Source organism: Triticum aestivum, chromosome 2B (assembly GCF_018294505.1).
Source record: "Triticum aestivum cultivar Chinese Spring chromosome 2B, IWGSC CS RefSeq v2.1, whole genome shotgun sequence".
NCBI lineage: Eukaryota > Viridiplantae > Streptophyta > Magnoliopsida > Poales > Poaceae > Triticum > Triticum aestivum.
Genome location: NC_057798.1, coordinates 31,268,053 through 31,340,141, shown reverse-complemented (window position 1 = coordinate 31,340,141; position 72,089 = coordinate 31,268,053). Strand labels below are relative to the sequence as shown.

The 72,089-nt window shown below is 46.3% G+C and overlaps 2 protein-coding genes and 2 pseudogenes across 3 annotated transcripts; all 4 read right to left on the bottom strand.

The window, feature by feature from the left end:
- Positions 1 to 3,121: 3,121 nt before the first annotated feature.
- Positions 3,122 to 11,041, bottom strand: LOC123043290 (indole-2-monooxygenase). The gene is made up of 3 exons (XM_044465700.1): positions 10,376 to 11,041; positions 3,926 to 4,354; positions 3,122 to 3,817 (listed from the first exon to the last, which is right to left on the bottom strand). The coding sequence occupies exons 1-3, from the start codon at positions 10,928 to 10,930 to the stop codon at positions 3,191 to 3,193; spliced, it is 1,611 nt and encodes a 536-aa protein (XP_044321635.1). The 5' UTR covers positions 10,931 to 11,041; the 3' UTR covers positions 3,122 to 3,190.
- Positions 11,042 to 16,913: 5,872 nt separating this feature from the next.
- LOC123040164 (GDSL esterase/lipase At5g33370-like) lies at positions 16,914 to 18,785 on the bottom strand (annotated as a pseudogene).
- Positions 18,786 to 47,259: 28,474 nt separating this feature from the next.
- LOC123043289 (indole-2-monooxygenase-like) lies at positions 47,260 to 50,769 on the bottom strand (annotated as a pseudogene). The gene is made up of 3 exons (XR_006419125.1): positions 49,463 to 50,769; positions 48,491 to 48,917; positions 47,260 to 48,158 (listed from the first exon to the last, which is right to left on the bottom strand). The product of XR_006419125.1 is annotated as an indole-2-monooxygenase-like (transcript).
- A 16,865-nt stretch (positions 50,770 to 67,634) lies between these two features.
- LOC123040163 (indolin-2-one monooxygenase-like) lies at positions 67,635 to 70,316 on the bottom strand. The gene is made up of 3 exons (XM_044463093.1): positions 69,657 to 70,316; positions 68,684 to 69,112; positions 67,635 to 68,363 (listed from the first exon to the last, which is right to left on the bottom strand). The coding sequence occupies exons 1-3, from the start codon at positions 70,212 to 70,214 to the stop codon at positions 67,737 to 67,739; spliced, it is 1,614 nt and encodes a 537-aa protein (XP_044319028.1). The 5' UTR covers positions 70,215 to 70,316; the 3' UTR covers positions 67,635 to 67,736.
- Positions 70,317 to 72,089: the final 1,773 nt, after the last annotated feature.

The window sequence follows — 72,089 nt, the reverse complement described above, 5'->3', positions numbered from 1 at the left end:
CCCAGCGGCGCAGTAGCCGAGGGCACGACAGCCGCAGTTGACGGGGCGGCGGTGGTGTGGGCCACAAGCGCCTGCCCGGGCGAAATAGCAGCCGGCGGGAGCGCGAAGAGGGAGCCGACGCTCCGTGTCCCGATCGGCGCCTGAAGGGAGGCGGCATCCAGCGGCCTCGAGAGAAGTGCCGCGAGGGAGGCCGGCAGAAAACCGGTGGCGGTGGAGCCGGACGCAGCGGCGGACGTCATAGCAGTCGGGCGACGACGGCGGCGGGCGCGGCGGCGGTTTAGGGTTTTTAGGCGGAAGCGGACGTAACCTAGCGTGATACCATGTAAGACAATAGCCTTTGGGGGGAACCGGCACAACCCTCTAGAGATGGCCTATCACATATATATATATATATAATGAGGTGGTATATAACGTTACAATATACACATGTAAATACAGTCTAACAGTGCGGTTGTGCGAGTGCTACAAGGACTTGAGATCAGATGACCGGAGAACGAAGACGTGGACTTCACGGCCACTCGGCGTCGGCGCATCGCAAGTCCACCTGCGACTCCCGATCGCGGCCAGTCCTCGACAGCGCCTTAAGCGCCACTTGGAGCAAGCGGCGCCCACGCAGGCGCCTTCATGGGCCGGCCCACAATAAGATCGCTCCCTCGCTTTGTTTCCTTTTAGCTTCTGTTCGTTCGCTCGATCAACTCAGCTTGTTTTTTTTCTTTGTTGTTTTGTTGGTTCAGGAAAAAAAACGGCCTCCGGTTCTTGAATTCAGAAAGGTACAGAAATTTGTAAAAAATTCATTGATTCAGAAAAGTGAAAAATTTAAAAACAGTTCATCGAATAGGAAAAAATGTCATCGAATTTAAAAAGTTCATCGAATTTAAAAATATTTCATCGAATTTGAAAAAAATAGTTCATGAAGTTTGAAAAAAGTTCATCGGATTTGAAAAAAACAGTTCACCAAAATTCAAAAAAGTTCATTGAAATTCAAAAAAGTTCATCGAAATTCAAAAACGTTCATCGAATAAAAGTTCACCGAATTTGAAAAAAGTTCATCAAAGTTGAAAAAAGTTAATTGAATTTTATAAAAAGTTCATCAATTTTAAAAATTAGAAAGTTCACGAAAAAAGTCCATTGAATTTTAAAAAACGTCCATTGAAATTCAAAAAAGTTCATCGAAATTGAAAAAAGTTCATCAAATAAAAGTTCACCGAATTTGAAAAAGTTCATCAAAGTTGAAAAAAGTTAATTGAACTTTAAAAAAGTTCATCGAGTTTACGAATTAGAAAGTTCATGAAAAAAGTTCGTTGAATTTTAAAAACGTTCATCGAGGATTTTGAATAAAAACTTCACTGTTTTTTTAATCATGCATTTTGGAAAAAGAATAAGAAAAAGAAAATGGGGAAATAAAAAATAAAAGAAAATGAAAAGTAGATACAATAAAAGAAAAAAGGATCTCATGAATCAAAGCAAGGTAGTTGCGAAGTTGGCTAGCGCAGCTAAGCTAAAAGGTAGAGCATGCGATTTCGGGTGTCACCGGCGGCAGTTTTTTTGCAGTTCTGAAACAGAATAATATGGATAAATGGGCCGGCCCATCGCTTAGGGAGGGGTATGTGCCCGTTTGCGGAAACACCTAATTCGGGCGCTTAAGGCGCCGAATAGGGTTTGGCGTCGGCCGGGGCTAACCTGAATCAGGATCGGAAAGAGATGTCGTGTAATCGTGGGCTATATGTGACGTGCCTAGACTACCAGCCCTGACCCATGGGCTACCTACCTACGTACCAGGTTTTGGGGGCCCCGGGGCGGCTGTCCCCTGCCTACCTCACGACCGGCCCGAGAGCTCCTATAGGACGCGCTTTGCGTCAAAATGTCGTCACCACGCACAGGGGCGCAGCCTGACTGGGCCGGCCCATCGCGCTGTACCGATGGTGAGAAAAGAAAGCAAAAAGGGGAAGGAAGATGCGATGGAAACTCAGAACTCAAGCCTGCGACCTACAGGTTCGAAGCGCATGCTCCCAGCCACTCCACCTGACTAGCATTGCTTGTAGCAAACAAACGCGCACTTTTAATAACTTAGCACAACCGTACAACTAGAATTACACACTGTAGTGAACATCTTAAAACAAATTGTAGATTTTTTTCTGAAAGTGTATCAAGCGGCTCTCTTTGGGTGTCGTCGCTATTTATTTTGTGTAATTTTTCTATGTGAAAATTGCACTTGCGTCGAGGTCCGTCGTGTTTGATGGGTCGCAAGCTGGTTACATCTACTTCAGCGGGAGGTTTCTCATGTGTTGAGGGATTATCCTTTGGTCGTTGTTACCGCAGCTACTTCTCACGTAATTGGGAGTATTTTCTATCGGTGGAAATTGGAGGTTGTTGCATCGTAAAAGATCGAGACAAATCATCGGCACGTCCGAGGTCATGCCTTCATCAAGCTAGGACACAAAAGTATGAGCCGAAGAAATATAAAAAGAGCCCGGCGAGGATAAATATACAAAGAAACCGAGTAAATGTGCCAGACTAATTCCACCATGATTGACAATGTGAGGACTCCTTAGTCACTGAAGATGAATAGTGATTTATCCTTGCTCTCCATGATGCCATGAGTTGGACTATTGATTCAGGTGCAACCTTCCCCAACACATCACAATGAGAGCACCTCACATCATACACCAGTAGAATCACTGGTTCTTGAGGTTGAGAGATTTTGGGTTGTCAAAACAATGTCGTTAAGGGCACTATTGAAACAAACACACGTTGTAGGTTAGTGCTCGATCATGTGAGGCATATCCCTGATATACGGCCGAAGCTATTGTTAGTGGCCAAGCTTGATGATATCAGACATGTCAATTACTTTGGTGATGGAAAGTAGAGTGTCAGAAAATACTATTTGACTGTGACTCGAGGAACTAAGCAAGGTTGTCTCTATTTGATAAAAAAACTGTGCAATGTAGTGTTGAACATTTCCAAGAAGAACACTTCCGTAGACTTTTGGCACATATCAGACATCGAATATGAGCTTTTATGCAGTAATGTCAATTACCAGTCAGAAATATGGTACTCAATTTAATTCAGTGTTTTCTTTAATTACATATTACACTTGTGCTTAACAAGAGTTCCAAAAAAGCCACATTCATGATACTATTAAGGTAGGTAATCAATCTGTTGCGCACACACAATACAATGGACCAATGTATTAATCTTGTGGCACTACGGGAACAAGGAGGAGCTTCTCCTTCCGGTGCACTGTCGTCCCAAATACTTCAGTCATATCGATGCCACCTTCCATCAACTCTACAGGTAGCTTCCAGTTGAAATGGTACATTAGATTCGCTAGCATGATTTCAATGCTCGCAATCGCAAAGTTGATACCTGGGCAAATCCTTCGCCCGGCGCCAAATGGCAAGTAAAGGAAGTCATTTCCCTTATAGTCCATAGCCGCGGCGCTCCCGCATTCCATAAATCGCTCAGGCATGAACTCATCTGCGTGCTCCCAACGGCTAGGGTCCCTTGCAAGTGCCCAACTATTGACAATGACACGTATTCCTGATGGTATCATGTAGCCCTTTATGTTGCAGTCAGCCATGGAGAGGTGGGGAATGAGGAGCGGCCCAGGCATATGGAGCCGGAGTGTCTCTTTGATGACCGCCTTTAGGTAGGCCAAACTATTGATATCATCTTCAGTAACCATTTCTTTGCCCTTGGGTATAGTGCTCCTCACCTCAACTTGTAGCTTGTTCATGAGGTGGGGGTTTTGCATGAGCTTGACCATCGCATATTCTAACACTATGAATGTTGTATCAGTGCCAGCTTGGAACATGATCTACATATACATAAGATCCATATGTAAGAATCAAATCAACAACATATATATAAGCTATATATGTTAATTTGTAGTTGTTATTTTTGCTTGTGAGGTGATAATACATACCTCTAACTGAGCCTTAATATGATCTCCCGTGAGTTTGTACTCTTGTTGGATAGAAAGCAAAACATCAGTGAAGTCGTTGTCCTCACTATTATGTTCTGCCACTGACTTGCTTGCATGCTCATCGATGATATTATTGAGCAGGTTGTCCCACATCTTGTTCACCTGCTGGGCCTTTGCGCAAACCATCCTCTTGATAATGTCCAGCTTCACCAACATGGGGAAGCAGTCCTCTAGGTTGAATCCACCCAAGAGCAATGAGTTGGCCTCGACGAGTTCTCGAAAGAGTTTGTTATGACCTTGTTCCCTAAAAAGCTTGCCTGACACAGCATGACACACAATGTCATTGGTGAAGGCGTTGAGAAGGTCACTCATGTCGATGGCGGTACATTTGGAGGCCGCATCGCGGATCTTGGCCACAACCAATCTCACCTGTGCATTAACAATAATGAATTTTGGCACAACTAATGATGTGGATAGCGTGCATTCATGCATGGTGCAATATATCTAGCAATCAAGTAAGTTGTCTATATTTAAGTTGCCTATTTTTTAAGATTTTAGTCACCTTACTAGCCTTCAGATTAATTTTCGTTTAAGAACTATCATTTTTTTTCTAAACATGGTGTCCCTTGGCCATAAAAGGACTATGAACAATGAGTTTCCATAATGGTGAGCCTACTTCAATTCTTGGGCTCAAATGATTCATGCACAAAAAAAACAATAGGCACTATAACATGAAAAACCAACATAATTACCTACAAAAAAGCCACACAAAAGCTTATTGTAGTAGATTTAATACATGGAGTAGTATCACTTCGGTATAACATGAAACAAAAGTAATGATACTACAATATTTTGGAAGAAGAAAAATGCCAGAATTCAAGCTTTGATCACATATTACACAAGGCTTGCACTATAACATACCCCCTCTGATTCTAACTATAAGCATTTTTAAAGATTTCAGTACGGACTACATACAGATGTATATAGACATATTTTAGAGTGTATATTCACTCATTTTGCTCTATATGTAGTCTATATTGAAGTTCTTATATTTTGGAATGGAGGGAGTAATATGTAATAAAAAAGTACAAATTAGCAGAACTCTCATTAAAATAATTAAAGTAGAAACTGAATCTATATAACCGAGATGACTCAAGCATCGCATCACTTAGATTAAAACTCTTACTCTCTCTCCAATAAAAAATGCTTAAAAGCCCTCAAATACTTAATTAATCTATGTGACGGGTTGGAGCCCATCATCACAATATGCCAAAAAAAATCAAAACATTCTAATTGAACAAGAAACCAACTGAGATGAGGAACATGAGTTGTCTAAGACTTAGCCAAACCCATGGAGAAAATATACTCTATGCATAAAAGAATAATATCAATCTTGAAGGAAAAGATCGAATATTCCACGTCTTCTTACCCCGCTTAAAAGAAATCCTCGTGATTGGTCATGTAAACCAACAACCAATTAATAATTAGGAACATATTCCCATGAGTTCAGAAAATTTAAAAAAAACTAGTCAAAAAATAGATAAATACATAAATGAAACTCAAGAAGGAATGATTGAATAATAGATGGATATTTTTTTGTAGCAGGCCATAATTCAGCTATGCAAGAAAATAAACTAAGAGGTAGTGTTACTCCCAAAGTGTACAAAAAGATTTAGAAAGCAAGATGATAAATATATAGCAACACTAATACACAAATATTTGTAAAGAACCAAAAAATGGCTAAATAATGATTCTATACAAAAAAGTACAGTGGGAGTAAAGTTACAAAAAAAATATGCGTTCATGATGTGAAAAAGAACCAGAAATTTTGAGTTACAATTGCACTGTTCCATACTTTACAAGAGTACAAACATCAATGAGAATTAAATGAAATAATAAGGTTTGAGACGAACCATAAAAAGATAATCCCTCTCTTTCACACAGGAGCGAGCATGTGCATGTGCGCATGTGCGCAAACCTATTTCTAGACGCGCCGGCACGTAGCTGTAAAAAAATCTGCCGTCTTCATCTGCTTCAAGATTTGTGTATTTGCCAGCTATTATTCCTCGTTTTCAGCTATACAAAACCAACACAATCCTATATACAGCTAGTGGACCCCACGACGTACTCCCTCCATTCTTAAACATAAAACATTTTAGAGATTTAACTATGGATTACATACGGACCTATACAGACATATTTTAGAGTGTAGATTCACTCACTTTGCTTCGTATGTAGTTCATATTGAAATCTTTAAAATGTCTTATATTTAGAAACGGAGGAAGTATGCAGTAAATTTGCATGAAGGGATCATGTGCACAACACCTTTTTAAGCCGAATATTCACTTGATCCACGAGTGCTTCGCCTCTTGATCCAAAACCAACAGTTGGTGGCGCGTCGCCTCTTGATCCAAAACCAACAGTTGGCGGTGCGCTGAATCCGACTCTTCCGCCGGCAGTAGCTCTGCTGTGTGCGCAAGGACCCTCAGCGAACAGCAACGAGCGGATGTGTTACGATGCCTAGACACCCACGACGGCCAGCAGCGACTAGCGGCACGGTAGGGAGCCCTACGGGCGTCCCGCTGACGGATCTGGTTGCATCTTGGCTTCTCTCACCGTATTAGGTCACACTAGTAGAAAACGGAGCTTTAAAATCGGTTTGTAAGGGCCTTTAGTGCCGGTTATGGAACCGGCACTAAAGCCCCCCCCCCCCTCTTTAGTACCGATTCGGCACGAACCGGCGCTAAAGTGCCACCACGTGGCGTGAGCTCGCGCCCTAGTACGGGGGACCTTTAGTACCAGTTGGTGTTACCAACCGGTACTAAAGGTTTTTTTTTTTGAAAATTTTGGAATTTTTTTTTGATTTTTTTTCAATTTTGATTTTTCTGAATTATTTGATGATTTAGTCTCTAATCACCTCTCTTAACTGCTCAAGTGTGGATCACTCATTCCAAATCCACTCAAGTGTGGATCACTCATTCCAAATCATCTAACTTCCCGACCGGTCACCCATCCCTCTCACTACTCCAGCGCGAGCACGCTTAACTTTCAGGTTCTATTCTCTTTCGTTTCCGAGTCTGCACTTGTTGTTTTTCTGACAGTAGTAAGATGTCAATCCACTCAAGTGTGGATCACTCTTAACTGCTCAAGTGTGGATCACTCATTCCAAAAACCACTCAAGTGTGGATCACTCATTCCAAATCATCTAACTTTCCGACCGGTCACCCATCCCTCTCACTACTCCAGCGCGAGCACGCTTAACTTTCAGGTTCTATTCTCTTTCGTTTCCGAGTCTGCACTTGTTGTTTTCCTGACAGTAGTAAGATGTCAATCCACTCAAGTGTGGATCACTCTTAACTGCTCAAGTGTGGATCACTCATTCCAAATCCACTCAAGTGTGGATCACTCATTCCAAATCATCTAACTTCCCGACCGGTCACCCATCCCTCTCACTACTCCAGCGCGAGCACGCTTAACTTTCAGGTTCTATTCTCTTTCGTTTCCGAGTCTGCACTTGTTGTTTTCCTGACAGTAGTAAGATGTCAATCCTATTAACCCTCAGGAGTTTAGCTTGAGCATAAAGTCACACATTTCACCGTTTGAGTTTGAAACTATTATTCTAAAAAAACAGTAATTATTTAGTAACGCTAATATTTCTTGAATAAGTTTGACCATAGTTTGACCAAAATTCAAAAAATTGAAATAATTATTTAGTAACACTAATATTCTTGAATAATTATGTAGTAACATTAATACTTCTTGAATAAGTAGTTTGACCAGATTTAACCAATTTTTTTTAGAAAAACTGAAATTTGACCATATCTTTTTTTCCTTTTGGAATTTGAGGATTCTAAAAAATTCCAAACAGGCCGTAGGCGGTCTCCATCAGATGCGGATTTTCGTGCTGAATTGTTTGATATATTATACGTTTTTTTCCGACATCGTATGCAAAAGATATAGCCGTTTTACATTTTTCCTACACTTTTTGCAAAACATGTCCAAATTTAAGTTTTCAAATTTTCCTAACTAGTAGATATAGTAATATAACTACCTCTCGAAGGATTTTATTTTTTGAAGTTTTTATCATTTTCTTTTGATTTTTTCAAAACTGAAATGGTGATACACCAGGGGGGGTAGAGTTTGAAAATTGGCCCATTTAGTACCGGTTCGTGCCACGAACCGGTACTAAAGGCTTGTCCCCTTTATTACCGGTTCGTGGCACGAACCGGTACTATAGGTTAGACCTTTAGTACCGGTTGGTAACACAAACCGGTACTAAAGGGGCTCGTGGGGACCCGGCCTGACGCCAGCCTGCCACTACCCCTTTAGTACCGGTTCGTGGCACGAACCGGTACTAAAGGCTCAACACGAACCGGTACTATTGATCGCAGCCACGAACCGGCACTATTGATCACATTAGTGCCGGTTTTTTTACAAACCGGCACTAATGTGCTTCACATTTGACCCTTTTTCTACTAGTGTCATCATCGACCACATATTCTACGGTCGCCATCGACCACATCTCCTCGACCATTGCCGGCCTTTTGGCTCTCAACTTCCCACCAGCCACATCTGAAGTGCGGGTACCGCCATGGACACCGAAGGGCGCCGGAGAGCCCACCTTTTCCTACAATTTATCTCCTAGGTAACAGATTTTTTAGTTTATTTGGAGATTGCTATATGATTTGGAACTTAGTGGACGAACTAATTGAAATACTGTTATTTGATTGCAAAACTGAATTTGTGAGATATGCATGCCATGGAATCGTGATATGGAATTGTGCACGTCCTCTCTGAAAATAGTATTGTATGATTTAGATTTGTTGGTTATTATTTTATGGAAAATTAGTTCTGCGTTGTAACTGAAATAGTTAAAGTGTTCTTGAAATATGTGTGATATATGAACATAGCTGTAGTGAAATATATGAAATCACTTTTCTGTATTGTGTGAATCTAATATCTGAAATAGTGTTACAGAAAGTGAAATGGTGTTATAGAAAGTAAAGTCATGGTGGATTTATGGAAGTGGAATGCCTATTTTGTGTTTATTCAGATATCAATTGAGTAAAAGTTGATGGAATTCTTTTTTTGTATTTCTGTCAATGGAATTGGTCCATCCTTGTCAAACTGTTTTTTGAAAAAAATGTGGAACTGATTATTTCAAAAGTGTGAAACTGATTATTTAAAAATATGGAATTGAAATAGATGTAATTTTGTGAAAAAAAACAAGTGGAAATAATCAGTTTCATTATTTTGTGAAGTATGAAACTAGAATAATTGAAATCTAGTTTTTGGAATTAATATCGTTTTCATTTTCATTGATCTTTTGAGCTAATTGAAACTGATCTTTTGAAATAATTGAAATGGACCTTCTGAAAATCATTGGTATTTTGTAACTATTTAAATTAGCATTTTGAACAAATTGATATCGCTCTTTTGAAATAACTGAAATGGGTGTTTAGTTTAAATTGAAATGGCGTTTTGAAATAACTAAAACGGGCCTTTTGAAATAATAATTGCAGTCAATCGTTTGAAATAATTGAAATCGGTCTTACAAAATAATTCAAATCATTATTTTAAAAAGTTGAAATTGGTCTTTTGAAATAACATTTGTAGGCAATTTTGTACAAAAATGGAAACTGCATGTTTGAACTGAGTGAAAATAGTTTTGTAAAACGAGTGAAATTTAATATTTGAAACAACTAAAAACTTTTTTTTGGAATTTTACATATATATTGTAATTAAAGTAATACCTTTGAATTATAGTAAATTAACTGATGTAAATATATTATTAAGCAGCTAAATAATCTACCTCCTAACAAGAAAAAACCCTTGCTTTTTTTTTGAGGTGAAGAAACACGGGAACCCCTTGCAAGGGATGACTGTCGGCAGGATCAGAACGTTCTGGGCCTGTGATTGGGCTCGGTCCTAGATACTATATGGACGCTTCAAAAGCTGAATGTGATGGGACCGTAGTGGGGCCTGGCGCTGAAATACAAACGTTGCAAAAGCCATACAGAACCTAGCTGGCAGAATCCTATTTGTGTGAACCGCACCAATACATACCGATAACGCTCCGACTCAGATGGCAACTCTAGTTTTTTTTTCCTTTTTTTGAATTTCTTTTTCTTTTTTCAGATGACAACTTCAGTTATAAAAAACATTAGGGCCGGAATTGTTCGTATCACATGTGTGGCATCTATCCTTTATGAAGAGAGATGATAAGGATAGCGCTAGAGAAACCATTTTCGCAGAGCCCCCATGACACAGTCATCGGATAGATTGTAATTAAAATTTCTTCTCCATGCTTGTCGGAGGACCGGATCTCATGGACAGCAGAAAAACAACAATCTATCTAAGAAACAAAATAATCGACTGAACGCATAAAGAAAATTCAGGCAACTGAAAAGATAGCAAACATGCAGAAGAAATTGATGCATGGTTACCCACCTCGTGCTCGCGGACATGGCGGTAGGAGCGGACCTTCTTGATGGTGAGGAGGTGCGTGGTGGCGATCTTCTTGACCTGCCGCCAGTGCTCGCCGTAGGGGGAGAAGGCGGCGTCCGTGGGGCCGTAGAAGAGGATTTCGGTGACGGCGGAGTAGGGCCGGGACGCGAAGACGTGGTCGTGCGTGCGCAGCACGGCCTGCGCGGCGCTCGGCGACGAGACGACGAGCGTAGGGACGGCGCCGAGGCGGAGGAGCATGAGGCCGTCGCGGCCATGCTTGGCGGCGAGGTCTCGGAGGGAGACGTGCGGGAGGGAACCGACGAGGTGCAGGTGGCCGATGACGGGGAGCCTGCTCGGAGGAGACGGCAGCCTGCCCAGCAGCTCTTCTCTGGCTCTCGCGGTGGCCGCGGCCGTCGACGGCGTTGCGAGGCGGCGCACGAGCAGGAGGAGAAGAAGAGGGCAGACGAGCAGGACAAAGACCAGTCCTAGCGCTGCATGTGGAGACCTCGCTTGCAGCAGCAGCTCATGGAGGGCATGCAAATGCAACGGATGAACCATCACGACCGCGCAGCGCTCTTCCTACACGAGAGGGTGCTTCACTCCACTGTTCCTTCTACGCAGCAGCTCAGCTGAGTTTATAGCTACAAGGCTGGAGATTGCAGCCAGAGCAAGACATCCCTTTTAGTCCATACCTATTCAGAAAACTCCAAGTGGTGACACGAACGTACGTCGTACTCTTTCAAGGAAGAGATTAGATTTTTGGCCTTTCGGTAAACGTTCTCTAGCAGCCGAACGGCCGAGCCACGCGCCGATCGCCTAATACATACGCGCGTCTCGAGTGGGACGACGCACCCACGTACTACGTATTCCCTCCGTTTCAAAATAGATGACCCAACTTTGTACTAACTTTACTAACTTTAGTATAAAGTTTTTTTTGCGGGGAAACATTAGTATAAAGTTAGTGTAAAGTTGAGTCATTTATTTTGAATTGGAGGGAGTACATCCTTATCTCATCCGGGTCCACTCGTTCACGATGGCAATGGCCCCGTTCCCGTAAACCCGGGCATTCATCAGCAATGCTACACACACGGACATCTCTTTTACATGTTCCGAAGGATGAGAATTTTAATTACCCACGGGTACGGATACCCGCGGGTACCGTACCCGCATGGGTAGGATATTGGCATATTTTTATATCCTTGGATAGTCCTCATGTCATACCTGTTAAGTTATGGGTAGGGTACGGGTATAGCCTTGTACCCGCGGGTATATCTATACTCTGCTTGTTTGTGAACTAATGTTAAGTTATAGTCAATTAGTCATTAGTTTGTCATATAATTCGTCTTCTCCTATTGATCTAAGTGTATGTTGTGATTTCTAAATTTTGATATTGGTCATGTACTCATCTACATGTTATTGAGCTAAGATAATTGAATTTTCTTTAATCAAGTGTGCTATCAATGAGCGTAAAATTGTGAACAACTTGTGTACTATTTGTTCTACCCGCTGGGTACGCAATGGGTACGGGCACCCGTCGGGTATGGGTATTGGTAAAGTTTCATACCCACGGATCCGGGTATGGGTAGAATTTTGTACCCAACTGACTTTACGGGTTATACGTAAGGTATTGCTCTACCCTACCCATACCCAACCCATTGGGTTCCGAAGAGGCTGTGGTTGGCTTTTTAGATTGGTTGTAAATCAAGGTGAGGGGCCCACCCTAGCTGAAAATCGGGGGGACAAGTTGAATTAGTTGGAAACAGTCTGTAATGTCTGTGTGTGTGTGTAGCATTTTGCTTATTTGATGTTAAGTGTAGTACTTGATGAGTTATATATGAATGCCCGCTTACACAACGCAACATTCACTGGATCCTGCTAATCGTCACAGTCGATGGGGGAAAAGTTCAGGTACTGGACTCATTAAAAAAACGCTGAATAGTACATGGACCTAAAGTTGATGCTCAACAGATAATTTCAATCATTATGGCACTATGCCAGCCTATTTAGTTCATTTTCTTGAAAGACGACGGCGAAGCGGGCAAGGCTCATGCAAAAGGACCGCATACGGGCACTTGAAGAGGAAAAATGGCGGGATTTTTGCTTGAGAAGGTCATAGCTCCCGACGAAGAATACCATTTCACCGCCTAATTCCAGCATGTAATGGTCTGCAAGTTGTAGGAGAAATTGCATATACCAAATTGTACGAGAAATATATATATGATTGATCCTATGAGAAATTTATGATATATGCATAACATGTACGGTATGTAGAAGCGGGGTGTTGAACTTGGGTGTCTTCAGAGAGACGCGACCCACGTAGGGGGTGTCGAACCGAACGGGGTGAGAGGAGAGAAGACTGGAGCTGGTGGTGAAATCAAATGTCAACCAGCACACCAGATCAGACGGCTAGCTAGCCGGATGATTTTCTAAAAAATTATCGGGCTGATTTATAGCAGCCTCCCACAAACAAACATGTCCAGAGCTAAAACTGTTTGGCAAGACCACAAGAGGATTAGACATAGATCAAAATCTCGGGCGAAATCAACGCTATCACGGATCTGAAACCGCTCAGTAAATAGCAGGAGATCGCAGGGGTGTCGCAGGCGATTGCACCATTCCGTTGTTAACTGTCGAGTCAAAAATCTCGGGTGCAGTTCCCCTTCGCCCGCGATTTTAATCTATGGCCTTTATCGGTCGTAGGCGAAGCCCACATCGTTTCTCTTCCTATTCGGGCTGCGGCGGCGCCCCAGGTCACCAAGTTTTTACTCCCGCCTCATTGTCCCCCTCGGGATAAATGGCTCGCGCTCCGCCGCCGTGCCGCCGTTCCTGTCAAACTTCTTTGATCGCGTGTCCACTTGCTCAACATGACACGATGGCGTGCCACCGCGCTCTGACACAACGACGTGTCGCGTGTGAGTCCCACCCGAAGTCATCCGCATGGGACTATTGTCGCTGAAAATACACTCGGTAAACAGTTTGGTGGTCACGTGTCTCCTGCGACCGTACGACGGAGCCGTTACGATGGTGGCAGTATTTTAGCCTTCGCCGAGAATTCTGCATACTCCAATGATTTTTTTTCCGAATCAAAGGGGCCGCCCTCCCCGAGTAGTTATTAACAGGAAAACGTTTCGCTTCGGCACGCCGGCCGAAACTGGGCCAGTCCCCTCGCCGCGCAACGCGCACGCACGTGGACCCACCCAACCGCTTGACCACCGCTCACCACAGAAATCATATCCCCACTCCCCCGCGAGTATTTATCTAGTTCTTCCCCTGCCGCCATTCTCTCTATGTCTCTGAATCCCGTGATATACCAGCGCCGGTGATTGCGGTTGAGGGGTGCCAGAGCCGACGCGAGGGGAGAGCTGAGTCCATAAAACGCCACCGCGACTAGCTGCACCTGCAGACGCGGCAAGCTGCGCCCATGGAGCGAGGCCGTGGAGTGGTCGGCCTGCGGTGGAGGCTGTTTGCGTCCTCGGACCGATGGCGACGCGCGGAGGGGACACGCAGGGACCCGGTGAGAACGCGGTGCTGGAACCGACATCGGGATTTGCTTCAACCAGCGCGAGGATTTGCTTCAACCGGCGAGGATGGCGGTGGCGGCGAAAACGATGGCCGTGGTAAGTTGTTCTCTTTTTCTATTTTTGCTGGAACTACTTTCGAGTTTTACTGGAACCATGTTCTCGATTTGATGCAGCAGAGAGGATAGTGTCGAGCGATGATAGCGGCGGGTGCCATGATTTTTGTTGCACAGATTTTTTGCTGGAACCAGCATTTTGAGTTCCTGCAATCGGCAAGGATGGTGCTGGAGCGGATACAACAGCGACACCATGAATTCTTTTGCTGCATTGACCTTTTTTTCGAAGGAACCACATTTCATTTTTTTTGCTGGAACTATAGCAATTTTATGTTGGAACGATGTGTATTTTTTGCTGGAACCATACCAATGTGTTTTGCCGTAATCATAGCATTTTTGCTGCATGCACATTATTGTTTGCTGAAGGCAAGTTAATTATTTGCTGAAAACATGTGTTTTGCTTTTAAACTGGCGTATTCTTTGTATTTTGTGCTGCAAGACGAGCGGCGACGGCGAGCGACAAGCGTTGGGGAACTAGTGGAGCTTCAAGGACGGGGGAGCATAAATCGATGGTGCTCGTTGTGTTTTTTGTTTTCTTGTGCGTGCTCAGAAGAAGGAGAGGGAAGGGAAAGGAAGAGGACGTGAGATCTGACGGTTCGTGACTTTCAAATCGAATGGCTAGCAGCGGACCTGCCGAAAGATTTGGCCCGCGCGCCGGCGGCTAGCGTTGTTGTACATGCACAACCATGAGCTCCACGGAGCTATAGCTATCGAGGTAGCTGTACTCGTTGGCATCGCGCGTGTGGCTGTCTGCTGTTGGCACTGGCCCGGACCGCCGGTCACTTCTTTCTGGCGATCTGGCACGTGCACAGGCTGGCTGGGCGCCGATCGATGCTTTCCGCCGGCAACAGACATGCACGTCGAGGCTGGCTTGGGAAGCAGGCTCCTGGCCTATCCAGCGTGGGGGCATGCATATGTGGCCATGGCCCCGTAAATCTCTACTATCTGAAAATAATGTAAGGTTTCTTTTCTTGCCACAGGACAGCATCTTACCCAAGAATTCGTCCGCCTCCTTCCTCCAACCTAGCAAACGCATGAAAACAAACCCCACAAAACTGACGCCCGTTCCCCCTGGTCCAGTGCAGTGTCAATCAGGCTACAGAACTTGTAGTTGCATGTGTATGCAATTGGAGAAAGTGGGAGGAAACGTCCTGTCGACAATGAGGCGCCTATAGCATCAATCTTAAGATGAATGTCGGTTCAGTGTCTTAAAGGTGCTTGTAGGGGTATGGTGTGCGTTTATAGGGGTGAGTATATGTGCGAATATGTGAGTGCTTGCATCTGTACCGTGTTCAAAAATATATAATTTTGTATGGCGCAAGTGCAATTTTTTTGTACATACTAGTTAGTTTTCTAACTTGTGTTTGTTTTCTTTTTAATAAAACGTTGGATTCAGTGGGCTCGTAATATACGAGTTTAATACATAGTAGTTACAAGACAAGTAGAAAAGGCATGTGGCATTGGACTCGTAATATGTGCTGGGGCAAACTTCTTTTGTTTTTTTAGGCAAAAAAATACTTTTATTACTGGACCGTCACCATTACAGGGACGAAGTTCAGCTCCTCAGGGATTGCAAGCCAGACATGACAACCATTTCCTAGTGCTAAAGCATGCTTTGCAAGACGATCAGCCTCGACATTCGAGGTCCGAAACTCATGACTAAAAGTACATGAATTAAAAGAAGACGAACTAAGCGACATTTCATGTAAAACAGCACCATAAGTATGTGCACTCCCATGCTTGATTGCGTCCACCACCACCTTACAACCCGATGCCATTGTTATCCTTCGGAGGTACCGATCATCAGCCAAGGCTAGGGCCTCCCGGACTGCCAAAGCTTCCTGCGTCGTTGGATCGACAATGTAAGTGTACAATACTGCTGAAGAACCTTGGAATACACCATACTGGTCTCGATATAATTCTGCCACCACACCATGGTCTCCCGCTCTTGTCACTGCAGCATAAACATTGATTTTCATATGTCCATCAGACTGGGGCGGAGCCAGGATTTAGGCAAGGGGGGATGCAGAGTATTTCGTACCTCCCAATGTACCCAATTGTTCTATATTCTAGTATCATTCTCATTTAACTATACCTACGTACTCACTTTAGTAGCAATTGGTAATATTGGTCAGTAATTCCACATACACGCTAAGTAGACCAAGTCTTTGATGGCAGTGGCATGGGTTCCCTGCATATTGGTCAATTCGAATAGATCCTCAAACATGGGCAAAAGGTCACGTTTGATTATTATCCCCCAACACGTCTAGTAGAATTATGCAGGGAACCCATGCGGTCCCTATGCTTTATTCCTTTCGAATTGACAAATGCAGTAAAATCTCCTTATCTGAGGAAGGTGCTATCAAAATAGCATTTTCCTCCACAGAGTTGGGCTATATGATCAGTAATCTCCTCGTCCATCGTGATGAATTTGCAGACCGGATAATATATTCCTTAACCATATCCTGACCAACAAGAGTACCTTAATCTTGTTCGAGTTGATAAATCTTCTTTTTAGTACACTTTTCATTTTCAGTCAAGTGGAAAACCTAGTATTATTGTCTCCTTCCTGAAAAAATTAAACTTTTTCCCCACAAAAAAATAAAATAAAAATTAAACTTTAGCATGTTGAGAGCATTTTAACTCTTCCTCCGACAAAAGTTCACTATGCAGAGGGGTGATGATTCGTCCTTGATATGTAAAGCGTAAACAATATCCAACAAATGCTCTTTTTCTTTCTTTTATACATCACTCAGATTCTTCGCCCAACCCTGAAGAAACTGCCTGAGATGACGAATAATGAACTACCAATTCCCAGTATTAGGTGAACCTCTCGTTTCCTTAGACCATTTGAGCTACCAAATGTTGCAAACCTTCCCTTTTAAAGCAAGATGTTTCGAAAGATAAAGCAGCTCTGTTACACAAATGAGGAGCCTCACTGGAGTCCAAAACAAGAGAAGTATCGTCGAAAGTACTTATGTGGAGGGCTCTAACAGTCACCAGAGGGGACTTCTGCTCCCACTCAACGCTCATCTATATACGGACAAAATTTTCATAAGTGGGAACCTCGAGATTACTAGCCTAGTTTAAATGTCGACATTTTAACTAGGCTAATAATCTCTCTCATGTCCAAGTTTATTAGCCCAGTCAAAATTTTCACTAGTATTATGTGGAGTATATCAATCCATTAGGGCGATGTCTATGTGGAGGGCAGTGCTGAGGTTGAGCGGGTTGACGTAGTCGAGCGAGCCAGTCATGAACTGGCTGACGATGATCCGGTTGGCGCGCTCCGTGGGGTGGTAGGCGTCCCAGAACACGTATTGGTCCCTGTCGGTGCAGATGTTTGATAGCGCGGTGCACAATCCGATCCCGTTGTGCGGACCCTGCCCGCAGCACGCCTCCGTGGCCGTCTGGAACCCGTACGCAGCCGGGTCGGTGATGAAGTCGAAGTGGATGCGGTAGGTGTTGGCGGCGATGAACGTTCCGTCGCCGTAGCGCGCGTTGAGCTCCTCCAGGACCCAGGACAGCTGCGGGTTGAACAGCTCCGCGGCGCGCATCAGGTCGGCATTGCACCCTCCTCCGCGGCTCCTGGCGAGCTGTGCCGGGGCGCAACCCAGCGGGCCAGTTCCCGTCACCAGCACACGCCGCGCCCCCATATCGTACAGCCTCTGCATATATACATTCCAGCGCGTACGTGTTAGCTGGTGCTGGTCTCGACCATGTTAGTACTCCCTTCGTTTCATTTTACTCCACATAAACTGATAATTTACTATTCTTCCCGTTTCTTTTTACTCTGCATAAAAGCTTTAGTAACTACTCCCTCCATTTCATAATATATGCAGTGGCGGAGCTAGAGGGTGGACAGAAACGAAGGGAGTACTATCGGAAAGTAGACAAGTGTTGTTACCATGAGGATTTTCTTGTACTCGGAGATCAGATAGCGGACGTAGTCCGGGAGGGAGAACTGAAGGGAGCGGAGGGAGAAGGGGATGAGGTAGTAGTTGTTGACAAAGTCGTTGCCGCCGAGGGTGATGAGCACCAGCGCCCTGTTGACGATCTGCTTCGCCTCGGACGCGCCCACCACCGCACGCAGCTTTCCTTGGTACTCATGGAAGTAGTGCAGCTGCCTGCTCATCCTCACCATCTCCATCTGTATGTGTTGATCCGACGGTTAAGGAGTTGATTGAGAAATTATTGCTGAGAAAATGGCAAATCCCTATTCTAACGACAAGTCTATTTTGAACAAGCTTGTCAAATTGATTGAACTGGAGATGAATTTGTGTCGCACGTACAAATTGGATGCCCGTGTCGTTGAGGATGCCGACGCCCGCCTGATGCTCGTGGGCTCGGCGCCGAGATGCTCACCTGAGACACGACTACATTAATTGCGCCATGCACTAGCTAATCAATGGCAATGGTCGTCACATAGTGGTACGTACTGATGATGTCCGGGATGTTGAGGCCGTTGGAGAAGCGGCCGGTGGCCTGGTGCGTGGGGTAGTCGACCCCGTACGGCGGCGAGTCGGCACGCGCCGTGCTCATCAGGTAGTTGTTGTTGCCGTTGTCCACCAGGGAGTCGCCGAACACGAAGAAGGCGCGCGCACACTCCGATGGCGTCGCCAGCAGGACGACTACGCCCAGCGCCATTGTCGTTGCCAGCATAAGGCAGCTCGATGAACTAGTCTTGGCCATCGTCACCGTGAACTGATTGGTAGAGGCAAACCTTACATCGGTCCCTTGAGCGATCCTCACGTACGATATATAGTGGGCAATGCACGAGACCGGTTTGGATGACCTCGGGCTGAAGAGGCTTGTACGTCCATGTGTGGCGCCTGGAAGCCCGGCAGTACGTAGCTAGTTAATACTTCGCTCGTTCCTGCAGAAATTACTTGCACTACATTTAGACGAGAGATTTTATTATATAAGCATGAATATTTAGATTTAACATGTAAAATATCAAGCGTGAACTGAGTGTAGCTCAAATGGTTAGGTTCTGGTGTGGAACCTGTCAACCAAGGTTCAAGTTCTAAACTTTTCGGTTATATTCATTCAGTGAGACGAGAAGTTTCAGTTGATTATGAAGGAGTCCGTGGTGACTTCGTCAATCTCAAGAAGTTGTGCCGGCTCAGTGTCTTGGAGGTGCTCATAGGGGTAGGGTGTGTGTCTATGCGTTCGTAAGGGCGAGCGTATATTGCGTATATGTGAGCATCTGCGTTTGTACTGTCTTCAAAAAAATTAAATTCAAATTAATCAAATATATATAATCATTGTATATTTTTTCGAATCATAGGAGAGCTGCTTGTATTGTTAAAGGATATGATAATTATAAAAGTATGATTATAAAATAATTAATGAACATAAATGTCATAATATAATAGAATTATTACATTTAAGCATTTTGCATGAATGGTCGCATGTTGAAATGGACCTTTTCTCATCTATATTATACACATTGCAATGATATAGATGCATGTTAAGATAAATATGTCAGTCAAGATCATCTACTTATAGTTCTATATCATAACTCTAAATATAACTCTAAATGACATTACCATATCAGAGAGCTATTGGCTGCACATATATAAGTCATACACCTAGAAAAAACCTTGATACCGAGCACATTAATGAAATTATTACATTTTTTTGGAAAAACACCAGTGTGATGGACTTGTGTTAGACAGCTTCTGTATTGTATTTGTAACTCTTGTACACTCCCTAGAATATAGGATCTGTAACTACAGCCCAAGGCCTGCGTGCCGACTCTCTCGGGCACGCCCCTCTCTCTCTCTCTCGTGTATAAGTTGTACTCTGTGAGATAATCAATGCAAGGAACCAGAGATAATCTGTCCAACTTGGTATCAGACACCAGGTGCCCCATGGCCACCGAATCCTCCTCCTCCGCCGCCACTTCGCCGGGCTCCCTCTCCTCCTCCTCGGCGCCGAACGCGCCCACTGCTCCGGCCACCACGGCGGCCACCTCCCCGCCGTTCGTCTTCGGCACCAACCCCGCCCTCTTCAGCGGCTCTTCCGCCTCCTCAGGTTCCCAATTTGCCCCCATCTTCTCCTCCGGCACACCTCTCCCCCCAACCCCCCTGCTCCTGCTCGCACCGATCCCATCTTCCGCGACCACATCACAAATCACATCAAATTCCTCCTCAACCCCGCCGATCACAACTACCACAAGTGGAAGACCTTCTTCCTCATGGTTCTCGTCCGCTACGGCATCACCTATCTCATCGAGCATCCACCACCACCCAACGCCACCTCCCAATATCTCGAGCTCGACGCCCACATCGCCCTCTGGATTTATGCCACTCTCTCCGATGTCATGTGCGACCATGTCGTCGGCGCCACCACCACATATGCCCTCTGGCACAAGATTCAAGCCTTCTTTCTTGCCAATCGCAATGCGTGGTTCATGATCCTCAATCACCAGTATCGCAACCTCAAGCAGGGCGATCTCTCTGTGTCTGACTATACCCGTCGCATGAAGCTCCTCACCGATGCTCTCGCCGACATCAACCATGCGGTCACTGAGGTGGATCTCACCACCCAATTTCTCCATGGCCTGGACAAGCGCCTCGACACCATCCGCGTCGTCCTTGGCGATCAAGGGCTTCCCTTCGACACAGTCCTCTCCCGCGTCGTCCTGGCAGAGGAGTCCCAGGCGCAGCGCGCGTCTGAGGAGAGCGCCTCCGCCTTTGCTCTGCCTGGTGGCGGCCCCTCGGGCGGCAGCTCCGGCGGCGGCGGCCGTCTGAACACCGATCGCTCCACCGACCGTGCTCCGGGCGCTTCATCTTCGTCGACTCCCGCTACTGGCCGCGGGCGCGGTGACCGCTATGGCGACGGCGGTGACCGTGGCCGTGGGCGCGGCCGCGGCCGTGGGCGTGGCCGCCACGACAACGGGGACCGTGGCCAGCATCAGCCAGCTCTGCTCGCCCCGTACACAGGCTACTTTGCGCCATACGGGTTGGCGATCCCGTGTCCGCGCTCTGGCTGGGTGCCTCCTAACGTCGCCGGTGTGCTCGGACCCCGCCCGGGCTCTCATGCCCAGGCCTACCCGGCCTACGCGCCGCCGCCCACTCCACCGACCCTGTACTACCCGGCCGCGCCTCCGTCGTGGGATCACCTCGCGCTGCTCAACGCCGCCTACAGCAACAGCGGCTACCCCACTCCTCCCGCATCCGAGTGGTATCTCGACAGCGGGGCTTCCTCCCACATAACAGGCAACTCAGGTACTCTCACCTCGTCAAGTTCTTCTTTAAAGCAGCATCTTCCATCTAGCATTCTTGTTGGCAATGGACAACACCTTCCGATCACCGGCTCCGGCTCCACTACCCTCCCCCCTCACGATTTCCGCCTTACTGATATTCTCGTTTCTCCTCATGTCGTCACCAGTTTAATTTCCGTTCGGCGCTTTACAAAAGATAATGCATGCTCAATTGAATTCTTTCCCTGTGGTTTTCTTGTGAAGGATCTTCGCACTCAGAAGGTGCTCATGATCTCCCTTAGCAATGGCGACCTCTACCCCTTTGTTGGCACCACCACGGCTCGGGCGCATGCACTCTTCACCGCCTCTTCACAGGACTTGTGGCACCGTCGCCTCGGCCACCCTAGCGCGCACTCTCTTTCTACCATAGCCAAAGACTTTCTTAGTGATTGTAATAAGGTTTCTCATACTCCATGTAATGCATGCCAACTTGGCCGCCACCTCGCCTCCCCTTTCCCTCTTCTTTTAGCCAGACTTATTCACCATTTGATTTAATTCACTGCGATTTATGGACATCTCCTGTTATTAGCTTTTCGGGCTTCCAATATTACTTGGTAATTCTCGACGACTTTACACATTACTCATGGACTTTTCCTATGCGTAACAAATCCGACACCTCTTCCATCCTAAAACGCTTCTTCACGTTTGTCCACACTCAATACAACGTCGTCATCAAAGCCATGCAGTGTGATAATGGTGGTGAATTCATCAACACATCCCTACGCACCTTCTTCTCCTCCAATGGCATTTCTTATCGTTTCTCCTTCCCCCACACGTCTCCTCAGAACGGCAAGGCCGAACGCCTCCTCCGCACCACCAATGACATCGTGCGCACACTCTTGCTCCAAGCCAACCTCCCCCCTCCATTTTGGGTCGAAGCACTCCACACTGCCACTTACCTTCTCAACAGGCGACCATCTCGTGCCATTCACAACACCACGCCCCACTTTCTCCTCCACGACACCCACCCCACCTACGACCATCTTCGCGTTTTCGGGTGCTTGTGCTTCGCGAACACCTACGCTACCATGCCACACAAGCTCTCCCCTCGCTCTATTCGCTGTGTTTTTCTAGGCTACCCTCTATAGCACAAGGGCTACCGGTGTTTCGATCTAGAATCACGCCGCGTCATCGTCTCTCGCCACGTTACTTTTGACGAGACTCAATTTCCATACACACCATATACCCCACACCCTTCCGGCGGTACGTCCACACCGGATCCCCGCCATGCATGTGGCACGTCCACACCGGATCCCCCACCCCCGCCCCCACCGAATCCCTCGGATCCCGCACCCCCACCTGCGCCCTCGGAATCCCCGCCTACCCACTCTCCTAGGTATGGACGGACCCATCCATGATACCACTATATGAATGGGATCAATCATTCAAACATGCCTGGGCCTGACGAATGGTGACGACAAAGAAATGCAAATGGACATGGTTTCTTCCACCGAGTTATCGGAGCCGGATTCTCTAACTTAGAGAAGCAAAGTCAAGGTGCAACAGTATAATCCTAGTGTAAAATGTAGAAGAAATGTTAGAGACGTTTAGCAGATTATTTACTATTGATATTTACTATAGATATAAATAATCAATAAATAATTTGTTTAACCATCATTTTGTTTGAATGTAATGATTATAGACGTACACATTAAATTTGTAATATGCAAATTAATAAAATCATTTTAGACTTACTTATATGGATTGAAAGAAAGAAAGTTAGGATATACTCCCTTCGTTCCAAAATAGATGACCTCTATTTTGAAACGGAAGGAGTATATTATAGCTTCTCTAACTTTTCTTTTCAATGTTAGAGAATCCAGTTCCCGAGTTATCGTGCGCTGATGGCTGAAACAGCCGGCCTTAGGGACTATTATTTTGACCGCTACGGCGAGTGCACAGAGTCATTCGACATATAGGTGCTGTGCTATGCATGCATACATGCACAACGTCCAACGTAAGTGATGGCCAGGAGTAGCTGTACTCGATCGCATCGCGCGTGTGCCTGTCTGCTGTTGGCGCTGGCCGGGACCGCCGGTTACTATTTTCCGGCGATCTCGCATGTGTACAGCCTGGCTCGGCCCATCGATGCTTTTCGCTCGCATCAAACACGCACGTAGAAGCTGGGTTTGGAAGCAGTCCGGGGCGTGTTTGGTTGCTATTTGGGAATTTGCCTGCATTGTATGTGTGGCTCACTTGGGCCTGGTTGAAAAAACATGAAAAAAAAATCAACATCTACACATAGTTTAGTTGTTCGCATCAAGGTTGTCTACATTAGAGGATCGCTTTTGGTATCACATTTACTGGCATGCATTGGCTCGACTCATGCAACTACATGGCGTTTGGTTGTATACACGGGATAAGATTAAGAGTTAACGCTTGCACTTAATACACAGAGTTACACTAGGGGCGTGTTTGGTTGTCATCTGCCAATTTGCCTGCATTGCATATATGTGTCAGTTGGGCCTGGCTGAGGGAAAACAAAAAAAAAAAATCAACATCTGCATATCGTTTGGTAGCCCACATCTAGACTTTCTGCATTAGGGCATCAGATTGGCACGTTGTTTGGTGTGTTGCATTGTCTCCACTCACGCAACTACACGGTGTTTAGTTGTATACACGGGATATGATTAAAAGTTAACACCTACACATGACACCACAGAGTTAGAATAGGTGAGGGAGTCCTGGACTAGGGGGTGTCCGGATAGCCGAACTATCATCGTTGGCCGGACTCCTGGACTATGAAGATACAAGATTGAAGACTTTGTCCCGTGTCCGGATGGGACTTTCCTTGGCGTGGAAGGCAAGCTTGGCGATACGGATATGTAGATCTCCTACCGATGTAACCGACTCTGTGTAACCCTAACCCTATCCGGTGTCTATATAAACCGGAGGGTTTTAGTCCGTAGGACAAACAACAATCATACCATAGGCTAGCTTCTAGGGTTTAGCCTCCCTGATCTCGTGGTAGATCTACTCTTGTACTACCCATATCATCAATATTAATCATGCAGGAGTAGGGTTTTACCTCCATCGAGAGGGCCCGAACCTGGGTAAAAACATCGTGTCCCTCGTCTCCTGTTACTATCCGCCTAGACGCACAGTTCGGGACCCCCTACCCGAGATCCGCCGGTTTTGACACCGACATTGGTGCTTTCATTGAGAGTTCCTCTGTGTCGTCACCTATAGGCCCGATGGCTCCTTCGATCATCAACAACGACGTGGTCCAGGGTGAGACTTTTCTCTCCGGACAGATCTTCGTATTCGGCGGCTTTACACCGCGGGCCAATTCGCTTGGCCATCTGGAGCAGATCGAAAGCTACGCCCCTGGCCATCAGGTTAGATTTGGAAGTTTGAACTACACGGCTGACATCCGCGGAGACTTGATCTTCGACGGATTCGAGCCACAGCCAAGCGCGCCGCACTGTCTCGATGGGTATGATCTAGCTCTACCGCCGAACAGTGTCCTGGAGGCCGCACCAGCGTCCGCTCCGGCCCTTAGTTCGGAGCCGATTTCGCCGATCGAGGACGAGTGGCTGGACACCGCCTCGGGGGCTACGATATCTATGGCAATTGAGCCGAACACCATCCCTGTCCTTTGCAGAGCCCGTGACTCCGAGGTGCAGGACTCCTCTCCGGACTCCGAACCTCCTGCGCCCCTGCCAGTCGAATCCGACTGGGCGCCGGTTATGGAGTTCACCGCCGCAGACATCTTTCAGCACTCGCCCTTTGGCGATATCCTGAACTCATTAAATTCTCTCTCTTTGTCAGGGGAGCCCTGGCCGAACTACGGTCAGGAAGGTTGGGATTCGGACGACGAAGAAATTCAACGCCCACCCACCACCCACTTTGTAGCCACTGTCGATGATTTAACCGACATGCTCGACTTCGACTCCGAAGAAATCGACGGTATGGACGACGGTGCCGGAGACGGTCAAGAGCCAGCGCCCACGGGGCACTGGAAGGCCACCTCGTCATATGACATATACATGGTGGACATCCCAAAAGATGGGAATGGCGATGGAACAGCGGAGGATGACCCCTCCAAGAAACAACCCAAGCGCCGACGTCAGCGGCGCCGCTCTAAATCCCGCCACAGCAAAAACGGCGATTCCGGCACGGGAGATAATAATACTCCGGACAGTGCCGAAGACAACCCCCTCCAGCAAGATTCAGCACAGGAGGAGGGAGATGCCAGCCCTCATGATAGAGCGGCAGACAGAGAGGTAGAGGACGATAATTATATGCCTCCCTCCGAAGATGAGGCAAGCCTCGACGATGACGAATTTGTCGTGCCGGAGGATCCCGCCGAACAGGAGCGTTTCAAACGCAGGCTTATGACCACGGCAAGCAGCCTCGCAAAAAAGCAGCAGCAGCTTAGAGCTGACCAAGACTTGCTAGCTGACAGATGGACTGAAGTCCTTGCAGCCGAAGAGTACGAACTCGAACGCCCCTCCAAAAGCTACCCCAAACGCAGGCCGTTGCCTCCATCAGAGGAGGAAGCACCCGCATCACCAGCGCACGACATGGCAGACCGGCCACCCCGTGGCCGCGACAGAGAGGCCTCTCGGCCCTCCGCTCAAGCCACGCCCCGACGCCGCTCAAAAAGTACCAAGGCACGTGAGAACGCGCCGGACTTGCGAGATATACTGGAGGATAAGGCAAAGCAAACAAGATCGATCTACAGATCGCGTGGGCGCCCAACAACTCGGGATGATTACCGTCACGCCGGATACAGCAACCCCGGCCGGGCCGAACACAGTAGACAAAGCTCATATGAGCTACATCGTGATATAGCCCAATACAGAGGCGTCGCACACCCACTATGCTTCACAGATGAAGTAATGGATCATCAAATCCCTGAGGGTTTCAAACCCGTAAACATCGAATCATATGATGGTACCACAGATCCTGCGGTCTGGATTGAGGACTATGTCCTCCATATCCACATGGCTCGTGGTGATGATCTACACGCCATCAAATACCTCCCACTCAAGCTTAAAGGACCAGCTCGACATTGGCTCAACAGCTTGCCAGCAGAATCAATTGGTTGTTGGAAAGACCTGGAAGCCGCATTCCTCGATAACTTCCAGGGCGTGCGACCACCAGACGCCGATGACCTTAGCCATATAATTCAGCAGCCAGATGAATCGGCCAGACAATTCTGGACACGGTTCTTAACCAAGAAAAATCAAATCGTTGACTGTCCGGATGCAGAGGCCCTTGCAGCCTTCAAACATAATATCCGCGACGAGTGGCTTGCCCGGCACCTAGGACAGGAAAAGCCGAAATCCATGGCAGCCCTCACATCACTCATGACCCGCTTTTGCGCGGGAGAGGACAGCTGGCTAGCTCGAAGCAACAACTTGGCCAAACACCCTGGTAGTTCGGATACCAAGGACAGCAATGGCAGGTTGCGTCGCAACAAGAATAAACGCCGCATTAACGGTGACAATGCTGAAGATACGACAGTAAATGCCGGATTCAGAGGCTCTAAACCCGGTCAGCGGAAGAAGCCATTCAAAAGAAATACCCAGGGCCCGTCCAACTTGGACCGAATACTCGATCGTTTGTGCCAGATACATGGCACCCCCGAAAAACTAGCCAACCATACCAACAGGGATTGTTGGGTGTTCAAGCAGGCAGGCAAGTTAAATGCCGAACTCACTGACAAGGGGCTGCATAGCGATGACGAGGAGGAGCCCCGGCCGCCGAACAATAGAGGACAGAAGGGCTTTCCCCCACAAGTGCGGATGGTGAACATGATATACGCAACCCACATACCCAAAAGGGAGCGGAAGCGTGCACTAAGGGACGTATATGCGATGGAGCCAGTCGCCCCAAAGTTCAACCCATGGTCCTCCTGCCCGATCACTTTTGATCGAAGGGACCACCCCACTAGCATCCGACACGGCGGATTCGCCGCACTGGTTCTTGACCCAATCATTGACGGATTCCACCTCACTAGAGTCCTGATGGACGGCGGCAGCAGCCTGTACCTGCTTTACCAGAATACAGTGCGCAAAATGGGCATAGACCACTCAAGGATTAAACCCACAAAGACGACCTTTAAAGGCGTCATTCCAGGTGTAGAGGCCAACTGTACAGGCTCCGTTACACTTGAAGTGGTCTTCGGATCCCCGGATAACTTCCGAAGCGAAGAGTTAATCTTCGACATAGTCCCGTTCTGCAGTGGCTATCATGCACTGCTTGGACGAACCGCATTTGCAAAGTTCAATGCGGTGCCGCACTACGCATATCCCAAGCTCAAGATGCCAGGCCCTCGAGGAGTAATTACGGTCAATGGAAACACCGAACGCTCTCTCCGAACGGAGGAGCATATGGCGGCCCTAGCGGCGGAAGTGCAAAGCAGCCTCTTAAGGCAATTCTCGACTCCGGCCATTAAACGTCCGGACACTGTCAAGTGCGCCCGGAGCAACCTACAGCAAGACCGCCTGGCACAATCCGAGCAAGTGTAGCAATGCGGCCCCAACCCCAGCCCTCGCGAAATCGCGAAGCCAGTACTACGTGTACATAACTACGCTCTAGAGATACCATGGGCATAAGGGGAGGGGCACGACCATGGCACGCCCAGAGTGCGGCTCAACCGCACCAGGGGCTCCCGATTGTGTCATTCTTTTTTCTTCTTTTTTCTTACTTTCAGGACTCCGTCTTCCAGAAGCCCTGTCCGGCACTAGAATTGCCGAACTCACGATGCAACAGCCAGGGAAGCAGAAAGCTACGCCGAGTGTCCAGGTGGTCTCTACTACGAGCATTATACCTGTTTTACATACCACCCCACAGCTTACCCCTGGAGGGGGACATGTTAAATAGTCCCATCCCTTGCTTACCGCACTATTTGTATCGTTCTGCTTTCATTGCAGTATCTTTTTGAATAAACAATACATAGCTTCTGCTTATTATTGCATTCCCTTTTTCCATATATGTTCATCTGTGACATGTTACACCCGTACACTTTGGTACGGCCAATACACCAGGGGCTTGAGTACCCCACAGAATGGTGTGATAAGTCCGAACACTTTCACAAGTGCGGCACCCCGAACTTATAGCATTATATGCATCGGCTCCGAATCATGTCTTGGGTCAATAGTTGGGTTTGCCCGGCTCCCATGTTTTGGTACCTTACGTTTCGTTATATCGGCTAAGGTAGCACTGGGAGAACCACTGCGATTGTGCCCCGGTTGAGCTGGGTTGAGCACCTCAGTGGAGAAAGCTAAAACTGACCGTCATGATAAGGCGAGAGCTGGTCGCTGTTCGAGAGGTTTTTTCGGGTCCCTAAAGACTTATGCCGCTTAGAGCGAGGAGCCGGCTCTGTCCGGCCAAGGCGTGGATAGCGCCCCGAACTCGGTCTTCCGAATACTAGGGGCTTCGCCGAAATTTAAAATTATAGAATTCTATGGCTAAGTGAGAGTGTTCAAGCACTATAAGTCCGGTTGCCTAGTTCGTTGCGTTGAGCGCCTCCCTCGTAGGACCCAAGAATGGGAACAAGAGCGCTCAAGTTTATCCCGAACACCCCAGCACTCGTGGCATGGGGGCTGAAGCCAATGACTTGCCATCTCTCATATTTGATAAACGGCCGCACAGAAGGTAATATTTTAAATTCACAAGCGTTGCTTAGCGCATATGAACAAGTTTTCAGCGTACAAGATAACAAATGCGAGTCTGTTCAAAAATTACATCTTTGGAACATTCACCCGCTATCAGGCGGGCACCCTCCAGGACGCCCTCATAATACATTTCGGGCTTGCGATGCTCCTTGCCCACTGGTGGTCCGTCCTTCACAAGCTTCTCACCATCCAGCTTGCCCCAGTGCACCTTAGCACGGGCAAGGGCCCTACGGGCACCTTCGATGCAGACAGAGCGCTTGATTACTTCGATCCATGGACAGGCGTCACCAGCCGCCGCACTAGCCCGAAGTAGCTCCCAGGCATGGCCTCATTTGGCCACAGCCGAGCTATAAGGCCCTTCATGGCCTGTTCGGCGACCTTGTGGAGCTCGACCAATTGCTTTAGTTCGTCGCTCAAGGGCACCGGATGTTCGGCCGCAGCATACTGAGACCAAAACACCTTCTCCGTTGAGCTCCCCTCTTCGGCTTGGTAGAAAGCGGCGGCATCGGATACACTGCGGGGCAGATCTGCGAAGGCTCCTGGAGAGCTCCGGATTCGGGTAAGTAACAGATAATTGACTTTTACATTCTTGCTTTGCATAAAGAATTCCTTACCCGCCGCTATCTTCTTCATTGCCTCAATTTCCTGGAGGGCTTTTTGGGTTTCGGCCTTAGCGGCTTTGGCACTCTCAAGAGCCGAGGCAAGCTCGGACTCTCGGGTCTTCGAGTCATGCTCCAAACCCTCGTGTTTTTTCACGAGAGCCTGGAGCTCTTGCCGTACCTCCGCCAGCTGCGCCTCCCCCTTCTCTCGCTCGGTGCATTCCGCGGCCGCTTTGTTTTCGGCCGCGGTCACCGCTTCCTTTAGAGTCGCCACCTCGTTCGTGGCCCCTACAATACCCATGTTATTCCTGTCTTTTTTGCAACCAATTCCTTTCTATAACGTATTACTTTAATAAGGTATTATTTACCTTCCTTGTCCTCGAGCTGCTTCTTGGCTTGACCGAGCTCGTTCTCGGACCACTCCAGGCTCTCCTTAAATACATTGACCTCCGCAGTCAGTGCGGCAGAGGTCAGCAGGGCAGCCTGCATTCCCATATTGACATAATTATGTTAGACTCCTGCGTATATCTTTTTAGATCCTTAGTCCGGCTTTTCTTTCCGAACACCGAACTAAGCATCAGGGGCTACTGTCTATGCGGTAATCTTCTTGCATATATTGAAAACTTACCTCAAAGCCTGTTAGAAGGCTGTTGCAGGCTTCAGTCAGCCCGCTCTTGGCGGACTGAACTTTCTGGATCACCGCACTCATAACAGTGCGGTGCTCCTCCTCGATGGAGGCGCTGTTAAGCGCCTCCAGTAAGCTGTCCGGTGCCTCCGGTTGGACGAAGGACACCGGCGTCTTGCACTTCTTACGAAGGGGCCACTTGCCGGACTTCGGAACCGCTGAAGGTTCCGGTATGGAGTCCGGACAAGGGTCGGGCTTAGAGCCCCTGGGGGTCTTGCTCCCCTCGCGCCTGGAGTCCGGGAGGCTGCCTGGTGGCGCCTCCTGCGCCACCTCCTCTTGACCAGGCCCCCCTTGGGGCCCCACCTCGGCGTCGTCGGCGGCGCGAGGCGAGGAGGCGGCCGAAAGAGAAGTGCTCTCAACTTCGGACGAATTCAGGGACCCACTTGACGAAGCGGCAAGCTCGCCCTTGGGCGGGCTGCATGATTGTTCGGCATTAGAGAACACTATGCAGTAAATAAAAAAACCATGGGTATCCGGACACTTACGATCTCGCCAGGGGCTTGGCCCTCGAGGGCCGCTCCTCCTCGCCGTCGTTGGCGTTGGTGGAGACGTCCGGAGGAAGGGTTTTTCCCTTCTTGGACCCTCCGGCCTCCCCAGTCGGGGCGACCTTCCTTTTCTTCTATTCTCCCGCTGGGGGAGAGGCTTCTTTTTCCTCCTCCTCAGGAGAGGATTCGGCTTCAGAATCTGATAGCACCTGATGCCGGGAGCTCCTTCGAGTTCCCGTGGCCTCCTTCTTGGCCTTCTTCTCCGACACCACGTGAGGTACCGGAACCAGCAGCCCCATCAAGCGGGCGTCCGCTGGGTCTTCTGGCAAAGGAGCCGGACAGTTAATCTGTCCGGACGTCTCCAGCCAGTCCTGTCAAAGGTTAGGGAGATTTAGATCCCGCATAGAGTCAAACTATGAAAAAAGAGTCCCATAAAGGGCAAAATAATTTACCTCGCTGGCTTGACGCTGCGAGCGGAATCCGCGATCTTCGTTAGCGGATGCGGGAGCTTCGGCGCCCTTGGACAGCACCTTCTAGGCATCTTCGTACGTAGTGTCGAAGAGCCGGCTCAAGGTCCGGTGCTGTGCCGGATCGAACTCCCACAAATTGAAGGCCCGTTGCTGGCATGGGAGAATCCGGCGGATGAGCATAACCTGGACGACGTTGACAAGCTTGAGGTTCTTGTCCACCAGGTTCCGGACACAGGTTTGGAGTCCGGCCAGCTCTTCCGAATCACCCCACGTCAGGCCCGTCTCTTTCCATGATGTGAGCCGCGTGGGGGAGCCAGATCTGAATTCGGGGGCCGCCGCCCATTTGGAGTCGCGTGGCTCGGTGATGTAGAACCACCCCGATTGCCACCCCTTTATGGTCTCCACGAAGGAGCCCTCAAGCCATGTGACGTTGGGCATCCTGCCCGCCATGGCGCCTCCGCACTCCGCTTGTCGGCCGCCCACTATCTTCGGCTTGACGCTAAAGGTCTTCAACCATAAGCCGAAGTGGGGCTGGATGCAGAGGAAGGCCTCGCACACGACGATAAACGTCGAAATATAGAGGATGAAGTTTGGGGCCAGATCGTGGAAATTCAGGCCGTAGTAGAACATGAGCCCCCGGACAAATGGGTGAAGTGGAAAACCTAGTCCGCGGAGGAAGTGGGTGAGGAACACGACCCTCTCATGGGGCCTGGGGGTGGGGATGAGCTGCCCCTTGGTGGGGAGCCGACACGCGATGTCGCCGGACAAGTATCCGGCCTCCCGTAGCCTTGTGATGTGCCCCTCCGTGACGGAGGAGGCCATCCACTTGCCTCCCGCTCCGGACATGGCTGGAGAAGGTTGAGGTGAGAGTGTGCGGACTTGGGCGCTGGAGCTCGAGTGTGCGGAAATGGATGAGCAAAGGAGGAAGAAGGCGTAGGTGAAAAGGCGGATCCTTATCCCTTTATATGGACGGACGCAACTAAGCGCCCCCACCAGCCTGGTAAAACTCTCTTATCTTCCAAGCGCCGTAATCAATGGCGCGGTTGGGTTACCCACGTCCGTATTGATGAGAATCCCGGAATAAGGGGGACACGATCTCTGCCATGACAAGACGTGCCAAGGAAACTGCCTCGCTAAACGCGCTGAGGTGGTATGGTAAAAACAATTCAAATAAAGACTTGGCCGTGGTGTGATGGCACGCCACGGAATACGTCAGCAGATTGATTTTGTGTAAATATTATTATCTCTATGGTGTTATGTGGAAATTATTTTGTAGAGCCGGACACTGTCCTTGTGTTCAAAATCTTCTATGAAGTATTCGGAGGAGGAAACCGCCTTGCAATGCCGAAGATAATATGCGCGCCGGACTCATCGTCATTGAAGCTTGGTTCAGGGGCTACTGAGGGAGTCCTGGACTAGGGGGTGTCCGGATAGCCGAACTATCATCGTTGGCCGGACTCCTGGACTATGAAGATACAAGATTGAAGACTTCGTCCCATGTCCGGATGGGACTTTCCTTGGCGTGGAAGGCAAGCTCGGCGATACGGATATGTAGATCTCCTACCGATGTAACCGACTCTGTGTAACCCTAACCCTATCCGGTGTCTATATAAACCGGAGGGTTTTAGTCCGTAGGACGAACAACAATCATACCATAGGCTAGCTTCTAGGGTTTAGCCTCTCTGATCTCGCGGTAGATCTACTCTTGTACTACCCATATCATCAATATTAATCAAGCAGGAGTAGGGTTTTACCTCCGTCGAGAGGGCCCGAACCTGGGTAAAAACATCGTGTCCCTCGTCTTATGTTACCATCCGCCTAGACGCACAGTTCGGGACCCCCTACCCGAGATCCGCCGGTTTTGACACCGACAATAGGGTTTCTTTGAAGTGTGCTCGCAATTGTGGCGTCAGTGTAAGCCGGCGGAAAATAGGCCGAGAGTAACGACGCCGGCGGCAGCACCTGGCACAATATGGCGCCCATCCGACAAGGTTCGCAGCTACACATAGCAATGTCGACGTCATGGCGCTGAGGAAGAAAAATATGAAGGAGAAATGCAGTTTGCACGCCATGGTAGTGTTGGTGCAAGAGGGTGCAGAGAGAAGGCCTAAAACAACAACATTGACGATGGCATTAGTGTAGTAGGACGCTGTTGGAAATATGCCCTAGAGGCAATAATAAATTAGTTATTATTATATTTCCTCGTTCATGATAATAGTTTATTATCCATGCTATAATTGTATTGATAGGAAACTCAGATACATGTGTGGATACATAGACAACACCATGTCCCTAGTAACCCTCTAGTTGACTAGCTCGTTGATCAATAGATGGTTACAGTTTCCTGACCATTGACATTGGATGTCATTGATAACGGGATCACATCATTAGGAGAATGATGTGATGGACAAGACCCAATCCTAAGCCTAGCACAAGGATCGTAGTTCGTATGCTAAAGCTTTTCTAATGTCAATTATCTTTTCCTTAGACCATGAGATTGTGCAACTCCCGGATACCGTAGGAATACTTTGGGTGTACCAAACGTCACAACGTAACTGGGTGGCTATAAAGGTGCACTACAGGTATCTCCGAAAGTGTCTGTTGGGTTGGCACGAATCGAGACTGGGATTTGTCACTCCGTGTAAACGGAGAGGTATCTCTGGGCCCACTCGGTAGGACATCATCATAATGTGCACAATGTGATCAAGGAGTTGATCACGAGATGATGTGTTACGGAACGAGTAAAGAGACTTGCCGGTAACGAGATTGAACAAGGTATCGGGATACCGACGATCGAATCTCGGGCAAGTACAATACCGCTAGACAAAGGGAATTGTATACGGGATCGATTGAGTCCTTGACATCGTGGTTCATCCGATGAGATCATCGTGGAACATGTGGGAGCCAACATGGGTATCCAGATCCCGCTGTTGGTTATTGACCGGAGAACGTCTCGGTCATGTCTGCATGTCTCCCGAACCCGTAGGGTCTACACACTTAAGGTTCGATGACGCTAGGGTTATAAAGGAAGCTTGTATGTGGTTACCGAATGTTGTTCGGAGTCCCGGATGAGATCCCGGACGTCACGAGGAGTTCCGGAATGGTCCGGAGGTAAAGATTTATATATGGGAAGTCCTGTTTTGGTCACCGGAAAAGTTTCGGGCGATATCGGTAATGTACCGGGACCACCGGGAGGGTCCCGGGGGTCCACCAAGTGGGGCCACCTGCCCCAGAAGGCTGCGTGGGCCAAGTGTGGGAGGGGACCAGCCCCTAGGTGGGCTGGTGCGCCCCCCACAAGGGCCCAAGGCGCAAGGGAGAGTGGGAGGGGGCAAACCCTAGTCCAGATGGGCCTTAAGGCCCACCTAGTGGGCGCCTCCCCTCTCTCCCCTCTTGGCCGCCCCCCAAATCCCATCTAGGGCTGGCCGCCACCCCTAGGGGGTGGAAACCCTAGAGGGGGCGCAACCCCCCCTTCCCCTATATATATTGGAGGTTTGGAGCAGCCCAACACATGAGAACCTCTCCTCTCGTTGGTGCAGCCCTGCATCTCTTCTTCCTCCTCCTCTCTCCTGTGGTGCTTGGTGAAGCCCTGCAGGATAGCCACGCTCCTCCATCACCACCACGCCGTTGTGCTGCTGCTGGATGGAGTCTTCCTCAACCTCTCCCTCTCTCCTTGCTGGATCAAGGCGTGGGAGACGTCACCGGGCTGTACGTGTGTTGAACGCGGAGGTGCCGTCCGTTCGGCACTAGGATCTCCGGTGATTTGGATCACGACGAGTACGACTCCTTCAACCCCGTTCTCATGAACGCTTCCGCTTAACGATCTACAAGGGTATGTAGATGCACTCTCCTTCCCTCGTTGCTGGTTTCTCCATAGATAGATCTTGGTGACACGTAGGAAAATTTTGAATTTCTGCTACGTTCCCCAACAGTGGCATCATGAGCTAGGTCTATTGCGTAGATTCTTTGCACGAGTAGAACACAAAGTAGTTGTGGGCGTTGATGTTGTTCAATATGCTTACCGTTACTAGTCCAATCTTGTTTCGACGGTATTGTGGGATGAAGCGGCCCGGACCGACCTTACACGTACTCTTACGTGAGACAGGTTCCACCGACTGACATGCACTTGGTGCATAAGGTGGCTAGCGGGTGCCAGTCTCTCCCACTTTAGTCGGAACGGATTCGATGAAAAGGGTCCTTATGAAGGGTAAATAGCAATTGGCATATCACGTTGTGGTTTTGCGTAGGTAAGAAACGTTCTTGCTAGAAACCCATAGCAGCCACGTAAAACATGCAAACAACAATTAGAGGACGTCTAACTTGTTTTTGCAGGGTATGCTATGTGATGTGATATGGCCAAGAAGAATGTGATGAATGATATGTGATGTATGAGATTGATCATGTTCTTGTAATAGGATTCACGACTTGCATGTCGATGAGTATGACAACCGGCAGGAGCCATAGGAGTTGTCTTTATTTATTGTATGACCTGCGTGTCATTAAACAACGCCATGTAATTACTTTACTTTATTGCTAACCGGTAGCCATAGTAGTAGAAGTAATAGTTGGCGAGACAACTTCATGAAGACACGATGATGGAGATCATGATGATGGAGATCATGGTGTCATGCCGGTGACGATGATGATCATGGAGCCCCGAAGATGGAGATCAATGGAGCTATATGATATTGGCCATATCATGTCACTACTATATAATTGCATGTGATGTTTATTATGTTTATGCATCTTGTTTACTTAGAACGACGGTAGTAAATAAGATGATCCCTTACAACAATTTCAAGAAGTGTTCTCCCCTAACTGTGCACCGTTGCTAAAGTTCGTCGCTTCTAAGCACCACGTGATGATCGGGTGTGATGGATTCTTACGTTCACATACAACGGGTGTAAGACAGATTTACACACGCGAAACACTTAGGGTTAACTTGACGAGCCTAGCATGTACAGACATGGCCTCGGAACACAGAGACCGAAAGGTCGAGCATGAGTCGTATAGTAGATACGATCAACATGAAGATGTTCACCGATGATGACTAGTCCGTCTCACGTGATGATCGGACACGGCCTAGTTGACTCGGATCATGTAATCACTTAGATGACCAGAGGGATGTCTATCTGAGTGGGAGTTCATAAGATGAACTTAATTATCTTGAACATAGTCAAAAGACCTTTTGCAAATTATGTCGTAAGCTCGCGCTTTAGTTCCACTGTTTAGATATGTTCCTAGAGAAAATATAGTTGAAAGTTGAAAGTAGCGATTATGCGGACAGTAGAAAGCTTATGTCCTTAATGCACCGCTCAGTGTGCTGAACCCCAAACGTCGTTTGTGGATGTTGCGAACATCGGACATACACGTCTTGATAACTACGTGATAGTTCAGTTAAACGGTTTAGAGTTGAGGCACGAAAGACGTTTTCGAAATGTCGCGGAACATATGAGATGTTTCGAGGGCTGAAATTAGGATTTCAGGCTCGTGCCCACGTCAAGAGGTATGAGACCTCCGACGATTTTCTTAGCCTACAAACTAAGGGAGAAAAGCTCAATCGTTGAGCTTGTGCTCAGATTGTCTGAGTACAACAATCACTTGAATCGAGTGGGAGTTGATCTTCCAGATGAGATAGTGATGTTTCTCCAAAGTCATTGCCACCAAGCTGCTAGAGCTTCGTGATGAACTATAACATATCAGGGATAGAATGATGATCCTTGAGGTATTCACGATGTTTGACACCGCGAAAGTAGAAATCAAGAAGGAGCATCAATTGTTGATGGTTGGTGAAATCACTAGTTTCAAGAAGGGCAAGGGCAAGAAGGGACACTTCATGAAACGGCAAATCAGTTGCTGCTCCAGTGAAGAAACCCAAGGTTGAACCCAAACCCGAGACTAAGTGCTTCTGTGATAAGGGGAATAGTCACTAGAGCGGAATTACCCTAGATACTTGGTAGATGAGAAGGCTGGCAAGGTCGATAGAAGTATATTGGATATACATTATGTTAATGTGTACTTTACTAGTACTCCTAGTAGCACCAGGGTATTAGATACCGGTTCGGTTGCTAAGTGTTAGTAACTCGAAATAAAAGGCTACGGAATAAACGGAGACTAGCTAAAGGTGAGCTGACGATATGTGTTGGAAGTGTTTCCAAGTTTGATGTGATCAAACATCGCACGCTCCCTCTACCATCAAGATTAGTATTAAACCAGAATAATTATCATTTGGTGTTTGCGTTGAGCATAGACATGATTGGATTATGTCTATCGCAATACGGTTATTCATTTGAGGAGAATAATGGTTACTCTATTTATTTGAATAATACCTTCGATGGTCTTGCACCTAAAAGAATGGTTTATTGAATCTCGATCGTAGTGATACACATTTTCATGCCAAAAGATATAAGATAGTAATGATAGTACCACGTACTTGTGGCACTGCCATGTAAGTCATATTGGTATAAAACGCATGAAGAAGCTCCATGTTGATGGATCTTTGGACTCACTCGTTTTTGAAAAGTTTGAGACATGCAAACCATGTCTATTGGTGCATACGCATGAAGAAACTCCATGCAGATGGATCGTTTGGACTCACTTGATTTTGAATCACTTGAGATATGCAAATCATACCACATGGGCAAGATGACTGAAAAGCCTCGTTTCAGTAAGATGGAACAAGATAGCAACTTGTTGGAAGTAACACATTTTGATGTGTGCAGTCCAATGAGTGCTGAGGCATGCAGTGAATATCGTTATGTTCTTACTTCACAGATGATTCGAGTAGATGTTGAGTATATTTACTTGATGAAACACAAGTCTGAATTATTGAATGGTTCAAGTAATTTCAGAGTGAAGTTAAGATCATTCGTGACAAGAGGATAGAATGTCTATGATATGATCATAGAGATGAATATCTGAGTTACGAGTTTTGGCACACAATTAAGACATTGTGCAAATTGTTTCACAATTAATACCGCCTGGAACACCATAGTGTGATGGTGTGTCCGAACATCATAGTTGCACCCTATTGGATATGGTGCGTACCATGATATCTCTTATCGAATTACCACTATCGTTCATGGGTTAGGCATTAGAGAGAACCGCACTCACTTTAATGGGGCACCACGTAATTCCGTTGAGACGACACCGTTTGGAGAAACCTAAGTTGTCGTTTCTTAAAAGTTTGGGGCTGCGACGCTTATGTGGAAAAGTTTCAGGTTGATAAGCTCGAACCCAAAGCGGACAAAATGCATCTTCATAGGACACCCAAAACAGTTGGGTATACCTCCTAATTCAGATCCGGAAGCAATAGGGATTGTTTCTTGAATCGGGTCCTTTCTTGAGGAAAAGTTCGTCTCGAAAGAATTGAGTGGGAGGATGGTGGAGACTTGATGAGGTTAATGAACCGTCACTTCAACTAGTGTGTAGCAGGGCACAGGAAGTTGTTCCCATGGCACCTACACCAATTGAAGTAGAAGCTTATGATAGTGATCATGAAGTTTTGGATCAAGTCACTAACGTACCTCGTAGGGTGACAAGGATGCGTAGTACTTCAGAGTGGTACGCAATCTTGTCTTGAAGGTCATGTTGCTAGACAACAATGAACCTACGAGCTATGGAGAAGCGATGATGGGCCCGGATTCCGACAAATGGTTAGAAGCCATGAAATCCGAGATAGTATCCATATATCAGAACAAAGCATGGACTTTGATGGACTTGCCTGATGATCGGCAAGCCATTGAGATAAATGGATCTTTAAGAAGAAGACGGACGTGGACGGTAATATCGCCGTCTATGAAGCTCGACTTGTGGCAAAGAGTTTTTCACAAGTTCAAGGAGTTGACTACGATGAGATTCTCTCATTCGTAGCGATGCTTAAGTCCGTCAGAATCATGTTAGCATTAGCTGCATTTATGAAATCTGGCAGATGGATGTCAAAACGAGTTTCCTTACCAGTCTTCGTAAGGAAAGGTTGTATGTGATACAATCAGAAAGTTTTTGTCAATCCTAAGGATGCTAAAAGGTATGCTGGCTCCAGCGATCCTTCTAAGGACTGGAGTAAGCATCTCGGAGTTGGAATGTACGCTTTGATGAGATGATCAAAGATTTTGGGTTTATATAAAGTTTATGAGAAACTTGTATTTCCAAAGAAGTGAGTGGGAGCACTATAGAATTTCTGATGAGTATATGTTGTTGACATATTGTTGATCAGAAATGATGTAGAATTTCTGGAAAGCATATAGGGTTATTTGAAAGATGTTTTTCAATAGAAAACCTGGATTAAGCTACTTGAACATTGAGCATCAAGATCTATAAGGATAGATCAAAATGCTTAATAATACTTTCAAATGAGCACATACCTTGACATGATCTTGAAGGTGTTCAAGATGGATCAGTCAAAGAAGGAGTTCTTGCCTGAGATGTAAGGTATGAAGTTAAGAGTTAAAGCTCGACCACGGCAGAAAGAGAGAAAGGACGAAGGTCGTCCCCTATGCTTCAGACATAGGCTCTATAGTATGCTATGCTGTGTACCGCACCGGAAGTGTGCCTTGCCATGAGTCAGTCAAGGGGTACAAAAATGATCCAGGAATGGATCATTGAACAGCGGTCAAAGTTGTCCTTGGAGTAAATAAGGACATGTTTCTCGATTATGGAGGTAATAAAGAGTTCGGCGTAAAGGGTTACGTCGATGCAAGCTTTAACACCTATTCGAGTGACTCTGAGGAGCAAACCGGATACGTATAGTGGAGCAACCATTTGGAATAGATCCAAGTGGAGCGTGGAAGCAGCGTTTACAATATGACCTAGAAATTTGCAAAGCACACACGGATCTGAAAGGTTCAGACCCGATGACTAAAAACCTCTCTCACAAGCAAAACATGATCAAACCCCAGAACTCATTGAGTCTTAATCACATGATGATGTGAACTAGTTTAGTGACACTAGTAAACTCTTGGGTGTTGGTCACATGGCGATGTGACCTGTGAGTGTTAATCACATGGCGATGTGAACTAGATTATTGACTCTAGTGCAAGTGGGAGACTGTTGGAAATATGCCCTAGAGGCAATAATAAATTAGTTATTATTATATTTCCTCGTTCATGGTAATAGTTTATTATCCATGCTATAATTGTATTGATAGGAAACTCAGATACATGTGTGGATACATAGACAACACCATGTCCCTAGTAAGCCTCTAGTTGACTAGCTCGTTGATCAATAGATGGTTACGGTTTCCTGACCATGGACATTGGATGTCATTGATAACGGGATCACATCATTAGGAGAATGATGTGATGGACAAGACCCAATCCTAAGCCTAGCACAAGGATCGTAGTTCGTATGCTAAAGCTTTTCTAATGTCAAGTATCTTTTCCTTAGACCATGAGATTGTGCAACTCCCGGATACCGTAGGAATGCTTTGGGTGTACCAAACGTCACAACGTAACTGGGTGGCTATAAAGGTGCACTACAGGTATCTCCGAAAGTGTCTATTGGGTTGGCACGAATCGAGACTGGGATTTGTCACTCCGTGTAAACGGAGAGGTATCTCTGGGCCCACTCGGTAGGACATCATCATAATGTGCACAATGTGATCAAGGAGTTGATCACGGGATGATGTGTTACGGAACGAGTAAAGAGACTTGCCGGTAACGAGATTGAACAAGGTATCGGGATACCGACGATCGAATCTCGGGCAAGTACAATACCGCTAGACAAAGGGAATTGTATACGGGATCGATTGAGTCCTTGACATCGTGGTTCATCCGATGAGATCATCGTGGAACATGTGGGAGCCAACATGGGTATCCAGATCCCGCTGTTGGTTATTGACCGGAGAACGTCTCGGTCATGTCTGCATGTCTCCCGAACCCGTAGGGTCTACACACTTAAGGTTCGATGACGCTAGGGTTATAAAGGAAGCTTGTATGTGGTTACCGAATGTTGTTCGGAGTCCCGGATGAGATCCCGGACGTCACGAGGAGTTCCGGAATGGTCCGGAGGTAAAGATTTATATATGGGAAGTCCTGTTTTGGTCACCGGAAAAGCTTCGGGCGATATCGGTAATGTACCGGGACCACCGGGAGGGTCCCGGGGGTCCACCAAGTGGGGCCACCTGCCCCAGAAGGCTGCGTGGGCCAAGTGTGGGAGGGGACCAGCCCCTAGGTGGGCTGGTGCGCCCCCCACAAAGGGCCCAAGGCGCAAGGGAGAGTGGTAGGGGGCAAACCCTAGTCCAGATGGGCCTTAAGGCCCACCTAGTGGGCGCCTCCCCTCTCTCCCCTCTTGGCCGCCCCCCCAAATCCCATCTAGGGCTGGCCGCCACCCCTAGGGGGTGGAAACCCTAGATGGGGGCGCAGCCCTCCCCTTCCCCTATATATATTGGAGGTTTTGGAGCAGCCCAACACATGAGAACTTCTCCTCTCGTTGGTGCAGCCCTGCATCTCTTCTTCCTCCTCCTCTTCTCCTGTGGTGCTTGGCGAAGCCCTGCAGGATAGCCACGCTCCTCCATCACCACCACACCATTGTGCTGCTGCTGGATGGAGTCTTCCTCAACCTCTCCCTCTCTCCTTGCTGGATCAAGGCGTGGGAGACGTCACCGGGCTGTACGTGTGTTGAACGCGGAGGTGCCGTCCGTTCGGCACTAGGATCTCCGGTGATTTGGATCACGATGAGTACGACTCCTTCAACCCCGTTCTCATGAACGCTTCCGCTTAACGATCTACAAGGGTATGTAGATGCACTCTCCTTCCTTCGTTGCTAGTTTCTCCATAGATAGATCTTGGTGACACGTAGGAAAATTTTGAATTTCTGCTACGTTCCCCAACAGAAGCAAGCGAGGAAGTCAAGATGAACAACGTCGCGGTGGTTTCAGTGTAGCAGGACATGGGAGAGAAAACAGAGAGGAACGATGATCGCCCGAGTGTAGAATGACACGGGAGAGGAGGTTGAGAGGAACGACGCCGGTGGTGGCGCTAGTGCAACAGTACGCGGGAGAGGAGGCTGAGAAGAACGACGCCGACGTTTGTGCCAGTGTAGCAGGACACAGGACTTGAGACCGAGATTAAGGAGTGTCATTAACACACACCACACATATGCATGCATACATTCCAATGAGGAAGAAATTAGATCTACTCGTCTACGATCGTCCAAACAAAAAAATGTGCAATACGAAAATCGTGTGAAACTACAAGACAAAGCTACTGGTCAAAAGAAATTTCAAAGGGTCAACCATGCGCGACAAATTTGGTAAAATTCATACAAAATAACTCCAAACATGAACACAAAATTAAGCATCTACGGTCGAGGAAACTTCGAACTGAACGTCTGAATGAAACCATAACATTGGTGTGCATCTTTTTCGTATAGGGCTTATCTCGAATCGAAGCACCGTTGGGTAGATTGGAAGGAACGAGGAAGAAAGGAGATTAGAGACGAACTCACTCTGAGGTAGGAGCTGATAGCACGTACGGGCCTCACATCACACTGGCATACTCTTGTGCAAGGGGGCACACAATGTGCGCTCGATGTGGCTCAACTCAGCCTGACTGGCTTGAAACTACCGATTCGGTAGTTTCTAGCGGGCCTGGCTGGGAGCTGCTTTAAGCTCTGCGCAACGCAGGCCCAACAGTGAATACAGGGAACCAAATAGCCCATTTTCTTTCCCGCGAGGGCTTGGTTGGCCTCTATGCGACCTACCAAACAGGCTCTAGTGTGCCTTGTGACTGCGGTGGACGGTAACCGCAGCGCCGCGTCGACACGACAAGCATGCAGTCGCGGGCGGACCTGCTGGTGCGGCAGCGAACTAGTTGATATTCTCGTCGCTGCAGAGAATGTTTGTGCGAAGAAGCACCGAGGCGGAGATCAGAGGGGCACAAATGCAATGTGCGCACCATGGCCGTGTCAGTGTAGTAGGTGCAGGGGAGGAGGCTGAAAAGAACGATGCCGGCGACAATGTAGTAGAACATAAGCGAGGAGAGTGAAAGGAAGCACGCTAACAACAACATAGTAGGACGGAGGCAAGGAGGCCGAGAGGAACGGCGCGGACGATGGCGTCACTGTAGCAGGACGTGGTAGAGAAGGCTGAAAGGAACGACATTGATGGTCGCACCAGTGCAGTAAGACGCGGGAGAGGAGGCCAAGATGAACGACGGCGATGCTGCCGCCTTTGCAGCAGGACAAGCGAGAGGAGCCCGAGAAGAACGATTAAAAGGGACTACAAGGGACATTAAGAACTGTCAATTAAACAACACAATCATACACATATTTACACTCATGAGGAAGATGTAGATCTACTCATGTACAATTGTGGAAACACATAACGTGCAAGCCGAAAGTCGTGTGAAATTGTGAGATGAAGCCACTGGTCAAACAAAATTTCAGACGGTCAACCCTGCACGATGAATTTTGACAAAATTCATGCAAAATAGCTCCAAACATGAACACGAAATTGAACATATATAGTCGAATAAACTACGAACCAATTTTCTGAATGGAATTGCAACATCGATGTGTATCTTTTTTCTGTAGACCTTATCTCAAAGCAGAGTACCGTTGTGTTGATTAAAAAGTCAAAGAGATTAAAGGAAGCTTATACTAGAACACGTGAGCTTGATTGCATTGCTAGGGCCTAGCTCCCGAAACCGGCCGAATCGAGGGTTCCCAAGGATGTAGGCCCAAAAGTGCTTTTAAATTCCGTGTTATGCAGGTAAATAGTGAATGTGGACAATCAAATAGACCAAATTCTTTACATACGAAGCTGCTTGGGCTCCATGCAAGCAACCAAACACGTCTCTGACGGATCGATTCTTAACATATATGTATCCAGCGTGAGGGAATAGGTAAATTTCTACGAAAAGAGAATAAGAAAATGGGAGTGACTGGTCGTTTTGACAGGGTAGCTTTGGGCCACGTTATTTGGGCCCGTGAGATCATGTGAAGCTACACCTTAGCACTGCGATATCTCCCGTCTCAGTGATATATTGAGATTTGAGACATGTTGGCTGGAGAGAGATGGTTTTAAGTAGGTTGCACAAAAAAGGTTGAATACTTCTACTTATGTAAGTAAGATAAGATAAACCGTACGAGAAAACTAGGATATTGAGGAAACATTTGAAAGGGTTGCATATCAATATTGAACGGATGTGTAGATATCTAAAAAAAAGAAATTGAGAAAATTTGATGATTTGGATATGAAAAATGAAACAAGAGCTACTAATCCAAAAAAAAGCTACTAATCCAAAGAAGCTTCTTAGAAGTGAAGAATTGAAATGGAAACAGGGAACAGTTGATAATGATTTTTTTCAAGGGACAAATGATAATGATTTATTAGAAGTAGATGGGGATACCAAGTACTTCCATCTGAAAGCCAGTGGAAGAAAGCAATATTGCAATTTTGCAAAATAATGGTGTTGAGCCTAGGGGATGATGAGCAGATATAACACATTACTCAAATCTATAAAACCCTTTTTGTGCTCATGAAGCGACCTCCATTTCTTTGGATGGTTTATATTATTCTCAATTGAGTATAGAGGAACAATATTTTTTTACTAACGAGTTTGTTTGGGGGAGAATAAAAAATATGTGTTTGGTTTGAAGCATAATTAATCTGCAAAACCTGATCGTTTACCTGCATAATTTTACAAAGTTTGTTGGGAGGATATTAAACATGATTAGAAAGAAATGTTTGATGCATTTAGTAATGGAGTGTTGGATTTTGAGAGGTGGAATCATTGCATTATTACCTTGTTTTCGTGGCATTATCACCCCGTTTTCAAAAGTTCATGATGCTAAGGTATTCATAAGTTTGGGCCAATATGCCTACTAAGTGCCAGCTGTAAAATACTCACAAAGTTTTTAGATGTTAGATTACGACTGGTGATTGGTAAGCAGACTGATAATATTAAGGATAGATATATAATGGTGGGTGTTTCTTTATTTCATGAAACCATTCATGCAATTCAATCAACAAAAAAAGTTGGGGTGCTGCTTATGATAGATTTTGAAAAGATATATGACAAAGTTAAGGGGACTTTTTTGTATCAAATGATGCAAGTAAAAAAGTTTTGGGAACAAGTGGAATGATTGGGTGATGAAGATTGTTGGAGGTGGAAGAGTGGTGAGTAAAGTGAACAACAAGATACAGCCATCTTTCCTAACTTACAAAGCTGGACATGGAGATCCTTTGTGTCCCCTCGTTTTCAATTAAAATCTCGTCTAGTTGATGTTGAAGAAGAACATATTAACCTATTAAATTTGCTCAAGAGGGGTTGTACTAGCAATGACCAATGCCACTTGTGTGAGCATAAGGAGAATCTTGAACATTTGTTCTTTAAGTGCAATCTCGCGAAACTCATTTGGCAAATTGTGGTTTAACTGCATTTAACTTGATGATTTAGTTGGTGATGGAGCTTGAATTTTCTCAAACAATATCCGAGCTCGAGGTTCAAGATGGTGCTAGAAGAAGCTTATGTGGGAAGCCATGTCTGAGATCCTTCATGTAGACTCCTAGGCATGCGATGCAGGTTTTTGGGCTAAGGATAGTGGATCCTGGTTGGTTTAGATCTGTATTTTATTCAAGATATGTTTTGGAGGAGATTGTGTTTAGATCTTGTTATGCTTTTTGTTGCTTTGATGCATATGTTGCTTGTGGCTGGTGTTGGCCTTGGGGTTTCTAACTATTTCAAATCTTTCAGAGCTTGCGATGTAATTCTCCTTAGCATGTTTGTTAACTATGTTTTGCATTATTTTCTAGTTATGTTTGCTTTCAAAATGGTTGTGGTGGTTTGTCTAAGAGAAATCGACAAGGCGACTCGTTGATTAAAAAGAATGCATAGGTTTCCAGTTTCATTTTCTTTGGTGGGCTTGATCCAGTTTCTCCATAGTTGAAGATGCATATGTTTCCTTCCTCATTGATTAACAATCCTTGAACTAGTGTTAAAACTATACTCTGATTCTACTCTAATTTTAATATTACCGTAACTTTGTGCTCATCTGCAAGAGAGTGATATCAGAGCTCGGTTCAATAGGGTCGTTAGCCTAGTTGCCTCCGGTTGGTGTAATGGAAGAGGATGGAGAATGTTGAACCTAAAGGCCATTGGTATGATTCGTTTTTACATCAATAGCGATATATTCCAACAAGTTGCAAATGAAACAAACGCTTATCAAATGTGGCGGAAGTTAGAGTTCATATTTGAGAGAAACACTTTAGTAAACAAAGCCATGGTAATCAAACACCTGTGAAGCTTGACTACCCAAATGAAAATAATTTGATTTAGCAACTGAATGTCCTCCAATATTGTCTAATCAACTCTTATCTGTGAAGATCAAGTTTGATGATCAGATGCAAGCGTTGTTGCAAATGATCGAGGTCCATTCCCAATAGCTATAACATGCTTTTTGTGTCACTTAGCAATTCAAGTTCAAATGGCAGCCCGATAATAGAGATGGTGAAGAACATCATGTTGAATGAAGAATCCAAATAGATAGAACACGGAGAAAACAAAGTCTCTTCTGATGATGCAAACGTGGCTAAACCCAAGCTAAAATCTGCGAGTCATGGAAGTAGACATGCAAGACTTAACAAGGCATTGATAAATCTAGTGGGAGATCAAAGTCAAGACAAAAAAGAGTTTACCAATGGAGGGCACCAAAAGAATGATTGCATGCTATATAGAGAGAATTTGGTGAGGGTAAAACTACAAAGTAAAACTAAGCAAACGGAAGAGACATTTTCTTACATAAATACACAATGTGAGGACTACTTAGTCATTAAAGATTAAGAATGCTATATTATTGTTGGTGACGATGCAATGAATTAGGGTGTGGATTGAGGTGTGTCCTTGCATATCACATCATACTAAGAGCACTTCAGATCAGACATCAATCCCATTAGTGGCTGGGGGGGAGAGAGAGAGAGAGAGAGAGAGAGAGAGAGAGAGAGAGAGAGAGAGAGAGAGAGAGAGAGAGAGAGAGAGAGAGAGAGAGAGAGAGAGAGAGAGATCTATCAAAAAAAAATGACAAGTGTATGTGTTAAAGCAAACATAGACTGCATGTTAGTGATGCATGTTTCCAATATAAGGTCAAATCTTTGTGAAGGAAAATGAAAGCCCACCTATGGAAGTAAGCAATGTTGTCTATATATTACTAAAAACCAAGTTGTACAAGGTAGTGCTGAGTATTGCTGATAAGGAAATTTCAATCGTTTGGGCACACATATAAAGTTATAAACTGTCCAAATGAGCGTTCTTGTACTAGTCTTAACTGCTAGTCATGAATATGGCGATCTATTTGTGATGCAACGCTTTATTTACTCAATACACTCGTGCTTAATAAAAAGTCCAAAAATCTAGATGACTATTATGTAGGTAGTGTCTATGGACAACTTTTTATTAACCTTCCGGCACTACAGGGACAAGGAGGAGCTTTTCCTTTCGGTGCACCGTTACCCCAAATGATTCAGTCATACTGATGCCAGCTTCCATTGATTCTGATGGCAGCTTCCAGTCGAAGTGGTACATGAGATTTGCTAGCATGATTTCAATGGTCACAATTGCAAAGTTGATACCTGGGCAGATCCTCCGCCCAGTCCCAAAGGGCAAGTAGGGGAAATCGATTCCCTTGTAGTCCATAGTTGCAGCGCTACCACCTTCCATGAACCGCTCAGGCATGAACTCTTCTGCGCTCTCCCAGCTGCTGGGATCCCTTGCAAGAGCCCAACTGTTGACGATGGCGCGCGTCCCTGATGGTATCGTGTAGCCATTAATTTTGCAGTCGGCCATGGAGAGGTGAGGCACAAGGAGCGGTGCGGGCATATGGAGCCGGAGTGTCTCTTTGATGACTGCCTTTAGGTAGGCCAAACTGCTTAGATCGTCTTCAGCAATCATGTCTTTCCCCTTGGATATAGTGCTCCTTACCTCGTTTTTTAGCTTATTCATGAGGTGGGGTTTTTGCATGAGCCGAACCATGGCATATTCCAACACTATAAATGATGTATCAGTGCCAGCTTCAAACATGATCTGCATACATACATACACACGTATACACATATCAGAATGAACAACATGTATAAGCTACTCTCCGTTCCAAATTATTTAAAGTTTTATGTTTGTATTAAGTCAACTCTTTTAAATTGGCCAAGTTTATAAAAAAACATAACAATATATTGAAACCAAATTAGCTTCGTTATAAAATATATTCCGTATACTATATATATATATATTTATTTATTTATTGTTGTAAATATTGAGACACTTTTGTATAGACTTAGTCAACTATAGTAAAATTTGACTAAACACAAAGCTACAACTTCAAATAATTTGGAACTGAACCTTAATATGTGAGGTCATACCTCCAACTGAGCCTTAATATGGTCTCTCGTAAGATTGTACTCTTGTTGAATGGAAAGCAACACATCGATGAAGTCGCTGTCATCGCCGCCTTGTTCTGACGTGGGCCTGCTTGCGTGCACATCGATGAGCATTGAGCAGTTCGTCCCACATCTTGTTCACCTTCTGGGCCTTGGCGCAAACCATCCTCTTGATGAAGTCCAGCTTCACCAACACTGGGAAGTAGTCTTCAAGGTTGAAACCGCCGATGAGCGATGAGTTGGCCTCGACGAGCTCTCGAAAGAGCTTGTTGTGGCCTTGTTTCCTGAAAGACTTGCCGGCCACAGCGTGGCAGACGATGTCGTTGGTGAATGCATTGAGCAGGTCACTCAGGTCCACGGCGGCGCCAGTGGTGGCGGCCTCCCGGATCTTGGCCACCACCAACCTTACCTTGTTGATCGAGGAGGCGAGCAGAGGCAACAATAGTTAATGTCAGTATGGCTGATGAGGTGGACAACATGCATGTACACAGATTTTTTGAGCACCTACACCCCGGACCTGCTATTCTGACCCTCCAATGTCGCTTTAAGATCTATGCGACACAACTAACTTTCTATATAATTTTTTCTCTTTTTCATTTCTCTCGTATAGAACATGTCTTGAAGTTCAATGATAAATCTTTCAGAATTTTTGGTCCGACATAAATACTAAAAGTAATATTTTTTTTCCAAACAAAACTTATTTTGTATATTTATGTTTGACCAAAAAATCTAAAAGTTTTATCCTAGATTCTAGCTAGAAAGCTTTGCTGTTTTAGATAGGTTTAAACTTCAAGACATGTTCTATATAAGAGAAATAAAAAAAGAAATATACTTGCACGAATTGCGATACGAGAAATGGATGGCTAGATAAAAAAGGCCCGTGTGCAGGTGCTCTAAAACATATTCTCGCAACATGCACATGGTGCTGTCAAATTCAAGTTGATGGGTAGCTACCTCGTTCTCGCGCGCATGGCGGTAGGAGCGGACCTTCTTGTTGGTGAGGAGGTGCGTGGTGGCGATCTTCTTGACCTGCCGCCAGTGCTCGCCGTAGGGGCAGAAGGCGACGTCCGTGGAGCCGTAGAAGAGGATGTCGGTGACGGGGGAGTATGCCCGGGACGCGAAGACGTGGTCGTGGGTGCGCAGCACGGCCTGCGCGGCGCTCGGCGAGGTTACGATGAGCGTCGGGACGGCTCCGAGGCGGAGGAGCATTAGTCCATCGCGGCCGTGCTTGGCGGCCAGGTCGCGGAGCGAGACGTGCGGGAGCGGGCCGACGAGGTGCAGGTGGCCGACGACGGGGAGCCTGCTGCTGGGGGAAGGCAGCCTGCTCAGCAGCTCTTCTCTGGCTCTCGCGGTGGCCACGGCCGTCGACGGCGTCGCGAGGCTGCGCACGACCAGGAGGAGAAGAAGAGGGCAGACGAGCAGGAGAAAGACCAGTCCTAGGTCTGCATGTGGAGACCTCCCTTGCAGCAGCAGCTCATGGATGCCATGCAACGGATGAACCATCTCAGCGGCGCTAGCTAATTACTTGTTCAGTTTACTGAATGAGGATGTTTATTGTGCACAGCAGCTCAGCTGGTTTTATAGCTACAAGCCTATAAATCGCAGCAGCAGCAGCAAGGGATCTCTTTTAGTCCATAAAGTTTATTCAGAGCACTCCAAAAGGTGACCTGGGAAGTTGTGATCGACTATTTTGAAGACAAAAACAAACAAGGAAAACGTTCTAAATAAATCAGATGATTTTGTCCCTGCGTAAGCCGTCTCCAACATGCGCCACTCGTCCGATGAGTCCCACGCGCCGCTTATCTCTCTCCCTGCTTTATCCTTTCTTTTCCCCTTATCTCTTCCTCAGTTGCGTTGAGCCATTCATTCTTTTCTTCCCTTTTCTTCTTCCTCCAGCACACAACAGCACATACCAGCGCCATCGCCGTCGCTGTAGACCGGCACCGCAATCACCTTACGTCGTCACCTAGTGCTGTTGCACCGCTGCTGCATATGGCTGTCTCCGCTTACCTCGCGCTGCTGTAGGCTAGGCCGCTAGGCTAGGGTGAAGATGATGCCATGGCCGGCGGGAGCTGTGTGCAGCAGATGAAGTAGAGGGGGCTCGCCGGTGTTGTGATGAAGCAGCGCGGGGGTTGCCGGAGCTGCAGTGAAGCGTGGCGGTGCCGATGGTGTGGTGCCGCAGGCTAGCCGACGGGTTGCAGCAACCAGGGGAGGGTCCTTATATCCTTTTGCAAAAATGTGGGAGTCCGTGCATCCGTCGAAGAGGCCGAAGCTAGCGCTGTCCTGACTGGGCTTCAGGAGCTGCTTCGGATTTATAAGGGGCCGCTGGTGGTGGAGATAGACTGTGCTGTGCTAGGTAAAGAGTTGCTCTGCTTGCTTCTCCTTGATAACGGAAATCAAGAGCTGCCTGCAACTATTCCCATATCATCAGTTCAGCATTGTGAAAAGAGAGTGTAATTCTCTAGCGCATGGTCTTGCAGGTATGGCAAAGATTTCAGGAGATATCCTGATGATAGGGAAGGTTCCTGATCCTCTTGAGCGGCTATGGCTGCGTGAATGTAATCCCAACCATGAGTAGTTTCACTCATTGGTTCTAAAAAAAAAAATATAATCCTAGTGTAAAATGAAGAAAAAATGTTAGAGACGTTTAGCAAATTATTTACTATCGATATTTACTATAGATATAAATAATCAATAATTAATTTGGTTTAACCAACATTTTGTTTGAATATAATGATTATAAATGTACACATTAAATCTGTAATACGCAAATTAATTAAATTAGTTTAGACTTACTTATATGGATTGAAAGAAAGAAAGTTAGAATATACTATATTATAGCTTCTCTAATTTTCCTTTTCAATGTTAGAGGATCCAGTTCCCGAGTTATCGTGCGCTGAAGGCTGAAACAGCCGGCCTTAGGGACGATTATTTTGACCGCTACGACGAGTGCACCGAGTCATTCGACATAGGTGCTGTGCTATGCATGCATACATGCACAACGTCTAGCTGTACTCGATCGCATCGCGCGTGTGCCTGTCTGCTGTTGGAGCTGGCCGGGACCGGCCGCCGGTTACTATTTTCCGGCGATCTCGCGTGTGTACAGGCTGGCTCGGCCCATCGATGCTTTTCGCTGGCATCAAACACGCACGTAGAGGCTGGGTTTGGAAGCAGTCCGCGGCGTGTTTGGTTGCTATTTGGGAATTTGCATGCATTGTATGTGTGGCTCACTTGGGCCTGGTTGAGAAAAAATATGAAAAATATCAACATCTACACATCGTTTATTTGTTCGCATCAAGGTTGTCTACATTAGAGGATCGTTTTTGGTATCACATTTACTGGTATGCATTGGCTCGACTCATGCAACTACACGGTGTTTGGTTGTATACACGGTATATAATTAAGAGTTAGCGCTTGCACTTAATACACAGAGTTACACTAGGGGCGTGTTTGGTTGTCATCTGCCAATTTGCCTGCATTGCATATATGTGTCAGTTGGGCCTGGCTGAGGGAAAACAGAAAAAAAACCAACATCTGTATATCGTTTGGTAGCCCACATCTAGACTTTCTGCATTAGGGCATCAGATTGGCACGTTGTTTGGTGTGTTGCGTTGTCTCCACTCACGCAACTACACGATGTTTAGTTGTATACACGGGATACGATTAAGAGTTAACACCTACACATGACAGCACAGAGTTACAATAGGGTTTCTTTGAAGTGTGCTCGAAATTGGGCGTCAGTGTAAGCCGGCGGAAAATAGGCCGAGAGTAACGACGCCGGCGGCAGCACCTGGCACAATATGGCGCCCATCCGACAAGGTTCGCAGCTACACATAGCAATGTCGACGTCATGGCGCTGAGGAAGAAAAATATGAAGGAGAAATGCAGTTTGCATGCCATGGTAGTGTTGGTGCAAGAGGGTGCAGAGAGAAGGCCTAAGACAACAACATTGACGATGGCGTTAGTGTAGTAGGACGCAAGCGAGGAAGTCGAGATGAACAACGTCGCGGTGGCTTCAGTGTAGCAGGACATGGGAGAGAAAACAGAGAGGAACGATGATCGCCCGAGTGTAGAATGACACGGGAGAGGAGGTTGAGAGGAACGACGCGGTGGTGGCGCTAGTGCAACAGTACGCGGGAGAGAAGGCCGAGAAGAACGACGCCGACGTTTGTGCCAGTGTAGCACGACATAGGACTTGAGACTGAGATTAAGGAGTGTCATTAACACACACCACACATATGCATGCATACATTCCAATGAGGAAGAAATTAGATCTACTCGTCTACGATCGTCCAAACAAAAAAAAATGTGCAATACGAAAATCGTGTGAAACTACAAGACAAAGCTACTGGTCAAAAGAAATTTCAAAGGGTCAACCATGCGCGACAAATTTGGTAAAATTCATACAAAATAACTCCAAACATGAACACAAAATTAAGCATCTACGGTCGACGAAACTTCGAACCGATCGTCTGAATGAAACCATAACATTGGTGTGCATCTTTTTCGTGTAGGCCTTATCTCGAATGGAAGCACCGTTGGGTAGATTGAAAGGAGCGAGGAAGAAAGGAGATTAGAGACGAACTCACTCTGAGGTAGGAGCTGATAGCACGTACGGGCCTCACATCACACTGGCATACTCTTGTGCAAGGGGGCACACAATGTGCCCTCGATGTGGCTCAACTCAGCCTGACTGGCTTGAAACTGCCGATTCAGTAGTTTCTAGCGGGCCTGGCTGGGAGCTGCTTTAAGCTCTGCGCAACGCAGGCCCAACAGTGAATACAGGGAACCAAATAGCCCATTTTCTTTCCCGCGAGGGCTTGGTTGGCCTCTATGCGACCTACCAAACAGGCTCTAGTGTGCCTTGTGACTGCGGTGGACGGTGACCTCGGCGCCACGTCCGACACGACAAGCATGCAGTCGCGGGCGGGCCTGCTGGTGCGGCAGCGAACTAGTTGATATTATCGTCGCTGCAGAGAATGTTTGTGCGAAGAAGCACCGAGGCGGAGATCAGAGGGGCACAAATGCAATGTGCGCACCATGGTCGTGTCAGTGTAGTAGGTGCAGGGGAGGAGGCCGAAAAGAACGATGCCGGCGACAATGTAGTAGAACATAAGCGAGGAGAGTGAGAGGAAGCACGCTAACAACAGCATAGTAGGACGGATGCAAGGAGGCCGAGAGGAACGGCGCGGACGATGGCGTCACTGTAGCAAGACGTGGGAGAGAAGGCTGAAAGGAACGACATTGATGGTCGCACCAGTGCAGTGAGACGCGGGAGAGGAGGCCAAGATGAACGACGGCGATGCTGCCGCCTTTGCAGCAGGACGAGCAAGAGGAGCCCGAGAAGAACGGTTAAAAGGGACTACAAGGGACATTAAGAACTGTCAATTAAGCAACACAATCATACACATATTTACACTCATGAGGAAGATGTAGATCTACTCATTTACAATTGTCGAAACACATAACGTGCACGCCGAAAGTCGTGTGAAATTGTGAGATGAAGCCACTGGTCAAACAAAATTTCAAGCGGTCAACCCTGCACGATGAATTTTGACAAAATTCATGCAAAATAGCTCCAAATATGAACACGAAATTGAACATATATAGTCGAAAAAACTACGAACCAATTTTCTGAATGGAATCGCAACATCGATGTGTATCTTTTTTCTGTAGACCTTATCTTAAAGCAGAGTACCGTTGTGTTGATTAAAAAGTCAAATAGATTAAAGGAAGCTTATACTAGAACACGTGCAAGCTCACACGTAACTGCACCACGAGGGCCATCCACGTGAGCTTGATTGCATCGCTCGGGCCTAGCTCCCGAAACCGGTCGAATCAAGGGTTCCCAAGGATGTAGGCCCAAAAGTGCTTTTTAAATTCCGTGTTATGCAGGCAAATAGTGAATGTGGACAATCAAATAGACCAATTTCTTTACATACGAAGCTGCTTGGGCTCCATGCAAGCAACCAAACACGTCTCTGATGCATCGATTCTTAATATATATGTATCCAACGTGAGGGAATAGGTAAATTTCTATGAAAAGAGAATAAGAAAATGGGAGTGACTGGTCGTTTGGACAGGGTAGCTTTGGGCCACGTTATTTGGGCCCGTGAGATCATGTGAAGCTACACCTTAGCACTGCGATATCTCCCGTCTTAGTGATATATTGAGATTCGAGACATGTTGGCTGGAGAGAGGTGGTTTTAAGTAGGTTGCACAAAAAAGGTTGAATACTTCTACTTATGTAAGTATGCATGATAAGATAAACCGTACGAGAAAACTAGGATATTGAGGAAACATTTGAAAGGGTTGCATATCAATATTGAACGGATGTGTAGATATCTAAAAAAAAGAAATTGAGAAAATTTGATGATTTGGATATGAAAAATGAAACAAGAGCTACTAATCCAAAGAAGCTTCTTAGAAGTGAAGAATTGAAATGGAAACAGGGAACAGTTGATAATGATTTTTTTTCAAGGGACAAATGATAATGATTTATTAGAAGTAGATGGGGATACCAAGTACTTCCACACTAGTAGAAAAAGGGCCTATAGTCCCGGTTGGTGAGGGCCTTTAGTTCCGGTTCATGAACCGGGACTAAAGGGTCGGTACTAATGCCCTGACCCTTTAGTCCCGGTTCAATCCAGAACCGGGACAGATGGGCCTCCACGTGGCCTTTCCGCTCAGCCCAGGCAGGAGGGCCTTTGGTCCCGGTTGGTGGCACCAACCGGGTCCAATAGGCATCCACGCGTCAGCATTTTTGTGGCTGGGGGTTTTGATTTTTTTTTGAAAGGGGGGGGGGTGGTTTGGGGGTTTTGGGGGGTTAATTTAGGTGTTTCATACATTGTGTTAGTTAGCTAATTAATAGAAAGAAGTGTCCTCTCTTTTGTCCGTGCTTAGTCGACGCTACGTACTATACATACGTATAAAGAGGACTAGCTAGACAGGCTAGCTAGCTAGTAAGCGAACGAAGGAAACAGAAGATCGTCATGAACATATATGCATACAGAGAGAAGTGATATCGACCACCTCTCCTTCTCCGAGAGATTGGTCGAAAAACAAGTTCTCGTATATCTATCCGACACTACCGGCTACATATATACAATAATTATCTTTTACAAATATAATCTCCTAACATACGGACGCGTGGTCCACATAGTATTCTCCGTCTTCAGTGATCACGTGGTCAAGAAAGAATGCCGCCAATTCCTCTTGAATTGCTCGCAGGCGATCTGGTGCTAGGAGTTCATCCCGCATCCGAAACATCTAATTTTAAGAAGGGGGTCAATACATATATATATGAATGAATGAAACTCAACACAAATGATGGTAATAATATAAAATTGTGAATATTGTTATTTACGCACTTCATATTGTTTGTCAGAGTAGCCCCGCTCACAGGTCGTGTGGCGGATGGACTCGCAAATGTAGTATCCACAGTAATCATTCCCTTGTTCCTGCCACAACCACTTTACAAGAAATAGAGGTCAATCAAACTGATAATTAGCAAGCATGCTAAATGGTATTGATGAAACTAGCGCTTGAATCACTAGTGGATGCGTGGAATATGCTACTATAGTACTTACTTTCGGGTGTCTAAATTGCAGCTTCTTCGGCAGTCCCGGAGCTTTTTTGGTGAATTTTCTCCAAGCCCTGCCATACAAAGAAAATAATTACTTGATATCAGAAATGAACAAAGTTGCTGATATGGTGGATAATGATCGATTTAACTTACTTCTCGAGCATTTCAATCATGTCCGCATACTCCTTGGGATCTTTTCGTTTGGAGTCTAAGACAGTTACTACTCCCTTCTCAAGCTTAATCTCTAGTAGAATATAGTGGTAGCTGCGCACACATGCATAACTCATCAATATTACATTACTATAACCTGGACTAATAAGGGAAACCGAATATGCCACAAGACAGTAATACTCACTTGAAGTTGTAAAGAAAGAGTATTATATCTTTGTGTTCATTTATTACCAACGATTGTAGCAAGTTGGCCTCGGTATTTTCGGCATGAAATTTAACCTCAGTTTTATCTATGAGATATGTGTTAATGAACCCAATATCACCCTCTTGTCTTTTCTTCAATTCGGCGATCTTCAATCTGCATAATATAGTGAGGATAATTATAAATACATGCAATGAAAGAGCTGAGTTATATAGAGAGACTTAATGACAGAAGTAGTACTACTTACAGAAAGTAGCAGGTGACCGTTGCTTTATCGAGGGCCAATTGATTGAAAAACTGATAGAACTCCACAAATGGAATAGGCATTAGTTCAATTCCAAGGAGGTCATGCTCCTTTTTAACTCTCACATACAAAGTACTCCTCCCCTCAGACTCTCTGCAGGTTTTCATGTACCAATCATGCAATCTTCGCATCATCGTTGATAGAGAACTTTCATCTTTGACGAGAGGCTTCCCGTACTCATATCTTTGTATCTGCACCTCCAAGAAATCATAATGTACATCGTCGGGCAGGTAATCTGCAGGATTGCCATAACCGGGCACCATCCTCGGATCGATGATGTCCCTAGCAGGCACCTTGAGCGGGGGGCACGATTGCTTCGCTTGTTCGCCGAGCTGGGCAATTTGTTTCCCAGCTCGTCGTTCTTTCATCCTTTGATCACTTTTAGTACTTCCCGACCTCTCCGCTTCGGCAAATGCCTTTCCAATAATGCGCTCATAGTTGCCTTTCGGTGGAGACTTGGGTGGTTTTGTCAGGGCAGCCAGAGTGCGCTTCACTTTCACCGGATCTACCTTCTCCTCCGGAGGTGGATGTCTCTTTGCTTTCAACCCTTGAAACCAGTCATCCACTTCGGTCTGCGCGATCTTCGCGTTTTCCTCCTCGGACCTCTCGTACGGTAACTTCTCTGGAGTCTTCAGAGAAGGACGGAATCTGTATCTCCTCCCGCCTTTGGCTGTACTGCTAGACGCCAGCAGAGCAGACGGAGCGGATGTCTTCTTTCCTTGCTTACGAGGCGGAGGATAAGGACTACGACGCGCCGGAGCAGCCGGAGCGGCGGCGGGTCTCTTCCGCCCTTTCTGACGAGGCGGAGAAGGAGGAGGCTGGCTGCTCGGGCGCGCCGGTGCAGGCGGAGAAGGAGGCGGAGTGCCGCCACGCGCCGGAGAAGGAGCCGGCCGAGTGCCCTGATCGTCACTCGCCGAGAAGGAGGCGGTGGAGGAGGGGGTGGAGGAGGCGGAGTGCCCTGACTCGCCGGAGGAGGAGGAGGTGGCGGAGGCGTCCAGTTCGGAAGGTTGATGAGATCCTTCCGCCATAGGCATGGAGTCTTCAGAGCAAAACCCAGCCGATACTCCCCTTCACCGGTAGGGTGGTCAAGCCGGAGGTCCTCAAATCCCTCCGTTATTTCATCCACCATCACCTTAGCATATCCTTCTGGAATCGGCCGGGAGTGAAAAGTTGAGTCGGGTTCAGTAGGATAAACAGAGCCAACAGCCGCCTTGACCTTCAAATTGCTCCATTCCGCCATAAGGTGGCAATTTTCAGCCTCCGTGATAGCATTCACGGGATAGCTGGCAGGAGCCGTCAAGGCATGCTCCGCTGAAGCAGCTCGGTGGAAGCCACACTGCTTCTCCGCTGAGATGGTGGGGTAGCTTCGGGGGAAGCTTCGGCAGGTCGTTTGCTGTGATCTGCTTCTTGTTCCTCTAGCCCCATTACCCTTTCGTGCAGCGCCTGCAGTTGGCTCTGCTCCAGTTTCTTCCTCCTCTCCTGGGTTTTGTAACCCCCTGCGTCCGAAAATCCAGCCTTCCACGAAACGGAGCCTGGCGTGCGTCGTGTCCGTCCAGGGTGCTCAGGATTCCCGAGGGCCATTGTGAGCTCGTCCTTCTCCCTATCTGGAATGAACGTCCCTTGCTGCGCTACATCGATATAGTGCCGAAGCTTCTTGACTGGTATTTCCAATTGCTCGTCCGTCCAGATGCACTTCCCTGATACAGGGTCCAAGGTTCCGCCAGCCCCGAAGAACCAAGTACGGCAACGGTCTGGCCAGTTCATTGTCTCTGGTTTGATCCCTTTATCAAGCAGATCATTCTTAGCCTTGGCCCACTTAGGCCGGGCTACGAGGTAGCCACCTGACCCCGTGCGATGGTGAAGCTTCTTCTTCGCAGCATTTAGCTTGTTTGTCGTCGACATCTTTTTACTCTTTTCCAATGTCTTGTGGGCCACAAATGCGGGCCAGTCATCTCTGATCTTCTCATATTTGCCCTTGAATTCTGGTGTCTCATTTTTATCGACATACCTATTCAGGTCTTTCTTCCAATTCCTGAATAGGTCTGTCATCTTCTTAAGAGCAAAATACTTGATTAATGGCTTTATAACTGGCTTCTCCAGATCATCCTCTGGTGGTAGGGTGAAATTTGACTTCAGCTCAGTCCAAAGATCATTTTTCTGCATATCATTGATATAAGACACCTCAGGGTCTTCGTTCTTAGGCTTATACCATTGGTGGATGCTGATCGGGATCTTGTCCCTAACCAGAACCCCGCACTGAGCAAAAAATGCCTTCTTTGTCCGGTAGGGTTCAATCGGTTGGCCGTCGCGCGCGATTTCTATGATCTCAAACTTTTCATCCGAGCTCAACTTTTTCTTCGGGCCTCGTCTCTTTACCGAAGTTGTGCTCGATCCGGAGGGCTAGAAAAAAGAACAAAGATGAGAGTTAATTAATATGTGTACATACCAAAACAATGAATGCATCAAAACCCTAGTCAGCACAGGCTTAACTAATATATATACCTGGACGGACTCGGTTCGGTGATCACCGGAGCCGTCCTCACGGTCTACTTCTTCACCCTCGATCTCCTTCTTGCATCGGCATTGGGTCCCTGGAGCCATGTAAATCATAGCCAGCTGCTTCTTCACCCTCTCATTCCAGACCATCGTTGTCGTTGAGAAACATCAACGAGCAGACGGCATCACTTCCTTCTGCGATTATGTCCCTCAACAACGCTTCTTGTGCTTCGTCTCGGGGCGGGGTGTCCATAGTTTCTACAAATATTTACAACATGGCAATTATTATTCAAACATGACAGATATGGATATATTAGTGGCAAACGTAGAACTAGCTAGCTAATCACAATAAGGAATCATATTAATTAGTGGCCTCGACGCTGCTTCTCTAGGGTTTCGGGTGGCCTCGACAACGCTTCAAGGGTTAGGGGTGGCCTCGAGAACGCTTCAAGGAGGGGGTAATATCGACCCCCCCCCCACGTGTTGAAGCTATCGGGAGGGGGTATATCGACAACAACAATGACGACACTGCATCTATGTCCCACAAGTGACGTGGGCATCGACGCCCGCGTCACTTGTGGGACGTGGATGTAGTGTCCGACACCGACGGCCACATGTATCTCACACCAACGATATTAGGGTTTCCTCTACCGCTCGGCGACCCTCGACGACCCTCGTTCCCGATAAAAAAAGAGGAAGAAGAAGAAAAAAAAGAGTAGAAGAAAGAATAGAGGAGAAGATATCTCCTCTATTCTTTCTTCTCCTCTTTTTTTTTCTTCTTCCTCTTCTTTTTTCTATCAAGGGGTCGAGGATCGCCGAGGGGTCGAGGGTAAGGGGTCGAGGATCGCCAAGCGGTCAAGGGTCAAGGGGTCGAGGATCGCCGAGGGGTCGGGAGGTTGCCTAGTGTCAAAGGATTCAACAAAACCATGTCTTCATCATTAGGCGAAAGTAACAGGTGCATGATAGTACGAAGCTCTCCAAAGTTATTTTTGGAACGGAGTCCCAGATAGGATAATTTGCTTTTTGGTACAAAGTTCAGCAAGAACCTTCCAAATATCTTTATTTGGAAGGCCTTTGCTGAAATTCGTACAAAAAGGCAAATTATCCTATCCGGGACTCCATTCCAGAATAACTTTGGAGGACTTCGTACCATCATGCCCTGGTTACTTCCGGCTAATGATGAAGCCATGGATTTCTTCAATACATTGACACTAGGAAACCTCTCTCGACCCCTCGAACCCTCGACGACCCTGGAACCCTCGACCCCTAGACGACCCTCGATCCCTCGACCCTATAGAACCCTCGAACCCTCGACCCTGAAACCCTCGACCCTTGACCCCTTAACGACCCTCGACCCTCTACCCTAGTTCCCGACCCTCGACCCCTCGGCGATCCTCGACACCCTCGTTCCCGATAAAAATTAAGAAGAAGAAGAAGAAGAAGAAAAAAAAGAGGAGAAGAAGAAAGGAATAGCTAGAGGAGAAGATCGAAGAAAAAAAAAGAAGAAAAAAAGAGGAGAAGAAGAAAGGAATAGTGGAGAGGAAGAGAAAATAGAATATTCTATTTTCTCTTCTTCTCCACTATTCCTTTCTTCTTCTCCTCTTTTTTTCTTCTTTTTTGTTCTTCTTACTTATTTCTCCTCTTCTTCTTTCTTTCCTCTTCTTATTTTCTTCTTTCCTATCCTTCTTTTTCTAAAATTGTAACTTTTGCATATATAAAACTTTTCTAAAATTGTAACTATCTATATATGAACAAAAAACTTTCTATGAACCAAAAAAACATTTTTAACATATATATTAAGCAAATTCTAGCCACATACATCACATACACGTATACATTATAGCCACATACACATATACATCACATATGAACAAAAAAATAAACTAATAAAAATAAAAAACATATTGCAACATATGAACAAAAACATATAGCCACATACATACACATACATTATATATATATATATATGAAAAAAAATTAAACTAAAAAAAACATACATTATACAGCATATACAGAGCATTATACATACATCTTAATAAAAAAATGAAAAATAGGCCGCGGTGGTCGGCGACGGTGACGATGGTTGGCGGTGGCGCTTACGGATGGCGTACGGGGACGGCAATGAGAAGGAAAGGGGAGGAGGCAGGGGCTCACAACGCGGGGAGGGGTCAAGGTCGCCGGCCAGAATCGGGGCGACGCAGCGCAGCGGTGGCGTCGAGGCGGCGAGGTCGGGGCAGCGGTGGAGTGGGGCGTCGACGGCGTCGGGGCGGTGCGGTGAGGCGGACGGCGACGGCGTGGGGTGGCGCGCAGCAACGGGGGCGGCAACGATGGGCAGGGGCGACGACGACGACGGCGACGGGCACGGGCGACGGCGTCGGGGCGTGGCGCAGGGGCGCGGCCGGCGACGGTGTGGGCTCAAGGGCGGCGGACGGCGTCGGCGTGGGCTCAGGGGGCACGGGCGACGGCGACGGCGACGGGGCAGCCTGGCGGCGTCGAGGAGGTCGGCATCGTCGGGCTGCAACTGGCGATGAAATCTGAAAAAACGCTAAGTGTTTGCTTATATAGAAAAGCCTTTGGTCCCGGTTCATGGCACAAACCGGAAATAATGCCCCCCTGCAGCTTCCCAGGTACACATTCTTCCTGCAGCTTCCCAGGTACACATTCTTCCTGCAGCTTCCCAGATATATACTATCGGTGTCAAGTAAACAATGCGTGCATGCGTGGTATCCCTTGTTTGGATGTCCTGAAAGGTTACTGAGAGCGGGCCAATCGTTGATGGTCACGAACAGCAATGCCTTTAGGTCAAATTCCTCTTTTTTGTGCTCATCCCACGTACGTACACCGTTTTCATTCCACAGCTGTAAAAGTTCTTCAACTAATGGCCTTAGATACACATCAATGTCGTTGCCGGGTTGCTTAGGGCCTTGAATGAGAACTGGCATCATAATGAACTTCCGCTTCATGCACATCGTCCAAGGAGGAAGGTTATACATACATAGAGTCACGGGCAAGGTGCTGTGATTGCTGCTCTGCTCCCCGAAAGGATTAATGCCATCCGCGCTTAAAGCAAACCATACGTTCCTTGGGTCCTTTGCAAACTCATCCCAGTACTTTCTCTCGATTTTTCTCCACTGCGATCCGTCAGCGGGTGCTCTCAACTTCCCGTCTTTCTTATGGTCCTCACTGTGCCATCGCATCAACTTGGCATGTTCTCCGTTTCTGAACAGACGTTTCAACCGTGGTATTATAGGAGCATATCACATCACCTTCGCAGGAACCCTCTTCCTGGGAGGCTCGTCGTTAACATCACCAGGGTCATCTCGTCTGATCTTATACCGCAATGCACCGCATACCGGGCATGCGTTCAGATCCTTGTAGGCACCGCGGTAGAGGATGCAGTCATTAGGGCATGCATGTATCTTCTCCACCTCCAATCCTAGAGGGCATACGACCTTCTTTGCTGCGTATGTACTGTCGGGCAATTCGTTATCCTTTGGAAGCTTCTTCTTCATTATTTTCAGTAGCTTCTCAAATCCTTTATCAGGCATAGCATTCTCTGCCTTCCACTGCAGCAATTCGAGTACGGTACCGAGCTTTGTGTTGCCATCTTCGCAATTGGGGTACAACCCTTTTTTGTGATCCTCTAACATGCGATCGAACTTCAGCTTCTCCTTTTAACTTTCGCATTGCGTCCTTGCATCGACAATGACCCGGCGGAGATCATCATCATCGGGCACATCGTCTGGTTCCTCTTGATCTTCAGCAGCTTCGCCCGTTGCAGCACCATCGTGCACATCGTCTGGTGCATCTTGATGTTCAGTAGCATCATCGTATTCAGGGGGCAGATAGTTTTCATCATACTCTTCTTCCTCGCCGTCTTCCATCATAACCCCTATTTCTCCGTGCCTCGTCGAAACATTATAGTGTGGCATGAAACCCTTGTAAAGCAGGTGGGTGTGAAGGATTTTCCGGTCAGAGTAAGACTTCGTATTCCCACATATAGGGCATGGACAACACATAAAACCATTCTGCTTGTTTGCCTCAGCCACTTCGAGAAAATCATGCACACCCTTAATGTACTCGGAGGTGTGTCTGTCACCGTACATCCATTGCCGGTTCATCTGCGTGCATTATATATAATTAAGTGTGTCAAAAATCATTACAGAACATCATGAATAGATAATTAAGTGACCAAATTAATAGAAGTTCATCATCACATAAAAACCAAAGTACATACATAGTTCTCATCTAACAACATAAAGCTCTGCAGAGCATCTAAATTAATTAAACCATACATTGAAACTATGTAAAACATTTCAATGCGAAAACAAATGCGATCATAATCGCAACCAAGGTAACAACTGATCCAACGGCATAATGATACCAAGCCTCGGTATGAATGGCATATTTTCTAATCTTTCTCATCTTCAAGCGCATTGCATCCATCTTGATCTTGTGATCATCGACGACATCCGCAACATGCAACTCCAATATCATCTTCTCCTCCTCAAGTTTTTTTATTTTTCCTTCAAGAAATTGTTTTCTTCTTCAACTAAATTTAACCTCTCGACAATAGGGTCGGTTGGAATTTCCGGTTCAACAACATCCTAGATAAATAAAATCTATGTCACGTTGGTCGGCATAATTTTCATAAACAATAAATGAACCAATAGTTATGAAAAGATAATATATACCACATCCGAATCATAGACAGGACGAGGGCCGACGGGGGCGGATACCAAAACCATCGCACTATATAAGATGCAATAATAAAAGTAAGAAAATAATACAAGTATCTATCTAAACATACAAGTAAGAATATTTTTTCTTTCAGAAAGAAGATAAGAACAAGAGGCTCACCACGGTGGTGCCGGCGATGAGATTGGCGCGGGTGATCGACGGCGGTGAAGACGGGGACGGGGCGTGACGGACCGCTAAACCTAGATAAATATTGAGGAAAATGGAGCTTGGCGGTCGAGCTTGGAGAGGAGAAACCTTAAGTAGTGTGGCTCGGGCATTCCATCGAACACCTTGTGTGCATAGGAGGTGAGCTAGAGCACCACCAAGCCCTCTCCCCCTCGGCCAGAAAAAACAGAGCAGTGTGCTCTGCTCTTGCGCGAGGGGGTATATATAGGCACCACCATCGGTCCCAGTTGGTGGCATGAACCGGTGCTAAAGGGAAGCCTTTGATCCCAGTTCAAGCCACCAACCGGGACCAATGATGGTGGGCCAGGAGCCAGGGCCATTGGTCCCGGTTCGTCCCACCAACCGGGACCAAAAGGTCCGGACGAACCGGGACCAATGGCCCACGTGGCCCGGCCGGTCCCCTGGGCTCACGAACCGGGACAAATACCTCCATTTGTCCCGGTTCGTGGCAGAACCGAGACTAATGGGCTGAACCTGCCTGGGCCATTGCCCCCTTTTCTACTAGTGCCATCTGAAAGCCAGTGGAAGAAAACAATATTGCAATTTTGCAAAATAATGGTGTTGAGCCTAGGGGATGATGAGCAGATATAACACATTACTCAAATCTATAAAACCCTTTTTGGTGCTCATGAAGCGACCTCCATTTCTTTGGATGGTTTATATTATTCTCAGTTGAGTACAGAGGAACAATATTTTTTTACTAAGGAGTTTGTTTGGGGGTGAATAAAAAATATGTGTTTGGTTTGAAGCATAATTAATCTGCAAAACCTGATCGTTTACCTGCATAATTTTACAAAGTTTGTTGGGAGGATATTAAACATGATTAGAAAGAAATGTTTGATGCATTTAGTAATGGAGTGTTGGATTTTGAGAGGTGGAATCATTGCATTATTACCTTGTTTTCATGGCATTATTACCCTGTTTTCAAAAGTTCAGGATGCTAAGGTATTCATAAGTTCGGGCCAATATGCCTACTAAGTGCTAGCTGTAAAATACTCACAAAGTTTTTAGATGTTAGATTACGACTGGTGATTGGTAAGCAGACTGATAATATTAAGGATAGATATATAATGGTGAGTGTTTCTTTATTTCATGAAACCATTCATGCAATTCAATCAACAAAAAAAGTTGGGGTGCTGCTTATGATAGATTTTGAAAAGATATATGACAAAGTTAAGGGGTCTTTTTTGTATCAAATGATGCAAGTAAAAAAGTTTTGGGAACAAGTGGAATGATTGGGTGATGAAGATTGTTAGAGGTGGAAGAGTGGTGAGTAAAGTGAACAACAAGATACAGCCATCTTTCCTAACTTACAAAGCTGGACATGGAGATCCTTTGCGTCCCCTCGTTTTCAATATTAAAATCTTGTCTAGTTGATGTTGAAGAACAACATATTAACCTATTAAATTTTCTCAAGAGGGGTTGTACTAGCAATGACCAATGCCACTTGTGTGAGCATAAGGAGAATCTTGAACATTTGTTCTTTAAGTGCAATCTCGCGAAACTCATTTGGCAAATTGTGGTTTAACTGCATTTAACTTGATGATTTAGTTGGTGATGGAGCTTGAATTTTTTCAAACAATATCCGAGCTCGATGTTCAAGATGGTGCTAGAAGAAGCTTATGTGGGAAGCCATGCCTGAGATCCTTCATGTAGACTCCTAGGCATGCGATGCAGGTTTTTGGGCTAAGGACAGTGGATCCTGGATGGTTTAGATCTGTATATTATTCAAGATATGTTTTGGAGGAGATTGTGTTTAGATCTTGTTATGCTTTTTGTTGCTTTGATGCATATGTTGCTTGTGGTTGGTGTTGGCCTTGGGGTTTTTAACTATTTCAAATCTTTCAGAGCTTGCGATGTAATTCTCCTTAGCAAGTTTGTTAACTATGTTTTGCATTATTTTCTAGTTATGTTTGCTTTCAAAATGGTTGTGGTGGTTTGTCTAAGAGAAATCTACAAGGTGACTCGTTGATTAAAAAGAATGCATAGGTTTCCAGTTTCATTTTCTTTGGTGGGCTTGATCCAGTTTCTCCATAGTTGAAGATGCATATGTTTCCTTCCTCGTTGATTAACAATCCTTGAACTAGTGTTAAAACTATACTTTGATTCTACTCTAATTTTAATATTACCGTAACTTTGTGCTCATCTGCAAGAGAGTGATATCAGAGCACGGTTCAATAGGGCCGTTAGCCTAGTTGCCTCCGGTTGGTGTAATGGAAGAGGATGGAGAATGTTGAACCTAAAGGCCATTGGTATGATTCGTTTTTACATCAGTAGTGATATATTCCAACAAGTTGCAAATGAAACAAACGCTTATCAAATGTGGCGGAAGTTAGAGTTCATATTTGAGAGAAACACTTTAGTAAACAAAGCCACGGTAATCAAACACCTGTGAAGCTTGACTACCCAAATGAAAATAATTTGATTGAGCAACTGAATGTCCTCCAATATTGTCTAATCAACTCTTATCTGTGAAGATCAAGTTTGACGATCAGATGCAAGCATTGTTGCAATGATCGAGGTCCATTCCTAATAGCTATAACATGCTTTTTGTGTCACTTAGCAATTCAAGTTCAAATGGCAGGCCGATAATAGAGATGGTGAAGAACATCATGTTGAATGAAGAATCCAAATAGATAGAACACGGAGAAAACAAAGTCTCTTCTGATGATGCAAATGTGGCTAAACCCAAGCTAAAATCTGCGAGTCATGGAAGTAGACATGCAAGACTTAACAAGGCATTGATAAATCTAGTGGGAGATCAAAGTCAAGACAAAAAAGAGTTCACCAATGGAGGGCACCAAAAGAATGATTGCATGCTATATAGAGAGAATTTGGTGAGGGTAAAATTACAAAGTAAAACTAAGCAAACGGAAGAGACATTTTCTTACATAAATACACAATGTGAGGACTACTTAGTCATTAAAGATTAAGAATGCTATATTATTGTTGGTGACGATGCAATGAATTAGGGTGTGGATTGAGGTGTGTCCTTGCATATCACATCATACTAAGAGCACTTCAGATCAGACATCAGTCCCATTAGTGGCTGGGAGAGAGAGAGAGAGAGAGAGAGAGAGGGAGGGAGGGACGGAGGGAGGGACGGAGGGAGGGAGGGAGAGAGAGAGAGAGAGATCTATCAAAAAAATTGACAAGCGTATGTGTTAAAGCAAACATAGACTGCATGTTAGTGATGCATGTTTCCAATATAAGGTCAAATCTTTGTGAAGGAAAATGAAAGCCCACCAGAGGCTCTTTAATTATGACCTATGGAAGTAAGCAATGTTGTCTATATATTACTAAAAACCAAGTTGTACATGGTAGTGCTGAGTATTGCTGATAAGGAAATTTCAATCGTTTGGGCACACATATAAAGTTATAAACTGTCCAAATGAGCGTTCTTGTACTAGTCTTAACTGCTAGTCATGAATATGGCGATCTATTTGTGATGCAACGCTTTATTTACTCAATACACTCGTGCTTAATAAAAAGTCCAAAAATCTAGATGACTATTATGTAGGTAGTGTCTATGGACCACTTTTTATTAACCTTCCGGCACTACAGGGACAAGGAGGAGCTTTTCCTTTCGGTGCACCGTTACCCCAAATGATTCAGTCATACTGATGCCAGCTTCCATTGATTCTGATGGTAGCTTCCAGTCGAAGTGGTACATGAGATTTGCTAGCATGATTTCAATGGTCACAATTGCAAAGTTGATACCTGGGCAGATCCTCCGCCCAGTCCCAAAGGGCAAGTAGGGGAAATCGTTTCCCTTGTAGTCCATAGTTGCAGCGCTACCACCTTCCATGAACCGCTCAGGCATGAACTCTTCTGCGCTCTCCCAGCTGCTGGGATCCCTTGCAAGAGCCCAACTGTTGACGATGGCGCGCGTCCCTGATGGTATCGTGTAGCCATTAATTTTGCAGTCGGCCATGGAGAGGTGAGGCACAAGGAGCGGTGCGGGCATATGGAGCCGGAGTGTCTCTTTGATGACTGCCTTTAGGTAGGCCAAACTGCTTAGATCGTCTTCAGCAATCATGTCTTTCCCCTTGGATATAGTGCTCCTTACCTCGTTTTTTAGCTTATTCATGAGGTGGGGGTTTTGCATGAGCCGAACCATGGCATATTCCAACACTATAAATGATGTATCAGTGCCAGCTTCAAACATGATCTGCATACATACATACACACGTATACACATATTAGAATGAACAACATGTATAAGCTACTCTCCGTTCCAAATTATTTAAAGTTTTATGTTTGTCTTAAGTCAACTCTTTTAAATTGGCCAAGTTTATAAAAAAACATAACAATATATTGAAACCAAATTAGCTTCGTTATAAAATATATTCCGTACACTATATATATATTTATTGTTGTAAATATTGGGACACTTTTGTATAGACTTAGTCAACTATAGTAAAATTTGACTAAACACAAAGCTACAACTTCAAATAATTTGGAACTGAACCTTAATATGTGAGGTCATACCTCCAACTGAGCCTTAATATGGTCTCCAGTAAGATCGTACTCTTGTTGAATGGAAAGCAACACATTGATGAAGTCGCTGTCATCGCCGCCTTGTTCTGACGTGGGCCTGCTTGCGTGCTCATCGATGAGGCTATTGAGCAGTTCGTCCCACATCTTGTTCACCTTCTGGGCCTTGGCGCAAACCATCCTCTTGATGAAGTCCAGCTTCACCAACACTGGGAAGTAGTCTTCCAGGTTGAAACCGCCGATGAGCGACGAGTTGGCCTCGACGAGCTCTCGAAAGAGCTTGTTGTGGCCTTGTTTCCTGAAATACTTGCCGGCCACAGCGTGGCAGACGATGTCGTTGGTGAATGCATTGAGCAGGTCACTCAGGTCCATGGCGGCGCCAGTGGTGGCGGCCTCCCGGATCTTGGCCACCACCAACCTCACCTTGTTGATCGAGGAGGCGAGCAGAGGCAACAATAGTTAATGTCAGTATGGCTGATGAGGTGGACAACATGCATGTACACAGATTTTTTGAGCACCTACACCCCGGACCTGCTATTCTAACCCTCCAATGTCGCTTTAAGATCTATGCGACACAACTAACTTTCTATATAATTTTTTCTCTTTTTCATTTCTCCCGTATAGAACATGTCTTGAAGTTCAATGATAAATCTTTCAGAATTTTTGGTCCGACATAAATACTAAAAATAAGATTTTTTTTCCAAACAAAACTTATTTTTTATATTTATGTTTGACCAAAAAATCTAAAAGTTTTATCCTAGATTCTAGTTAGAAAGCTTTGCTGTTTTAGATAGGTTTAAACTTCAAGACATGTTCTATATAAGAGAAATAAAAAAGAAATATACTTGCACGAATTGCGATACGAGAAATGGATGGCTAGATAAAAAGGGCCCGTGTGCAGGTGCTCTAAAACATATTCTCGCAACATGCACATGGTGCTATCAAAATCAAGTTGATGGATAGCTACCTCGTTCTCGCGCGCATGGCGGTAGGAGCGGACCTTCTTGTTGGTGAGGAGATGCGTGGTGGCGATCTTCTTGACCTGCCGCCAGTGCTCGCCGTAGGGGCAGAAGGCGACGTCCGTGGAGCCGTAGAAGAGGATGTCGGTGACGGGGGAGTATGCCCGGGACGCGAAGACGTGGTCGTGGGTGCGCAGCACGGCCTGCGCGGCGCTCGGCGAGGTTACGATGAGCGTCGGGACGGCGCCGAGGCGGAGGAGCATGAGTCCATCGCGGCCGTGCTCGGCCGCGAGGTCGCGGAGCGAGACGTGCGGGAGCGGGCCGACGAGGTGCAGGTGGCCGATGATGGGGAGCCTGCTGGGAGGAGAAGGCAGCTTGCTGAGCTGATCTTCCCTGGCTCTCGCGGTGGCCGTGGCCGTCGACGGCGTTCGCAAGCGGCGTGCGACGAGGAGCACGAGAAGTGGGCAGAAGAGCAGGAGAGAGACTACTAGGGCTGCCTGTGGAGACGGCGACCTCGCCTGCAGCAGCAGCAGCAGCTCGTGGAGGCTATGCTGCGCCTGCGACATGGCTGTTCAGTTTACGGATCGAATGAGGGATTGGTCGCTGGGTTTCTTTCCGACAGCAGCTCAGCTGGCTTATTTATAGCTAGAAGCCTGGAGATTCCAGCAAGAGCAAGGCATATTTTTTAGTCCGTAGTTTATTTAGAAGAAAACTGCAGGCCGATGTAGAGGCAATTAATTTGCATACTACATGTGGTGACGTCTTGTAATTATCCCTCATGTCTTCGTCCTCACTGACCTCACACAAACTTCAACTACAACAGAATCTTACGTCGATGAGCACTTGAAACACAAACTTCACTCCTCATCCTCGTCTCACACCGCCCGTCTCTTGGTGGCAAGCCGGCATTGAACACAAACTTCACTGAATCCTCATCCTCGTCGCACACCGCCCGTCTCTTGGTGGCAAGCCGGCAACTGACGTCCAGCGGCAACACAACTCGCCGTATACTAGCAACTCAGCTTCGTTATGTGCGAACATGCCAAAACTCCTTGAGATCTTCCAAGTGCTCCTGCAGACACCATGACTTAGGACATTCTAACACCACTCGCACCACCAATCCTGCAGTACCTAATACCTATGCCACACCTAACTAGGATCCATATCCAAACGAGACACTACTACTGTAGCTGCCATCACCACCACCATTACCACTTGATACATGGGAATTCTGATTCATTACCGACACATCATAAATACGGAGTGGAAACAAGTTGAAGAGTGCTTAGAGAAACGACCGAGTAGTTCAAAAGGCAAGTTGCTTTCTGTTCAAGAAAGACTTGTCTTGATCAATTCCGTTCTTACAGACCTAGTTCTCCATATGCTCTCATTTTTCCAACTCCCAAAATGAATTCTGCAAGATCAAGATTCTTTTCGTAGGGTATAGTGAAAATGAAAAGATATAGTTTGTTTACCAAAACATCAGGGAGATCTAGGTCCATGTCAAAAATAATGGCTTACTAGGTAATTTAGATGTGTAGTTTATAGATTTTTCTGTTAGAATTTTTTTCCTATTGTGTAATTAATTTGTTCATATTGTGTTAGATTTTTTTATGATTTTTTCTGTTGTAATTTAGATGTTAAATTTTTATGATTTTTTTCTGTTGTAATTTAGATGTCAATTTTTTTTTCATATTGTGTAAGTAATTTAGATGTCAAATTTTTTTATGATTTTTTTCTGTTCATAAAATTTATATGATTTTTTCTGTTCTAATTTTATTCATAGAATTTTAATGATTTTTTTGTTCATAGTATTTTCTTTGTCAATTTATTGTGTATGTATAGGAAAATTAGTACTATTTTATTTATTTATAGTAAGTGCTTAGTAGTTGAACTAGTTGATTTAATTAATAAAACTACTTTATTTAACTATATATAGAAGTAGTTCCCGCATCGACGTCGACGATGCCTATCCCGCATCCTCGTCGTCGTCGACTCGGCGGTGGTGGAGGCCTGCTTGATCAGGGCCATGTTCGGGATGGGGCTCCGCCGGGCTGGTATTGGGAGGTGCTACCTTCCGGGGGACGTAGGGTGGTGAGGAGGCAGCCCGTTGTTGACCCGATCCTTGTTTGGTGGCGGTTGCATGGGCCAGTGACGGTGCCGAGGCTTTCGGACACCGCGGAGGACGAGCACGAGCACGTCTGTCGCTACATGGTTGCTACATGGTTGCGTTGGAGGGCAGGTTCGACAATACCTGGCAGGTTCTTCAGGGATCTCACTGGAGCTATGATCCTGTGATCGTTCCTTATCTTTGGGTGTCCACCGCCCGCGACGATACCCGTCGGGCGCTACGGTTCTAGTTGTATTAATTAGCGATGCTATATGTATGATAGTATTCGAGGAGTATTTGACGATGTACGGACACAAGAGATGATGTACTT

Coding starts and splice junctions, on each gene's coding strand:
- LOC123043290 (XM_044465700.1), bottom strand. CDS start 10,930: ATGGTTCATCCGTTGCATTTGCATGCCCTCCATGAGCTGCTGCTGCAA. Junction 4,355..10,375: donor GCCATGTCCGCGAGCACGAG/GTGGGTAACCAT, acceptor GTTAATGCACAG/GTGAGATTGGTTGTGGCCAA. Junction 3,818..3,925: donor ATATTAAGGCTCAGTTAGAG/GTATGTATTATC, acceptor ATGTATATGTAG/ATCATGTTCCAAGCTGGCAC.
- LOC123040163 (XM_044463093.1), bottom strand. CDS start 70,214: ATGTCGCAGGCGCAGCATAGCCTCCACGAGCTGCTGCTGCTGCTGCAG. Junction 69,113..69,656: donor GCCATGCGCGCGAGAACGAG/GTAGCTATCCAT, acceptor TCGATCAACAAG/GTGAGGTTGGTGGTGGCCAA. Junction 68,364..68,683: donor ATATTAAGGCTCAGTTGGAG/GTATGACCTCAC, acceptor GTATGTATGCAG/ATCATGTTTGAAGCTGGCAC.